This window comes from Phaethon aethereus (genome assembly GCF_964289735.1).
Source record: "Phaethon aethereus genome assembly, chromosome: 14".
In the NCBI taxonomy this organism is placed as follows: Eukaryota; Metazoa; Chordata; class Aves; order Phaethontiformes; family Phaethontidae; genus Phaethon; species Phaethon aethereus.
This window is the reverse complement of record NC_138590.1, coordinates 1,859,241-1,930,454: the sequence shown is the minus strand read 5'-3', so window position 1 is coordinate 1,930,454 and position 71,214 is coordinate 1,859,241. Positions and strand designations below refer to the sequence as shown.

General features: G+C 47.0%; 3 protein-coding genes across 3 annotated transcripts; 2 read left to right on the top strand and 1 right to left on the bottom strand.

Annotated features, from left to right (window-relative positions):
• Positions 1 to 3,163: 3,163 nt before the first annotated feature.
• SMIM33 (small integral membrane protein 33) lies at positions 3,164 to 3,571 on the top strand (the record flags this gene model as incomplete). Its single annotated transcript, XM_082005951.1, has 1 exon — positions 3,164 to 3,571. The coding sequence occupies one exon, from the start codon at positions 3,164 to 3,166 to the stop codon at positions 3,569 to 3,571; it is 408 nt and encodes a 135-aa protein (XP_081862077.1).
• A 7,860-nt stretch (positions 3,572 to 11,431) lies between these two features.
• Positions 11,432 to 21,707, top strand: PCDH12 (protocadherin 12; the record flags this gene model as incomplete). Its single annotated transcript, XM_082006173.1, has 4 exons — positions 11,432 to 14,326; positions 14,784 to 14,878; positions 16,361 to 16,512; positions 21,343 to 21,707. Exons 1-4 carry the CDS (start codon positions 11,450 to 11,452, stop codon positions 21,705 to 21,707), a joined length of 3,489 nt encoding a protein of 1,162 aa, XP_081862299.1. The 5' UTR covers positions 11,432 to 11,449.
• Positions 21,708 to 25,109: 3,402 nt separating this feature from the next.
• DELE1 (DAP3 binding cell death enhancer 1) lies at positions 25,110 to 41,769 on the bottom strand (the record flags this gene model as incomplete). Its single annotated transcript, XM_082006140.1, has 11 exons — positions 41,307 to 41,769; positions 41,033 to 41,144; positions 40,704 to 40,824; positions 40,179 to 40,322; positions 33,638 to 33,693; positions 32,321 to 32,414; positions 31,459 to 31,601; positions 30,538 to 30,696; positions 29,533 to 29,625; positions 25,615 to 25,771; positions 25,110 to 25,366 (listed from the first exon to the last, which is right to left on the bottom strand). Exons 1-11 carry the CDS (start codon positions 41,411 to 41,413, stop codon positions 25,110 to 25,112), a joined length of 1,443 nt encoding a protein of 480 aa, XP_081862266.1. The 5' UTR covers positions 41,414 to 41,769.
• Positions 41,770 to 71,214: the final 29,445 nt, after the last annotated feature.

Here is a 71,214-nt window from a genome sequence, read left to right as displayed (position 1 = left end):
TTGTGGCTCTGCAGCCCCGCTAAGGCTCTGTCCATCCCGGGAGGGACGAGAGGGTGAGGAGCGATTTGCCTGCCGGGGCTGACTCTCACAGAGCTTCCTGTTAAAGAATAGAAGGAAACGGGCTGAATCCACAGGGGAACTGTGTTTTTTAGCCCATTATGGTCGGAGAGGATGTGAGGCATCGCTTTACCGACGGCAAAGGAAACCTCGCCATCAGTCTGTTGGAGGATTCGGCTCTCGTAGCGGGGGAGAGCGGTGGCACGATGGGCCTGCCCTGCTCGGGGCCTCAGTGCCTTCTTTATGGTGCTTGGGTTTTTTGGGAGATGCTATGTTTGGGGTGAGGGTGTGCACCCCGGGTCCGAATCTGCTCTGCATCAGCTGTGAGGGCTGCGTTGGTCCGTCCTGGGCATGCAGCTGCTGGAGGAGCTGGTCCTCCCCTCCCACCTGAGAGGGGATTTCTTAACATCTCCAGGAGGGACTTGGAAATATCTGCTCCTGGTGGGGCCAGGGTAACTCCGTAGCCAGTGCTGCCCTGTGCCCCGCGTCTCCTCGTGCAGCTCCAGCGGGTCTGGGCACCAGGACGTGCTGGTTTTGGGGTGCTGGTTCAGGACGCTGGGTTTCAGGTAGCAGCAGCATCCCTCCCCGCGGGACGCACAGCATGCGGCAGCTTTGACTCGCCCTAACCCCAGTTCCTTGACAAGGGGAGGAACTGGAAAATGGGGCCGGTCCTGTCCCCCGTCCAGCCCAAGGGGTTCGGTGCATTCGGTTTCTTGTCCCCGACGGCGTGATGCACTTTGTGTCGGTTTGAACTTCGGAGGTAATCGATGGCCCCGTGTTGGCTGTGAATGGGTGTTTGGCGGGGGAAGGAAGGGTCTTAGCGTCCCCACGTGGGAAAGGCTCCCGTGTCTGCCTGTCTCGGAGGGCCGGTGCAGGCGTTCCGGATGCAAATCCCCAGGACTGTGTCATTGTCACAACCCTGTCTCGGGGAGCCTGGCCTGATCCACGTGCAGGATGGAGCTGGGCAACACAGTGCTGGGGTGGGGTGCAGCTGCAGGAGCTCACCGGGGCCCCAAAAGAAAGCTTGTGGTCCAAGCCAGCCCCTCGACACGGCCCCTTCCCTGTCTCCTGGCTCGAGGGCCTGGTCCAGCTCCCTGGAAAGCTGCAGAGCGTCGGACGAGGGCGACGGAGCCGCTCCTCCACTGCATGGAACACGTCAAGGAGGTGTCTTCTGCTGCCGGCAAGGTCCTTGCTGTCTGCGGCCGGGAGACGGCAGCAGGAGCGGAGGGAGAGATCTCCCATGCGCTGCACAGATCCTTCCGTTTCGGTGGGTCTCTTCAAACACCTCCAGAAACCCGAGCAAACCGTCCGGCCAAAAGCGGCCAGCATCCTACGGCAGCCTTTGCTTTTACAAAACCTCTGCTAGCAGCCTCCCCCATCGTTTTTTCTCTCTCGCACAGATGTGATGCTCAGAGATTACGCTGTAGATTAAGGTTTTACCAAATCCTGAAATGAGTGCAAATTCCCAGAAGCTCTAACGTGCAGCCAAATCTGCTGGACGCTCGGCTGGAAGGGGGAAGAGGCATTTCTCATCCCGTCCTCCCCACGTGCAGGAGAGACGGAGCTCAGATATTCACGCCAGTTTATCTGCTGAGAGCCTCCAGGTACGAGCAGTGTTGTTTTGGGACGGAAAGATGAGGAGACGTGTTTCGTAATGGCTAAAGCTCCGGAGGATCCATCTTTTCCGCTCTGAGGTGTGCTCAGCATCACCCCAGGTGGCAAAGGGTCTGACCCCCCAGGTACCTGCCTGCCTGCGAGGGTGAACGCTGCCGGGCTCGAGGGCATCCCTGCAGCCTTGCCCGCAGGGTTACCGTGCGAAGGGGGAGATGCGCGAGCACCCGCTTGGCACTGGCTCCTGCCTGCGGCCCTGAGCGGGTCCCAGGGTCTGGAGCTTCGCCGTGGGCTCACGCCGCTGCTGGCCATAGCAGCGCTGATGAGTGGTCCTGCCGCAGCAGTGGGACCCCCGACAGAGAAGACCAACCCTGGGGCTGCATCGTCTCCCGGGGCGAGGATCCTTCCAGCCCGAAGTGTTGTGCGGATATGCTTTGCTGGGCTGCGCAAAGAGCTCACCTGCAGAAGGGTGATTTATTGTAAAAATTTTTTTTTTTTTTTTTTTTTTTTGCTAAAAATCACCGATTTCTTAACTGCATTAAATTTTAACGCCAAGTCGGTGGAAGGAGGGAGGTTTCCTGCAGTTAGGCGGCCGGGGGCTGCACGTCTGCAGCCGAAGGGGCAGTAGGTGCGTTCTCCTCGAACAAAAGGGCGCTTGTCTTGCGGCGGGCGAGAGGAGGGTTTTTTTTCCGGCGAGGGTGCGTGACAGCGAGGGAGGGGGCGGCGGTGCTGATGTGGCACCGGGCTAGGTGAGGGAGCACCTCTCCTGCCCGTGGGATGAACAGGCGCTTCCTCCTCTGCCCCGGGGAATCCCGGGGGGGTGTGGGGCCGAGGCGTGACGTGGCAGCCGCCGCGGTGAGTCTGGCTGCACCTACACCAGAGAACCATCCCGGAGCTTTTGCTGCTGGTCCTGCCGTCAGCTTCCCAGCCTCGCCGCTGGAGATGATGATTCCCACGCAGCAGGGACGCCGAGGTACCCCTGCGGGGCTGGGGAGGGCTCTCCCTCCCTCCTCTCCCCCATGCTCCCACCCGCGCTGGTTCCCGTGGGATTTTGTGGCTGTGGCGAGGGATGCCTCGCGGTCTGTTTTGGCGGGGTTGGGTCTCCCATGGAGGTCCCTGTGGGGTTTGGTCTTCGATTAGCACTGTGGGGCTGGGGGTGAAGAGGGGAGGGTGGAGGGCTCCCCTCCAGGGAGCTAAGGGGAGGGAAGACCCCCGCGCCGAAGGTGCCCAGGACAAGGGGCCGCAGGGCACCACCTCCCCAGCTGAAGGTGTCCTGGGCACCGTCCCACAACCCCAGCTATAACCAACAAAATTCCTCCTGTCCCGCGAGCCCGAGGGAGGGAGCACTTACGGGATGGTCCCATTCCCCCACAGCTGCAAGTGCAGGCAGGAGCTGCTGACCCAAGGGCAGGAGATAACGACATCGGGTGGCCTCTGCTCAGCTGTCACCCCTTTCCACCCTGCGTGTCTCTGTCCCAGGTCAGCCTGCTCAGCCATGAATGCCTCCGCGCCCGGCAGCCAGCTGAGACAGCCTGAGCCCCAGGACGCGGCCGCCTTCACTCCCATCTCCGTTGTCAGGAGCGTGACGAAGAAATCCGACGCCCTGCCCACGATCTCTGTGATCGTCGTCATCTTCGTCCTCTTGGCAGTCTTCATCATCATTGTGGTGCACTACGGCCCTCACCTCCGCACCGTCCAGATCACCCTCTACCATGAGCCCATGCCGCAGGACCTGGACAATGGGGTGCACCTCACGGACTGGAAGAAGCTGGGCTCCCAGAAGAAGCTGCCTGCCCAGCCCTGCCAGTGGGAGCCGGCCGGCGTGAGCTGCCAGTGCTCCTGCAAGCATCACCTTCCCTACGGGAGCGCTGAGGCCAATGTCATCGAGATCACGTACCTGTGACAAGGCTGTGGGCCACCTGGGCAGGACTCACGGGACCATGTCCCACTGGAAAAATAGTCACTGGGGTGTTAGCTTAGCCCGAGACTCACCAGTTCCCGCACGCGGAGGCTGTAGCTCCTCAGGATCCTCCCCAGGTAGGCTCAGCCAGGAGCTTCAGTGTCACTACAGTGACCCATCATCAACCCCCAAAGGTCCAGCCCGGGGGGTGCTGCTGTCCCCAGGCAGGAGCTGGGTCCCCAGCCCAGGCTCTGGGGCTGGGTCAGCCTATACGGAACAGTGTTGGCATCTCTTCTGGTTTTTCTCACCCTGGTTTTACCTGTCCCACGTGGTCTCGGAATGGCCAGGAGAGCTGCCTTGGTCCTTGCCCCAGCTGTGGAGCTCTGGGCCTATGCTCGGCCCCTTGGCAGGAGCTGGAAGTTAACATCATCTGGAATTGCCTTCCAGATGAAAGATGTTTCCACATGCACAGTGTCCTCGTTATGCCGTCTATATGGCACAGAAAAGCCTCCAGCCCCTCTTCTCCTCCGTGCCACGGCCCCTTTTCCTCCGTTGGAGGGCTGAAAGACTGTCCTCCCCCTGCCAGCCCCGGCAGCAGGCTCAGCCTGTTGTGGCAAACAGCCAGAGCAGAGGAGGCAGCACCTGAACCTGTGCTGGGGTTTCAGCGGTGGAGCCAGCGGCAGAAGATGACGTGTCCGGTCCCCCAGTGGAGGGGGGTGAGAGAAGAGAGGTGACATGGCAGAGGCAGGAGCAGTGGTGACGGCACATCAGCCACCCTGTGCAGCTGGCTGAACATCTCGAGGTGTTGGCACCGGTGGAGGAATGCGTGCACCTCTGGGCAGAGCCTGCAGCATCTCTGTGCACAATAGCAGGCATGGGGAGACCTGAGGTCATCTTCATTGTGGTCATCTTCATTGTCCCCACTGCTGCCTGATGTCCCTGTGCCCAGGGAAGCTCTGCTTGGGGACCTGGGGACTTGGGTGATTTCAGCGTTGGAAGCAGCAGGGTATGTCCCAGCTGAGGAGGGAACGATGGTGGGGTCGGCATAGCCAGCCCCATTGGGACGGATGTTGATGTGGCTTGGTCACGGTGGGCAGAAGCATGTTGAGGTGGCACAGAGGGAGCAGATGGAGGGGTGAAACACCATCCCGAGCCCCATAAGGCTCCTGGTGGTAGCAGACGATGGTGACCTGCTCAGCCCTGGGAGTCTTTCTGCTGCCGGAGGTGCTGGGCATCTCTTTGGAGAAAAGCTTCTCCTCACTCGGTGGAAGCTGGACTCCAAAGTCTGTCTTCAGTATGTGGGCTCAGAGGACAGTCCCTGGAGAGGGAGCACAGCCTCTGGGCTCACCCTCAAGGATTTATTCTGCTGAATAGTCCCAGAACTCAAAATATGGTTCCTGCCTCCTCCTCCCCGCACCCGAACAGAAAAGCCAGATCCGTGTCCCTCCTAAGCCGCAACCCCAGCACAGATCCCTCTGTGCACTGTTGGACAAGAAAGGGGATCTTTTACCTGTTCCTCCGGGCACTGGAGGTATTTCTGGCATGGCACGTGCTCCAGTGTCCTTCCTCGCACTTACTTTAAAGCTAAATAGTGGTTTTACTTGCTGGAAAATTTTGGTCTTTACAATAAATGTAATTTATGTTGCTTTTTTTCTGGGGGTTGTTTTCTGTTTTGATATTCTCCCCCTTTTGTTTTCCAGAGGTGACAGTGCATTATCAGCTTTCCCACACCTGTCCTAGAGGTCTAGATAGGGCTGCCAGTTTGACAGCCATCTATCATCTATCATTATCATTAGATAAGGTCTACCACTTCAATTGAAAAATCACTGAGAGTCCCGCCTCCCTTTGCATGTCAACACAGGGCTTATTTTTTTAATTTCTACATCCCTAATTAACAGCACCACCTGAAGAGCTAACCACCTTCCAGGGACATCTCTTTGAACGATGGCTGTAGGTTGTGGTCATCTGGGTGGTCACCCGTGGTGAGGGCTGGGTCCAAGAGCTGAAGAACACCCCTTACAACCATCAGAAGAGCTGCATTGTGGTACCCAGAGGGGCTACACCACGCCTGGAGGACACCGGCTGTGCGCTGAGGTGGTGTCACCCGTCCAGAGTCATCACCCGGCGCTCGGGGGGGGTGGTTTCAGCAGCTTGGCTCAGGGCAAAGCCTTTAATCGGAGAAACGGGAGCTTTCATGGCAGCTCCTGCTTGAAGGACAACTGCAGCCGGGCAACGTCGTGTTTGCAAAGAAAGATTAAAAATGTCTAAATATTAATAAAGAGAAAGATAAAATGGGTAATTATTACTGGAACTCATTGATTTGCAGCCGCTGGGGACTCGTAAAGGTCTGATTTATGTTACAGCGTGCTGTGGCCCAGATCCATCACTTACACAGTGTGGGAGCTGGGGAAACCCCACCCTTGCAAAACGCTTTGCTATTGTTCAGGTATTTCAGCTTGTCAAACTAAAAGCAAATAAAACTGGTGGTGAACGGTGGTGCTGATGGGGCTCCAGTTCCCCCCGTATTTGTCCTGTGCCCTGATCCCTCCAGCCCCGTCCGGGAGCTGTGAGCAGCCCCTTCTCTATGACCTTTTCTGGAAAGATCTAGTACTGATGTTCTGGCTTTCAGGATTTTTTTTCCCATATATTTTCATTTGCAAACAGATATTTGGCTATAACCTTTTGAAATACGGGGGAAAAAAAAGGAAGTTTAAAATTGCTCTAAGATTGATAATAGCAAACCAGATAGTATAAACAAGCGACAATCTTTTGCCAGCTTTCTCCTCCAGAAGGACACCAAGGGTTATATCTCAACTCAGCTTCTCATTGCCCTTTCCTACACTTTAATAAATATGTCATTTTTACAGATTCCCCTCTTTTATATTTGGCCAGCTCTACTGCTGCCTGCTTATAGGATTGCTCTTTGTCGCACAAGACTTTATAAAATACATTAGGGTTCTCAGGTGGCAGAGGCTGTGCATGCAAATTATCATAACATTATTACTCGCTATTCAAACACTGAGCTCGTCCCAATTTATTTCACTTACAGCCTTCCTCCCCTCCTTAACAATAACCTTTTTTAGGAACGCGGAGCAACAATAACTCTCTTCATCACACCCTCTGCACAGGGGAGCTCCTGGAGCGGCGCAAGCCGGGGCTGGCAGAGGCTTTGCAGTTAGCAGCTTTCCTCGGAGCCGGGCTGCTGCCTTCGGAAGCTTCTTTAAAAGCTTCCACGCCACCCACCAACTCTGTACCAATTAGGGATTGCTTGTAATTAGTTCCCTCTTCATCAGGGTGTTCACCTGCTGCAGGGGGGGAGCGCCTATACAACCCCTGCACAGGCACATCGCTCCCGGGGGTGTTCGGCTTTTGCGAAAGGGGCTGCAGCATCGCCCGGTGCCTCCCGGGTCTCTGCCGTGGGGTGAGGGACCCCCCCGCTGGGGGTTTGCTGCGAGCGCGGTGGCTCGCCGCCCCCCGGGGACTGCGGCAGAGGCGAGCGCGGGGCGGCAGCGGGCTCTTGCGGTGCAGGCAGCCAACTGCGGGCAGGGCTGCAGGCAGCGAGCGGGGCGGGGGGGGGGGGGGGAATTCTCCTGCCTCTCGCCCGCAGCGGTGAGAAGGCAGCGGGGGTAAGCGTGCGTTCGGAGGGGTGCGCCGGGTTTTTGGCGCCGGGGGGGGCTTTGCTGGAGAAGGGCGCAAGGAGACACGGTGAAGTCTTCAATGTGGTGAAGCTGGGCTGGCTTTGGGCTGCCCCCAAAGCCGCGAGGGAGGGGGTTCTGCCCCTCTGCCCCGCTCTGGGGAGACCCCCCCCGCAGTGCTGCGTCCAGCTCCGGAGCCCTCGGCACAGGAGAGACACGGACCTGCTGGAGCGGGGCCAGAGGAGGCCCCAGCGATGCTCCGAGGGCTGGAACAGCTCTGCTGGGAGGACAGGCTGGGAGAGCTGGGGGGGCTCAGCCTGGAGCAGAGAAGGCTCCGGGGAGACCTTCCTGCAGCTGCCAGGGCTGAGAGGGGCTGATAGGAAAGATGGGGACAGACTGTTTAGCAGGGCCTGTAGCGACAGGACAAGGGGTAACGGCTTTAAACTAAAAGAGGGCAGATTTCAGCTAGATATAAGGAAGGAATTTTTTACAATGCAGGTGGTGAAACCCTGGCCCAGGTTGCCCAGAGAGGTGGTCGATGCCCCATGCCTGGAAACATCCCAGGTCAGGCTGGACGGGGCTTTGAGCAACCTGCTCTAGTTGAAGATGTCCCTGCTTGTGGCAGGGGGGTTGGACTAGATGGTCTTTGAAGGTCCCCCCCAACCCAAACTATTCTGTGATTCTGTGAAGGATGAGGTCTGAGCCAACTCAGCCCAAAAGGGACCTCACTGGGGTGGGAGGCTGGACCAAGTGGCATCTGGAGGTCACTTTTGGCAAGAGTCAGCTTCTGATTTTTATGGAGAAGATGAGCACAGGGAGAGCCAGGGCCCCCTGAGATGGTCCATCTACCTCTTGCAGATTTGTGTAATTGCTGTTTGGTGTCAGAGGGTGAATCATTTCCTTCCTCCTGAGAAAGGACCCCTGTGAGCCTCCCCGATCCCTGCAGGCAGCTGAGGATGGGGCAGGTCCTGGGCCACCTTGTGTATCTGCACCCCGCTCCTAAAAGATCTAATGCACAGAGATGGTTTAAGAAAACTTATTTTTTTTTTCCTGCTGAAAAGGGAGTGACACTTCTAGAGAAGCAAAATGTGTCTTTGAAGGGCTGAAAATTGGGACAGTTGAGGCGGGGGGGAAAAGCGTGATCCCTGGTGTAAGGGAACCAGCTGGTGAGGAGCAGCCATGCTTTACTTGCTCCATCTAGATGAGCATCAGTCCTCCTGCTGAGGACGCTGCTCTGAGGTACGGAGCTGAGCCCGCAAGAGAGCGTCCGACCTCAGGGTCCATCCTGTTGTCTGTGGCATCTGTGTCCTGAACCCTTGGACACCATTTCCCACCCCATGGAGCAGCTGTAGAGCAGAGATGAGACCAAGTCCTGCTTCCCTGAGTGGTCCACAGGTTATGGGAAGCCCTGAGCACCCTACTGAGGCCAGATCTTGGTATGTCTCTAGTCATGCTCTCTTTGAACTCTTCTCCTTTTGATGTTGTTTTTCATCATTAGAGTTGAAACAAAAATTTCACTTCCCTTCTCATTTTTATGTTGCCCTGTGCACCCTGCCAGAGATGGGCAGCACAGCTTGTGGTTCCCAAGCCAACCCAAAGTGATAAACAAAATTTGAAGACCTCCAGCTGCACAGTGGAACTCAAAATAACGTGGTTGGGCTGCTCTCTGCCACGTGATGGACGGCGAGTGTGTGGTGCTTCAAGGACAGCTCTGCACCCCTGGGAAGTTGGGGTGTCCCCTGAGTCCATGTCTTGCTCTGGAGCCTGGAGAGCAGCTGAGCTTCAGAGGAGCCAGATTTTCACACCAGTAAATGGCATTTACATCTGCTTTGGGCATTAAGGGCATCATGCAAAAGCTACTGCAATAATTGAATATAACTGGTAACTCTTTCCTAGCTTTAAATGGAGGTTTTTAGGTGCAGCCAAACTCCTAGGTGAGAATTTTTATGTTTTAGACACAAAATTGTCTATGAAGGTCTTGGAGCACCTGCACATTGGAAACCTGCCTATGTGTGAGCAGGAAACGGGAGGAGACGTGTTTTGTTTTCAGCACCAGATCTTATTTTAGTGTCTGTGCTTCTGTCAAGTCTCAGCTCAACCCCATTATTTCTTTTCTATTTTTTTGGTTACTTTGTTTATATTTGTGGGTTTTTTTGTTCATCTTTGTTAGAATTGCTTTGCCCATCTTCTGCCAAGACGTGGCCGGCGCGGTCTGCGGCTCAGCAATGCTTTTGCAGCGTCCTGCAGCCATCCTCCCCGCAACCTGCTCGGGGTCCCAGCTCTGGTCCGTGCTAAGGCATTGCAATAATGAACGCGTTGGCTCCTCCAGCTCCGCTTCTCTTGGGCAGTCCGGGTCTGTCACCAGTGCCACTGTCTGCACAGCCAGACTGGGGACAGCCCAGCTGGCACATGGTGGGGGGACAGGTCTTGCAGGGCTTTTGAGGCACCCTTACAGTTCTCGGGCATCGTATTTATTTCCTTTCCTTGGTGATATTTTGGTGTGGCTCTTCTGTTTCTCTCCATCACTGAAAAGGAAAGGTGTAGGAAAAAAAAAGGGAGGTGGAAGGATGAGACTCCCCTCAGAAGGAAGCAGCCTTCCCACCCGAAAGCAGAGCGTGGGCTGGGAGACATCCGCTCCTCCATCCGCCGCTCCGCGGGCAGCCGGAGAGCCGGAGAGCGTTCCTCCGGGAGAGCCCGCGGGCTGGCTTCGCTCAGCCGAGGAGGAAGCGAGAGCACAAAGCAGGGAAACGACTTGGCAAAGGTCACCTGGAGCTGGGGCTGAGCCCAGGAATAGCACCGGGTCTCCTGCCACCCCCCACCACGGCTGAGCTGCCACCGGCCCTTGCTCCGGGTGCGCTGAGCGGCGGCGCTGACCCCCCCGGGGCAAAACGGCCGCTCGGCGCTGGGGTGGTTCCGCTTTTGCCGTTCATCGTGGCATGAAAATCTGCCGTAATAAAGTGACGAGAGCAGGGAACTGGGAGGGGATGCAGGTGGTGGGGAGCATCAAGCGGGGGAAAACCGGAGCTGTTCGGGTGGTGAGGGGAGTGGGGAGGGGTGGGAATAGGACGGGGGTGCAAGAGAGGGGCAAGGGGAGCGCAGGACAGCAACGGCGGCTGGAGGCTGCCTGCTGGACCTGGGGGGGGACAAGATGAAGATGATGTGGCTGGTGGGACTCAAACCACACTGTGAGGACGCTCTGCTCTTCATAACGGCCGAGGAAACTTCTGCAGCGGCCTCCCCCGTGCTGGAAGCCTTCAGTCACCTCAGGACCTGAAGTACAGCCCGGTTTGGGGTAACTGGGCTCTGCAGGCAGCCGCTGCCTGCTCCCTGCCTGCTTCGGGTTACGTGAAACCGCTTTGGGCTGCGCTGCGGGTGCATGGACGCTCGCGCGGAGCCGGCCAGCGAGCGGGTGGCACGGCTGCGCAGCCTCACGCGGGCTGCTCGAGGGCAGGGGCTCGGGGGAAGATGCCGAGACAAGGCAAGGAAGGGATTTGGTGGTGCAAAATGGGCGCCGGCTGAGGAGCGAGGCTGGGGAAACCAAAGCAGAGCGGAGTCGGGGATGGGGCATCTGCCGACAGCAGAGCGAGGAGCAGGGATTACGCGCCGGGCTTTTAGCCAAAATGAAAATAAATCGGAGTAAGTCAGAACTCTAACAGCATTGGGGAACAAGCCTTTGGGTTAATGCAAGACCAGGAGCCCGCCGTCACCGCTGGCCCTCGCGGACGTCTTCCCAAGCGCGCGCGGGGCTTTGCGGGTGGCGTAGGTGCCGCCGGCAGGAATCGCACCTTCTGTGAAACGCGCTTTGCAGGTGACGGCAGGCGGCCGCGGTGGTCCCCGCAGGTTGGAAACCCGGGGCCCTTCCGCACCCCTCTCCCAGCTGGGAAGCGTGCTGCCCCACGAGCCCCCACCCCACCGAGGCATTGTACCAGCCCGGTCCTCCCTTTTCCTGTAGGTGGGGTTTCCATCGGAAACACGGCTGGTCCACCTCCTGGCCCTGGCCCGGCCGGCCGGACGCCGCTCCTCGGCCGGAGCTGCGGCTGTGCCGGTCCCCTCTGCTCCGGGCTGAGCGTCGCAGCCCGGGGGGCGGCCGGCTCTCTGGGCTGTCCCCTGGCGATGGCGGGGCGGGGGGCGACCGCCGGACTTGCTCACCGTTTCTCCTCCTTTCCAACTGGTGGCTGGCGCCTATGGGACTTGGAGATGGGAGAGGGTGCCGAGGACTCGCGATCGCCGTGAGGACCGTTTGGGTATGCGGCGGCAGGCGGGCAAGCCCGCGGCAGCCTGCTGGGGCAGCAGGGTGGTGGGCTTCGCCAGCAGCATGCTGCTGCTGAGCCGCTCCGCTCTTCATCTCCCAGCCTTGTGGTGGTACCTCTTCCTCTCCACCGATGCCCAGGAGGTGGCCACATTCACGGTGCAGTACCGGGTGTTTGAAGAAGTGCCGCTGGGAACGGTGATAGGGACGCTGGCTGAGCACTTCGAGGGGGGTGAGAGCGGCGAAACAGCGGATACCTTCCAGCTGATGGAGACCCCCAGGAGGTTCCCGCTGCATGTGGGGAGCGGCGACGGGGCGCTCAGCACGGCCGGGCGGGTGGACAGGGAGCAGCTGTGCCGGCACAGCGATCCCTGCTGGGTCTCGTTCGATGTGCTGGCTGTCCGAAACCTGGCTCTGATTCACGTGGAGGTTCAAGTGCTGGACATCAATGACAATGTGCCGCGGTTCCCCACGCCCGAGCTGGAGCTGGAGATGTCGGAGAGCGCATCCCTGCAGACACGGATCCCGCTGGACCGAGCCCTGGATGCTGACGCCGGCCCCAACGCCCGCTGCTCCTATGCCCTCTCCCCCAGCGAGCACTTTGCTCTGGAGGTCGTCTCTGGCTCCGATGGGACAAGGCATGCAGAGCTTGTTGTGGTTAAAGAAGTGGACCGGGAGCTGCATTCCTCCTTCGACCTCGTGCTGACGGCCACTGATCACGGGGAGCCGCCGAAATCAGGTACTGCGTTAATTAAAGTCATCGTTCTTGACTCCAATGACAACAGCCCCATCTTTGCAGAGAGCTCTTTGTCGGTAGAGGTTCGGGAGGATGCTCTGCCTGGGACCCTCCTTGTGACGGTCACGGCCACTGACCCCGACCAGGGCCCCAATGGGGAGATCGAGTACAGCCTGAGCAAGCACGCGCCCCCGGAGGTGCTGAGCGCTTTTGGCATCGATGCCCGCACAGGCAGCGTCTTCCTGAAGCACCCACTGGACTACGAGGAAACCCATGCCTATGAGCTGGACGTGCAAGCCCGGGACCTGGGCGCCAACCCCATCCCAGCGCACTGCAAGATCCTGGTCAAAGTCCTGGATGTCAACGACAACGCTCCCGATGTCCATGTCACCTGGGCTGCGCGGGTGCCCGTGCTCTCCGAAGCCCTCCCCAAAGACAGCTTCGTGGCTCTGGTGACGGCCAGTGACCCCGATTCGGGAAGCAACGGGCAAGTGCACTGCTCCCTCAGTCAAGGGTACGAGCACTTCAGGCTGAAGAGGACCAACAGCCACAGCTATGTGCTGATGACCAACGCCACGCTGGACAGGGAGCTGCGTGCCGAGTATAACCTGACGTTGGTGGTGCGGGACCAGGGTGACCTGTCCTTGGCTGTGTTGAAGCATCTCACTATCTGCATCAGTGACATCAACGACAATGCCCCCTCCTTTGAGAAGGTCACCTATGAGGTTGCTGTTGCTGAGAACAGTGAAGCACCTGCCTTCTTGCTCACTGTCCGTGCCACCGACCCCGACCTGGGTTTCAACGGGAAAATCACCTACAGCATCCCGGACTCCTCTGCTTCGGGTCTGGTCACAATTGACCCCACCACTGGGGATGTTTTTGCCCTCCAATCTTTTGATTACGAGCAGGTGAGGAGTCTGGAGTTCCTGGTGATCGCAGAGGATGGTGGTCACCCCAAGTTGGCATCCAACGTCTCCATCAGGCTGGTTGTGCTCGACCGGAATGACAACGCACCTGTCATCACCATGCCGGCGCTGGTGGGAGGTATGGCCATGCTTTCCGTCCTGCTTAATACAGAGACGGGGTGCTTCTGGGTGGTCCCCGGGAACGGGAGCTCCCAAGGGACTGCAGCGGAGACCAATGCAACACTCGTGTCCTGTGCCGGCACTCCCTTCCTCTTCACCGTTGTGGCCAGGGATGTGGACTCTGGCATCAACGGAGCTCTCCGGTATGACCTGGTGGGTGGGGATGACGCCGGGCTCTTCATCCTGGACCCTCTCTTGGGGCAGGTATTCCTCAATGCCAGCAACACCAGCAGCCTTGCCGGCAGAGAGCTGGAGCTGGTGGTCCGGGTGAGCGATGGGGGTGACATCCCTCTGCACACCCTGGCCCGGGTCCGCTTAGTTTTCCGGCGTCATGGGGCATTCTCCAAAATATCGGCTCAGGATCCTGGGTGGCTGAGCCCGTCCGTGGTGGCCGTTATTTGCCTGGCCGCTCTCCTGGGTGGGTGCCTTCTCCTTTTGGCTTTAACCCTGTCTTTGCGTAAGAAGGAGAAGAAGGACGGCATGGCCTACAACTGCAGGGAGGCAGAGGATGCCCGCAGGCAGCAGCAGCTCAAGAAGCCCCACAGGCAGATCCAGAAGACGGATATCCACCTCGTCCCGCTGCTCCGGGGCCGGCCGCCGGAGGCTGAGTCCCCCCGTCCCTGCCAGGAGGATCTGCCCGGCACAGCCGCCCCTGCGCCGGGGGGCTCCCCGCAGGCTCCCCTCCACCTCACCCCCACTCTCTACAGGACCCTGAGAAATCAGAGGACCCAAAAGGACTCAGATGAGCAGCAGGAGACCTTCAACCTGCCCGTTCTGCAGCGCCGGCCCTGCCAGCCCCACAGACCGAAAAATTCAGCAAAAGAAGCTGCAAGCCCCCCGGATGCACCCCCGCACCGCAAGAGCTTGGTGAAGCCACCGCAGGGGCCCGTGGGGGGGTCCCTGCTGCCGCCCAACCAGCCTGTGGGTGCTGGGGGACCTGGGCAGCCCCAGCCCCACCAACACATCCTCAGGAGCCTGGTCCGGCTGTCACTGGTGGCACTGGCGGAGCAGAGCCCCACCGGGGAGTTCGCGATGGAGTCGCCCCCGGTGCAGGTAGGAGCAGGAGGGTTGGCCCCCCTCCCCCAAATCCTTCCTCGCCCAGGTCTTGCATGCCCTGGGGTGGTGGGAATGTGCAAGTGATGGTCTTTGGCGGGTCCTTTCTCCCATCCCTGGGCAGAGGTGTCCCAGCAGGAGGGGCTGGGCAGGAGGAATGGCCACCCCACCGCGGGCAGGGTGGGAGCTGGGCTGGAGGATGGCTGTCGCACGGGGAAGGGGACAACCCGCTGCTCCCTTCCCCAGGGGACCATGCGGGCAGGGACGGCGCAGGGGAAGCGCTGGGGCCAGGTGGGCTGCCCGGCCGCTTGTCGCTCCCCCCGCGCGGGGATGCTGAACCATCTGCAGGAGGAGGAAACGCTATAAAAAGGGCTGGGGGGGTTTGGAGGGGACGTCCTGGCAGGAAGCAGCTTGAGTGGCGATCGCCGGCGCTCAACAGGCTTTTCCTGCCTCACAGCAAATCTCCCAGCTGCTCTCCCTGCTGCACCAGGGCCAGTTCCAGCCCAAAACAAACCACAGGGGAAACAAGTACACGGCCAAGAACGGCAGCAGGTAAGGCTGGCCCTCAGCCCTTCCCCTCCCCACACCCTGTTCCCGTGTTTCTGCTGCCTCTGCTTCGGCCGCCCCGGCCCCAAGAGCCTCCAAGGGCAGCAGGCGCACAAGGCAAAACCTCATCCCCGGTTTTGCCGGCCTCAGAGTGGGGAGGTGGGTCCTCCCTTCAGGGGATGGCTGTGTTCCTCTGGTCCTGGCTCCCCGTTGGTATCCAGCACCCTCCTAGGGCTGCTCTTCGCCTCCTTCCTGGGGCACCTTTGGCAGCTCCTTCCATACCCGCCCGAGCTCCCCCGCAGCCATGAACCACCCTTGCCGTCCCCCGTCCTTGCTGGGGGAACACCGCAGTGTTCCAGCGCGCCGGGAGGGTGCCGTGATGGGCACCGAGGGTCGCAGCTTCGTAGGCAGCAGCACAAGGACGAGCTCTCGTGGCTCTGGGTACTTTCTTAGAGATGCAGTTGCCCGTTGACCTGACTTCGGGGCAGCTGTGCCTGGGCCAGGAGGCTAGTGAGGGAGGGGAAGGACTGAGATATCCTGGCTGTGTGCTGAAGACGTTCCCAGAGACAAACTTTACGGCATGCCCGTTAAATTACGGTGTTGACATCTCTGGGTGAATGCTCCCAAGGGTGCCAGGGCTCCATCGCTGCCTCGCCGCATCCAGGCCGGGGGCAGACACAGCCTTCTCCACCTTTCTCATCATCTCCCTCTGCTGAGGATGGAGAGAGCAGGAGAGCCGCCGCGGGGCAGAGCTGGGCTGCGCTGCTCCTCGCCCACGGGCAGCTCCTCCAGATACACGGGGAAGAGCCAGCAGCTCCCTGTTTGCTCAGGATCTCCCTGCAGAAGGTTCAAAACCCTCTCGGGCAAGGAAGATGGAGCAGCCCCACGTGTCACTGTCCTGGTTTCGGCTGGGATGGAGTTGTTTTTTCTTCTCCATAGCCGGTATAGTGCTGTGCTTTGGAGTTGGTGTGAGAATGATGTTGATAACACGCTGAAGTTTTAGTTGTGGCTAAGTAGTTGTAGTCCTTATACTAAGTCAAGGGCTTTTCAGCTCCCCATGCGCTGCCAGTGACGAGGTGCACAAGGAGCTGGGAGCTGGCCCAGACTGGGAATCTGAAGAGTCCTTGACTTAGTCTAAGCATGACAGTAGCCCAGCACCCAGCTGGGGCCCAGTTTTCAGAGGGTTCCTGGCGTTCCTGATCCCAGTGCTTTTGTTCATGTATTTTCTTTGGGGGTTTTGTTTGTTCGTTTGTTGATTTGTGTGTTTTTAAAAACAAAACAAAACAAAAACCAAACCCAAAACTCATTAGTTGGTGGGGACTATAAAGATTATGCCTTCGGTACTGTGAACGATGCACTGAGAGGACGCCCACACCCCACCTCTGGGTCATTTGATGGGGGATAAGGACAACCACCTTTAAAGGAACCGGTGGGGCAGGGTCGCGCTGAGAGCTGAAGTGCGATTTGAGTGTTTTGGCCCCCTCACAGGGCTGGGGGGCTGGATGCTGACTGCCTGAGCACGAAGGACAGCGGGCACGGCGAGAGCGAGGCGGAGGACCGCGATTCAGAGAGCGGGTTTGAGCTCTCGGTGCAGCAGCTGGTGGGAGAGGAGCTGGAGACCCTCCTGGAGCCGCAGGCAGGTGAGGTGGCCTCACTACTGGGACAGTGCTGGGGCTAGCGGGGGGCTCCAGCAGCAGGATCTCCTCAAGTAACACACTAACCCCATCCAGAAGATAAAACTGGCTGGCCTGTGGGAAGCCAGGGGACATCTCATCTCCTAGGGTGGCTCTGACAGCGGCGGGTGCTTGGGACAGCATGTATGGGCCATCCTATGGTGTTGGTACCAGGCAGTTTACAGCAAAGGGACTTGCTGAGCTTCACATTGGATTTTTTTCACGTTTAACAACTCTTGGTAGATCTTTCCGCCCATAGATGTGTCTGCTGTTTTTGAACTGATTTGTGAGGCTGACCTCTGTAGGGGTGAGGTCCAGTTTAACTATGCAGCTGTGAGCACTCTGCTTTCCGTGCTGCCCCGAGCCCCTCTGTTTCACGGTCTCCTAGTCCATGCAGGGTGAGAAAGGTGAAGTGTTGGCCTTGTCGAGCCCTTCATGGTGTTACAGACCCTCTGAGCCCCATCAGGTACCTATTTCCTACCAGGCTGAATTCATGCAGTCTTGTCTCCTGTGACCAACCTGTTATTAATTTTAGCGTATCTTTATTGAGAAGCGGTGACCAGAATTGTGTGCAGTGTTTAGGATACACCTGTGCCAGTGGTATAAGGAGGTCTTCTGGTTTGTTCCGCATTCCTCCCCTGCCCAAGCTGCGTGCTGAGCTCTGTTACCAAACTGTTCATGGTGACTTCCAAATCCCTCCTCTGCGTGGTGCAAGAGTCATCGATACGTGACATGTCGTTCCCCATGACAATTATCTAACAGTTGGTGACACAAAAATCCACCAGCCACCTTTTTGCTCATGGCGCTCAGTATTAGAATCACAGAATGGTTTGGGTTGGAAGGGACCTTTCAAGGCCATCTAGTCCAACCCCCCTGCAGTGAGCAGGGACATCTTCAGCTAGATCAGGTTGCTCAGAGCCCCGTCCAGCCTGACCTGGGATGTTTCCAGGGATGGGGCATCTACCACCTCTCCAGGCAACCTGGGCCTGTGTCTCACCATCCTCATTGTGAAAAATTTCTTCCTTAGATCTAGCCTAAATCTGCCCTCTTTTAGTTTAAAACCATTACCCCTTGTCATATCGCTACAGGCCCTGCTATAAAGTCCTTCAGCAACCCCCTGCTTTTATGTCGTTGGGTATTTTAGTGGAGTCAACACCAACGCCATCTGCTTCTTCATGTCACTTCTCACTATGTTGAATGCGTACTCTGGGACTCCACTAATGACCTCCCTCTATGGGGAAGATTATTTATTCCTACCCTTGCTTCCCAGCTTTTAACACACGTTAGTCCCTGTCAGAACCTGGCTGTTAATTCAGGGACAGCTCAGGTCCTCTGAGAGCCTGGCTGGTGCTCTTCTGCAAGCTCAGGTGCCCTCTTGTCAACCAGGACTTTCCATGCACCTCTTCCAGAGACACCAACAAATTTCCAAAGTGCAATTCCCTGCCTTGCAAATATCACATCAGTTCTAGTCCGAATAGCAGGTACTCGGCTATCTGTTGAGTTTCGCATATAATGATTTCTGTGAATCTGCCCACACTAGATTCACCTCCACGCACTTAAAAACTCATGTCACAATTTCTACCTTCCCTTCCTCTGATACTGTATTCATTTCAAGCAGTAGTTAACGAACAGCAGTTAATAAACCAAGCAATTTCATATCTGAGTTCCTCTAGCACTCCAGGGTGAATACCATCTGGGCCTGACATTTTCTACATGTTCCTTTTATTGATTTGTTCTAAAATTCTCTTCTACTGGCATTTCAATTTGAAAGAGTTGGGCTGACTCACGTCCTGTAGCAGAAATTTCATTGTGGGGTTTCTGTGTTCTTCCACAGCAAAAGGAACTCACTGAGGTTTGCGGCTGTGGTCATTTTTAATCCTGGAGTTGGGCATTTTCTGTGCTCTTGCTTAGAGGGAGAACCATGCTGCTTTTGTCTGTTTGCCTTCCTGCCCTTTTTTTCTAGTTAAGGAGCAAATGAAGGAAAGGCTGAGTGAAAAGAGAGCTGCAAGCTTCCTCAGATTTAAAGGTCCTGCAGCCAAGAGCAGGGAGCAAACAGGCTGCCCAGCTCCATCCCATGGGTGTACTGACAATGCACCGATGCTGGTAAAGGGACTGGTGGACCTGCTCAGCAGATCCAGTCCTGCCCACACAGGTCCTAGAAAATCTGTGCTATGGCGAGGCATATCCATGAAGTGCCATCTCCCATGCTTCTTGGATTTGATAGAAAAAAAAAACAAAACTTTTTGCCACATTACTGTAATTTCAGAGTGACCACCAGTGGTGCATGCTGAGGCTATACCAGTGTGGCTTCCTGCCCATGCAGTAGTGCTGGACGTGACAAAAGCAGCTGTCCCGTTTCAATAGTGAAAAACAACCTTAACCATGAGCCCGGACCTTCCCAAAAAGGCAACAGAGCGCAGACGATGGAGCTGCCGGCCTCCTTCCTCCTCTCTCAAACACAAACAGAGAAGTGGACTTGCATCCTGAGAGAGGGAGGAAGGAAGCATTGCTTGGGCTCAGGAGTACTGTAACAGCCAGCTGAGGCTGTCTGGGTCTTTGTGCTATTCGCAGCAGGGGGGAAACCGCGCGAGCGATCTGTCCCAGCCAGCTATCTGGTGGTTTATATGCTGTAAGCATTGAGCTGCGCTGAGCTCTCAGCACCGTCTATTAACACCTATCCCCCAGTAGCAAAACAAGAGTGCTCACAGCAGCAGAGGAGAGATACAACTTTATTCATTATAAAAACAACAAAACCCCCCCCCACCCCAAAACATCGTTAAAATAAGGCAGTAAAAGAGTTATTGGTCAAATTACACATACCTAATTATAAGGTTTCATGGTCACAGAACCATCAGCCTACAGAGTCTCGGCTCTCTCCACAGCGAGCGGACTAGTGTTGTGCTCTGCTCCAGAGCTGAAGCATCAAAATATTCAGGGAACAGAGTGGCTTCTTGCAGACTGAGGAGGAGAGAACAGTGGACGTTTTAGAGCAAAAACATAGGACTTCAGCATGCTTGGGAGATCTCTTAAGGAACAGTCACTGTGACTGAAAGAAAGTACTGAGATTGCAGAAAGAAATCCTGGAAATTAAGCAACACAAAAGAATTTGGGGGCTTCAGCTGAAAAAGAATTCAGCTGAAACAAAAGCTAAGTGATGTATCTGCTCCTTTTCTCCTTACCAGGTTTGAATCCCACTCACCCCAGGGCACAGTTGTTTTCCAGAGAAACAGGACTAATTACTTAACTGGCTGAGGAAGGAGACTCAGTGGTTGACCAGCCACTGACTGAGGACCACATGTCCCAGGCTGTGGCAGGGTATTGATTCGATTCTGGAAGCAGCATAAGTGCACGAGTACGGGCATCCTTCTTTCAGAGGTCACTTTCTAAGTCAGAGCTGCGTAATTATTATAATGACACCAGCTCTTGCCAACTGATGGGGACTGTCGTGGTATTCGGTGTTTTGTTACCAGACACCAGTTATTTCTTTTGCTGCTCTCTGACTCAAAGTGTTTCACAAACCTAGTGGTTACTTCGAACCTCCCAGTGGTTCTAGGTTGGAAGCGAAGCAATGCGGGGCAGGAAGGCAGCGTCTGTGCACCACATCACAGAGTCCTGTTTACCAACTGCAAAGCTCTACCTTAAAAACAAGAACCCCCGTTTCCTTTCCTGCCGTCCATGAGGAAGCTATTCCAGGTCCACCCTGCTGTGGGGTCCTTCCTTTAATTTCCAGTATATGTTTATTCGTGGACAGTTATAATCACTTCTTCTTTTGCCAGCACTATTTTAAGCATAAAGATTTCCTTTGTCGCTGTTTATCTCATCAAAATAATGACAGTTTGCAGTCAGATCCCCAGTGAGCATTTGCTTCCTTAGGCGAAGCAACCCCTACCTCTTGGGGTCTCCATCATGTAAGCCTGGACTTGCTCTTGTTTACATCTCAACAGTTTTCTTGGCACTTCTGTAATTTCAGATCCTCTTTCCTACAGATGGACAATCAGATTTGTATGTAATATTCCTAATCAGGTCTTGCCAGACCTAGTAACAATACCACAGATATGTTTTCATTCCAACAGGGAACACCTTGACCAACACACTGTATGATTTCATTTGCCCATTTTGGGGCAGAATCACATTACTGGTACATTAATGAGCCTGCAGCCAACACCGCACCAGTCGCCCACTGCTCCTCATCTGCTACCAATTGATGAACAACTACTTTATAGCTCATTTTTTTTTTGTTACTAGTCTTCAACCATCCAGCTGTGCATTTTATAATCCAGAATTTCATTCTACTTGCTATTACTGTTTTCACAAGAACCTGTTTCTTTTTGGTCTCAATATGCCTGCTTAGCAGCAAATTCCCACCCTAGAGTGACCCTTAAGGGAAGTCCACTAGTGACCTTTTTTCTGGCCGATACTTCCCCCTTGAAAGCCTTCCATTGTCCTCTCCCCTTTAGCCAGTCCTAAACCCTCACCTTCTCTGGCTTTGCTAACAATTTAGTGAAGTGCCACTTAAGGCTGCAGCAAATGAGAACACAGCGATCCTCATGGTTATTATATTGAAAAAAAAAAAAAACCACAAATCACAGGAGTTCTAAACCAGGTCTAGCTTGGTTTTTTAAGCTGCTGGTCTGAATGATGCTGCATTATCCTTAGACCTGCTTACAATCAGTCTTCTCACAGTTGATTCCAGGATGTCTCCTCATTTCTCAATTTTTTTTTTTTCTTCTCTTTTTCTCCTGTGGTTTTGTCTACTCCACCTCTCACCAAGCATTCTTATTTTCACTCCTTCCACAGAGCTGGCCCTCAAGAGGCTGACGGCTGCTGACCCAGCATGGGTGGCTCGGCTCTCCTTGCCGCTCACCAGTAGTTACAAGGACAATGTCTTCTCCCCCGACTCTCTGCATTCACCTCAGGATGAGGAAGCTGCAAGGCAGGAGAAACCAAGGACCTTTGAGACCTTTGGCAAGGGTGCTGGGTCTGACTCAAATGCCGCTGGGACAAGACTGGCCAGCACTTTCCTTTCAGAAATGAGCACCCTCTTTGAAATGATTTTGTCCCAGAAGGTCCAAGTCCACAATGAAACAGGCACGGGGCTTCTGCGGCAGCTGTCAGCACGTGGTAAGAGCCTTGGACTGGAAGACAGCACTCCTGTTCTGTAGGCAGCTTGGATGGCTGTGATAACGAGAGAAGAGTCAGAGCTTTCTGTAGTTGGGGTGCACATGTGTGTTATAACAGGGCTATTGTATCATCCACATCTAGACTGATCATGATAGGCATACTTCTTCCTTTGCCTCACCCCATCAAGTTTCTCCATGACTGATTTTACCTTGTTTAGTTCCCTTCTACCTGCCTGTTCTTGCCTTCCTACCTTTCCTCACCTTTCACCTTACCATCACGCTCAAGTCACCCAACAGCAGGGGGGCCTGTTCCTCCCAGGGCAGGCTGATTGAGGGAGGGGTCGTTAGATTGACCACAAGCACAACACAGTCAGCTACGTCCACATAATCCCAGACTGTGTACCATGGACCATAAAATATCACAGTTATGGAATTTGCAACATGCTGCAGAGTTGGGCTCTAGGATCTCAGTTCTTATTTAAATAAAATTGTTTTTTTCTAACACTACCATCTCTGAAACAAGGTGCACTGTAGGTAATATAATGATGTATCTCCAGAAAGCCTGAAATGGCAACTTGGAAAGGGAGATTCGCCTGTTTTCTCCCTTTCAGCTTTTGTGGTTCTACCACTGTGAACTTACTATTTTGTAAAATGCCCCCAAACCAGCACTCCTCTGGCATCTCTGCTATGGCTGCACTAGGTCCCCACAATTTCCTCCTCCATGCTCTCCTTTGAGACCATTGGATTTTGGAGCGTAGTCCTTGCTCAGAAGCAGACAACAGATGGCTGGAGTCTGCCAAAGGTAACCTGGGAAAAGGGAAGCGTGAAAACACTGTTTTGAAATATTCAGTCACAAGCTTCAACCGTATTATGGGTTTCCACTTTGATCTGTATGCATGTGAGCTGTAAGACAGTTATAGGATAATAGCATGTGTAGGAAAACTAAGATACAGATATCAGTAACAGAGGAAGAAGCACACAGATGTTAACCATGGGGATTCACACTCGCAGAGAATGGAAAGACAACAGTGGCATAAGCATCTGGAGTGCAGTTGTAGGCTTATGCAGCAGTGCATGGATGGCAGGTAAGCGCTTCTGGATCGTGCACACATAGGACTCTTTTCCATAACGTAGTTTGTGCCTTCCAACTATGACACAAAACACCAGAACGCATTTGGGGCATGCTGGCAAAGTGGCTGTATAGGCGAGAGGAGAGTCGTGCTCTGGGATTGAGGGTAAGCCATCACCTCTGCTGCTAGCAATGCACGACATCATTGCTTGCTGAGTGACTACAAAAGCGAGGCTGAGAAGAGATTGCCAGCCTCCCTTCCGTCACAGTGCAGAGCCAGCAGTGCTTTATACACACTGCTTGCTTTCCTTCACCATTCTTACGTTGAAAATACTGCACTGACTTCTCCACAGATAGGTTTCTGCAAAGCTAATTTGCTCCTGGTCGGCCTGTCGCATCAGGTGTCTCTGGGTGATATTTTTGGCTTTTGTTTTTCTGTTAAGTTGAAAAAGAACAGGCAGCATGACCCAGCAGACATGATCCTGGAGCATCTCAAGAGTGTCCTACCCATGTTCCTTTTCCATGCACATAGAGGTGGCAGTGCCCCGCTTTTAGTGTGTACACACACAAGCCACAGCAGCAGACAATCACATAGACAACTTAAAGCAGAGTATATGAGAAAGTTATCCCTTTCTGTCGCTCTTGGGACCAAATGGCAAAAGCAACAAAGTAAGATTTCCCCAGGTAGACTCTTTAATATCCAAAATAACCACTGTTGTATTTGGAGTCTCCAAAGTGCTTTACAGACGACCCTATCTTTGGCAATAAACTACACTGATGGGTTTGCCCCAGCCTGCTTATACTTCCGTGCTGCTAATCGGAATGTCTTGCTGTTTTGTTTCACAAACAAAACAGGCTTTTGCACCAAAACAATGACAATGAGCCAAATTCTAACTGAGATGCAGCTGTGCAAACCATGAGGGAAGCATATCTGTGACTATGAGGAGATGCAGCCCTACGGGATTCCTCTGCATCTTGGGAACACACACAGAGGACAAACACATGGCACAAGCTCACATCTTCCTCTGGAAAGTTACTTTGATGTGCCTGTCAAAGGACAATCTTTACACAAAAATACATTATAATAATCAGATTAAAAAGGAGACAAATTCCTCTCAGTTCAATTTCCTGATACTGCAAACTGCTTTTGACCCCCCCAACACTTACCCCTGTCCTGTCCTGACCAATGCGTAAGCACGCTGTGGATTATCACAAAATAGGAAATCCACCCGAGGAATTTCCTGCTAATTGTATCCTGCTTGATAAAGGAAACGGTCTAAGAAAGTCAGGTCTGAGCAGAAAGAGAGACCAGACTAGAAGAACAATCAGATGTGTTGAGCTCTGGCTGTGCCCCTCCCTTGCTGAATGGAGACCACAGCAAGTTCAGGATGGGGCCATTGCCTTTGTTTTTCAGGGCCTGATCCACACAAAGCACCATGGCTACAGGAAGCTGGACAGTTTGTACAGATGCCCTTGAACCAGTTTAAACTGGTGTGGACAAATGTCTTTTTCCGGGTTCTGCTGGCCCAGTGGAAGAAATTATCATACCAGCTGCTTGCTGCTGCCTGCCTGACCCTGGTTCCTGCCCGCTAGGAGCATCCACTCCAGTGAAAATGAGTTGGCATGCTCAGCAAACATGTACAATATAAATTTTGAAGAAAACCTTGCTCATCATGACTCAAAGGGGTGTACCCATGGGAGCAGCTCACTGCCAGAGCTGAAGGAATAATATCAGGGAGGGCATTGACAAGGGTGCAGGATGGCTGAGGAGAGCCGTTACTTTCACCAGTTCAGGTGGATCCATAAGCCATATCCCACAAAAAAACCTCTGTCCCAATAATCAGAATTCATTCTCTTGCTTGCATAGGCTTGAAAGCGGATTAAACTGCCACAATGGCAATGTAGAGACAAGCCCAGATTGTGCTGGTACCAGAACCACTGTGGAAACAGCTAGTCTTGAAGTGAGATCAAATTGCCTCAGAGGATGCAGGCCAGGCCCATCACAGAGTTGGCTGCCGACATCACCATATGGTGGCTTGTAAACCTCGCTGGGCGACCGTGTGCAAGATGTGCATGGCTACTAGAATTACAGCCCCAAATTGTATCACCGTGGCATGGCGGGGGTCTATATGTAGCTCTATATGGAAATGTAGGGGCATAAGAAAGGTCCTTGTATTGGAAAGTAGAAGGCTAGACGAGATGGTGGCAGAGGAGATACCACAAAATTTATTCTCGAAACCCTGATATTTAAAAATGGCCCCTGTTCCATGAACAGAAAGCTTTCTCTTTCTACTCACTGCTTAGCCAGCTTCCAGCCCCACACAGACTAAAGGGCTGCCTTCCCTTCTGCCTGCTTGTTTCGCTTACCGATTGCTCTAGTAACAGCAGCGATGGGGCTCCAAGCACTGCAGTTCCAGTGGCGTTGCCCTGTTTCCGAGGGTGCTGCTCCATCCTGCACTGCCGAGCACCATCATATGGAGTCCGTCTGCGCTCCAAGAGTGGGGAAGGGCGAGGGCAGATTGTCTTGGCTGGGTGGCGTGGAGGCCTGCAGGCACACGCTCGGTAGCCCAGAAACAGGGGCTAGAGGAAGAGGCTCTTATTCCAGAAGGGAACAGATGCTTTGTTGGCACATCTGAAAGTACATTAAAACAAGATATTAAGGACGCATCGTACTATGGGAATGGCTTCTCCACTTCAGCTGGAAATAGCTGGTAAGAAGCGGAAAGAATGAAAAGGGAAAGTGCTCCCTTCCCTTCAGTAAAAAGTACTCCTTTTTGCCATGGCCCTGTGTTACCCTTCCTCTGCCATATGGGCCCTGCTTTTACGGGGTCACTATACGATGCAGTCCTGCACACCCTCTTCCCCCGCTGCCCGTGGTACCTTCCACCTCCTCTTGTAACACTTGCAGTCTCTCCCGGGCGTTCCTGTTCCCCGCAGCAGCTGACTGTCGGTAGTGTCTCATCGCTTCTGCCAAGTTCTGCTGCACTCCAAGGCCCTTCTCATAGCAAACGCCCACGTGATACCTGCTTTGGGCATCCTAGCCACAGGAGAAAGCACAGCAATGAGCCCCACATGATGGAGAAGTGACGACAGCACACGAAAAGAGAACAGAAAGTCTTTAACACCTTTAAAGTTTACTGCTCTATCTTTGGTCACCTTCTTTAAAGTTTACTCCTCTATCCCTCAGACCATGTCTTCAGTAATTTAGTCCCTTCTCTGAGCACAAAGTGAAGCAGAATTTCTTACCAGCTATCTCTGACTCTGCTCCTTCCTATCCCTTTCCAATTAAATTCACTGATTTTCCTTCAACAGCCAGGTCTGCATCACAGGAACAAAGGAACAGCTGTCTCTGCAGAGCATCCCGATTGTCTCAGGGGTCAGAGCTAAAAGGACTTGGGCAGCCTTGACTGCACCCACATCCTGATCACACCCTGTGCTCGCCCTCTGGACTGCCCTACTACAGTTCACACAGCAGTCTTCTAAAATCGTAACAAATGCCAGAGAGGTACTGGCTGCCAAGTCCAGAGAAGGGCAACGAAGCAGGTGAGGGGTCTGGAGAACAAGTCTGATGAGGAGCGGCTGAGGGAACTGAGGGTGTTCAGTCTGGAGAAGAGGAGGCTGAGGGGAGACCTCAATGGTCTCTACAGCTACCTGGAAGGGGGTTGTGGTGAGGTGGGTGTTGGTCTCTTCTCCCAAGTAACCAGCGATAAGGACAAGAGGAAATGGCCTCAAATTGTGCCAGGGGAGGTTTAGATTGGATATTAGGAAAAATTTCTTCACCAAAAGGGTTGTCAAGCGCTGGAACAGGCTGCCCAGGAAAGCAGCAGAGTCACCATCACTGGAGGTGTTCAAAAAACGTGTAGACGTGGCACTTCGGGACATGGTTTAGTGGGCATGGTCGTGTTGGGTTGACAGTTGGACTTGATGATCTTAGAGGTATTTTCCAACCTTAATGATTCTGTGATTCTCTAAGTGCTAGAAAAAAACGACCTCAACTAGTCAGATGTACGAGAGACTGCCGAGAATGAACTAGAAAGTAGAGGATGTCACTGCAGATGGGTCAGTGAAGCCAAATCCAAACACGTGATATGTTTACGTATCAGCTGCGCACTTTATCTTTGAGATCCAATGGGAGGAAAAGGGTCTCACAGATAGCAAAAACCAAGATGACGGTCCTGAAGACATTGAAAAGATGGCATGGGCTAGTAGTGGTCACACAGACTTTTTCCAGCAAAAGAGCCAGCAACATAACTTGAAGAGTATGACTGCCAGAAACATGATCTAAACAAGGCTTTGCAAAAAAAGAAAAGAAGAAAAAAAGAAGTAAGGAGCAAGTTTTAATAAAGCCATGAGAAAAGAACATATTGCAAATGTTGCTGTCTGGAATGTAGCTGGTAGAGGAAAGCGAAGAACTCAACGAGTGGGTGCTTTGCAAAACGTTGCAAGTCTCAGTTTATGACAGCAATAAACTACTTTAGAGATGAGATAAACATGTTGAAGGATTGGCACTTCAGATGTGACAAGAGACAGGGTTAAATAAGTATGAAGTATTCCACTAGGCATCTCTTACATGACAAACACCTCAAAGATAAGACCACGAGGAGAAGAGATCCCCGAATTAGCATGGCATAAGTGGCTGCGATGTACTTTGAAATCTGAAGGTCAGACTCAGTTCTCCAACAACACTCTTTAACAGTTTTTTTTTTTTTATATTCTATGGTTGCAAGCATAAAATAAGGGAGGATAAAATGTGGTAACCAAAGTAAAACGCAGTCCTCTGAAGAGCTGTTTTATTTGGAAGAACCCTTGTCAGAGTTCCCCTCTCAGCTCTAGCACAGAGCAACAACCTGAGAGAAACACTGAACCCATAACTTTTTGTGCCTGTTTTCCCTTTTTTGGAGTTGTAGCTAAATGGTGCCGTCCTTGCTTCACCCATATCCAGTAGTCTTTTAACCAACTAAACATAAATGCATACTCCAGGGTAATGGGAAAAGAAGATACTCATGGAGCCCTTCTCCCAGCAGAATGTGTTAGGGTACATCCCAGGGAGCCTATGGAGAAGCCTGCCGCCAAGGAGGCGGCTGTGATACATCCGCAGCCAGCACGCAAGGATGGGAAGCAGAGATGGGGAAAGACGATTGGGTTCTGGTCATGGCTGTGACCAAACCATGCAAAACACTGATCTACTGGGGGGTAACCCTAGGACCTACAGTTACCTGCTAGATTTTCTGTTGTTAAGGGCTTACTAAGCATTCAGTAAATTACAATCTTCTATTTAATGAGATAATTCATTGTTATATTGTGCAGCATACACATCTGACATCAGGAGGAAAGGAATCAATGATGCAGCTTACGAGAGATCTTTAGCAGATTTGGGATTAAATACTGTATCATGATGTCTGAGGTCTAGTCCCACCAGTGATCTGGCAGTGTCTACATTCTTAAAAGTGGGTGAAAACGGAAGTGGCAAAGTTTGCAAGTGATGTAACATCATTTGGAGTGATCAAACTTACTGTAGAGAATTAATTAGAGAAGATCTCACAAGACTAAGAGTGGGCAACACAATCGCAGAGCAAACTTAGTGTTGACAAGTGCAAAGTAGTGCTTATGGAAAGAAATTTGTGAGGCACTGATAGTTTCCTGAAATCATCAAGTCACTACTCAGTGGCAGGCAAAAGGGCAAGCAATATTAGGAATTATTGGAAGGGAATACAGAACAAAGCAGAGGATCTCATTATGTCAGATCCCTGGCGTACCTGCATCCTGAGTTCAGTTTTAGTCCGAGCATCTTAAAATGGTCAAAGGAGAATTAGAAAAATAGAAGACTGAAAAGCAAAATGGAACAGCTTAACTACATGGAGACAAACTAAACTATCGCTTGGCAGCCTGCAAAAAAAATGACTTGGCGAGGACAGACTAAAGGGCGACAGAATCAGAAGTATTAGCCAGAAGAAGAGGGAATAGCTATTCATTATTTTCCATTATACAAAAGCTGTGGGAACTGAAGTTAAAACGAACAAGTTCTTCAGAAAAGAACTAGATATTACAATGCAGTGCAAGCTGAAAACGAGTGAACAATGTCACAGTGCTGTAAAGAAACAGAACTGTGGGATGCAGAAACCTGGCTGCAAAACATGGGATGTCATACTTCTACTCCTTTAAGTGCTGCTAAGGGTTCAGGAGCAGTACTACGCCAAGATTGTGTCACTGCCCTTCAAAAAACATAAGCCTGGGTCAGTTGGAGAAAATGCAAGCAAGAAAATTGTTTGGGATCTAGACAACATGATGTGTGAAGAGAAACTGCAACAATGGGGGAAGGCTGACCAGAGATTCAAATATTTAAGTATGTTAAATGTCCCTGCAGAACACACAAAAACAGAAATAGTCTTTTCATCCTCTCTATAGAAGACAAGAAATAATGGGCCAATTCTGAAGAACAGATTTGAGATAGACACAACAAAGTTCTCAAAATGATACAGTAATGAAAGAGTTTGACTGAAGAGAGTGTATATCCTCCATAATGGGAAACCTGTAAAATTATGCTAGATGAATATAAGCATTGGTGTTTAAGAACTACTCCAACCTAATAGGGCTCTTTCTACATTCATGTTTTGTAGGGTCTGTGCCTCAGGGCTTGTTTCCTCTCCAAGATGAACCAAGGCTCCACTCTGTCCTTTCAGACTGTGCGGTAAAATCCTGACACTGGCTCCCATTTCCAAGAAGCCCTGAACTCTGCTACCTGTAACCTGCAATGATCCCAAACTGAGAACAATCATAGCTTGCAAAAGGATTACTTACACCACTCTTTGCTGCCAGCAGCAGGTACTTCAGACCTCTCTTTTCCTTAGGTTGCAGCCCCCTCATATAGAAAACTCCAAGATAAGCCTGTGCCTGCAACAAAACCACACAGTACAAATCAGCCAGGATTTTCCATGTTAATTACTCTAATTCTTTTACTGATTTTGCAAGTTGTTCAAATGCCAGGGTTACTGCAGCAAGACAGGTGTGCCCAGTACCCTGCTTGCTGCAGAGCCTGCTGAAAGAAGGGGGGGGACACCTGTCCTAAGAAAATTAGTCTGACATGGGAAACATGAAAAATCACATTTAACCTATAAAACTCCACTATATGTACAGTAACATCACCCTACTAACACAGTAAGACCCAGAATATTGTTCCAAACTGCACTGTGGAAGTCAGAGCCAGAGAACGGCTCCTACTCGTGAGCTGTCCATAAGATACAGCAGATGCACCTCCTGGAACAGCGTGCTACATGAGATACGCTCACTGCCAGAACAACTAGCATTCGCAACACAAGATGGCACATGCCTAAATGCATCTCCTGAAGAGTGGGAAAGGAGGGCAGGGTACACAAATCCATGCAGATGAATCATCTTGGAAAGTCACAGATACAATACTTTACTTCAAGTATCTCATCAAAGATCCTCCATCAGTGCTGACCTGTACTCTCAGAATTGAGAGGAGATGAAACACAGAGCTGTATTTTCAACTGTAGGTCAGTTTTCCTATGGCAAAGGTCTAATCTAGGTGTCTAATCTAAAAGCCGTATTAAAAAGCTCAATAGTAAAACAGACAAGCAGTACTGTTGACACAGTGGGTACCTAGCTGACTCCCATGTGCAGGCAAGGCTGTCTCCCATACACTGTCAGGACTATAAACCTGTAGGAGGAATTTTGCTTCCAGTCCCACAGTTGCTGCTTTCTAGGATGTTTTGTGGTTCAAAACCTTTAGACAGGGTTCTCTGCTGGCTCTCTCCTATGAACTCTTATGCTGTGGACACTAACCTCTGTAATCCCAGCCATTGCTGCTTGCTCTAGGAAAGTCACTGCCTTCTGATGCCTGTCCCATTCATTTTCAGGTCTGTGGCAGAAGAGGCATCTAGCGTAGCGGTACTGTGCCATGGGGTGACAGCTGCTGGCTGCGCGGTAGTAATAAAAAGCTGCCTGGAAAAAGAGAAAGACACTTGTATGATTCAGGTAATACATGCCCTCAAACACGACATGGCTCCCCTCTGGCCAGGACAAGCTTAACCTCCCTGTCTAGATCTATCATAAGCTGCAAATGCTTACCCCACCAGCACTCCCACACCTCCCCGCTGAAGAACACAAGATTGTTTAAGTGAGACAGTGGACTGCGACTATACGAGAGTCCTCTAACCACCCTGCCTTCTCTAGTCAACACAGGGAGTTTTGACGGGGGTGGCACTGGGCCAACAATACCGAAGCTTACTCCGTGCAAACACGGATCTGCACAATTACACAAAAACAAGCTGCCTTTGCAGACCTTTCCAGCTACAGAAGGATGCTGACAATGGCCAGCATGCACTAGGTGGCAGGCTGTAGTTAAGGTACCCAAACTGGACAGCTCGAGATGTAAAGAAGCTGTCGGATGTGCAGTGGTGTTTTAAATACAGTAACATGACAGGTTTCTCCTTGGTACTCTCCTGGGTGCTAGTGGCACAGCTCGTGTATGTATGAGAAGACCTCAGAAGCTATGAGAAAGGGAATTTCACCAGCACATCTCTGAGGGGATCTATGACACTGAAGCCAGCACTGCAAACCCGCAGTTTGTATTATTTCCAGCATTTTCTAACGAGACTTCAGAGACTGTCACACCCATGCAAAAGGAGAAAGGCACCTGTGGACCCAGCAAGACCACTCTCCTGGTCTGTGCTGCACATATACAACCCTACAAGCTGTGAATACCTTTTCCAAGTTTTTTTCCGTGCCTCTGCCATGCTCATAACACAGACCCACATTGAACTGGGCTTTGCTGTAGCCTCGATCTGCTGCCAGTTTGAAGCAGGTGTAGGCTATCCTGTAATGGCCCGCTCTCATACTTTCAATCCCTGAGAAGAACACAATGTAAAAACAGGGGAAGAGAAAATGGACAGAATGCAGCCTTAAATGAAGCAACCCCCCCCACTGCTACTAGGCCTTCCCTGGCCCATGCCAAGTGCTCCGGTCCACTTCCAGCTGGCTCACCAACCCTCACTTCACAGGACCAAAGTTTCCACAGGAAAAATGGCAACACTGTGTTTTAGGGATTTTTCTAGTCTCACTGCAAAGAAGGATCATGGGCTAACACAACGTATGGTTTGCACAGAAGTGGTTTGCTTTTATAGTGCTGCCACTAGTGTGTATATAGGGCAGGGATTTTTTCCTTAGATGGTTGCATCTTCCTTCAGCTCTTCTTAGAATTGCAATTCTGCAATTGCTTTTTCAGCTTGCCAGGAAGACTGAGATCTCAGACAATGAAAAAGGATACAAGGATATGACAGCTCATGTTGCAAAAAACGATAGAGAGGGCTTAATTTCCAACTACAGATGTCAGGACAACAGTGCAGGTTTCAACCATGCCTGGATTTAAATATGCTGATATAAATCAGGTAGCAGGATGGGACAAAGGGCAATAAATCTCTCAAAGCACAGTTGAAATTGCTGAAGGGAGGCTTCGGCTTGGGTATATGCCATCTCTGCCTTCACACAAGACCTGCAACGATTTGGAGGCCCTCCAAAAAAGAGAAATGTGTGGTTTAAGGACAAAACAAATCCAAGTCCACATTACCGAGGATATTCAATGCAATGGAAATGTCAATCCGGAAAATCTGCTGTAATTGGAAAGCAGCTTCCTCTAAATGCCCTCGCTGAGCTGGGTCACCCTGAGGAGTTAAAGAAGAAAGCTATTAAGACAGCAAAAACATACAAACCTTACAGGAGATTCTTTCTTGGAAACAGAGCAGGGAGACAGATTTGTACTGTACTATAGTTATCAAGAGGGTGATGTAATCTGGTGTCATGTGTCCACAAAAAAATCTCCCTGTCCTACACAGCCATCTACTTAGGGAAGCTGTACGGACATTGCTCACCTCCCCTCTGGCGAGGGAGCTTGGCGTAGCCTCTTGGACATTGTCAGACTCCTCCCTTCAAAAGTAACGTTAGTCCTTGTTCACTCTCCCGCATCGTATCAACAGCACGAACAGTGTCTGCCAAACATGCACCGACATATTTGTATATGCTCCACGCAATCCAAGCTGAGGCCACACCATCAGCTTACTGAACACTGCACACTCCCAATAAAATCCTGCACAGCAGAGACAATGTCTTTTCTCTCTCAGTTATGAACAGTGTTTTTTACTTTACCACAGCTCTGCAAGGTGGGAGGAGGATTAGCCTGGTCTGCAGCTTTAGCTTCCCAGCTTGTGTACCAATTTAGTGCCATCGAGTGGCAGCAGTGCACACTGCACACGAGCTGAGATGCCTCTGCACTTGGGGAAGTCATGCAGCAAAAATGCCCCTTGACACCCAACAGCTTTACTGCTCAGCCAGCATTCAGAGCTGCTCACAAGAGGACAAGACGTGGACCAACTCCCCTCCTCTCCTGAGAACCTCCTGAGACCTGTCTCACTACCTACAAACAAGCTCGAGACTCTTCTGATGGGCCCTGCAGGAAGTGGCACCTCCCAAGATGGGGAGCTCAACGCTCACCCCCTCAGCAGATCAGGCGAATGTCTTTCTGGTGGAGGAGCAGAAGTCACTTCCATGTCAGAGAGAAGATCCCACTCTGCTAAACACTGAATTTACCTCCACTCTGTTCAAAGTGTCCTTGAGCAATTGCTCAGCTGACTGATTTTTAAAATGGGGAATTGTCGGCTCCTCAGACTGTGAATTGCAAGGAATTAGCAGGTTTAATCACAACAAGAATGATATTATAATGTACAGCCTTGTGACTCTCAAGCTGATGCACCCTCTTCAAGCCCAAAGTGTCTTCCTCTCTATAACAGACAAGAACCAGTCCCAATTTGCAGCTTTAGGAGGAGTGACACCACCTTCTCCAGTCATGGTCCTACGGTGCAGATGGAGGGTGTGAAAAAGGAAAGCTTACCTTTGGAGTGCAGAGAACTGTCCCCAAGCTAGAGCCCTCAGAGATATGGAACTCCCCTACATTAAAAGAAGAACAAAAAAAGCAAGTTTAAGCAATGCTGTATCTTCACCTCTTGTATAAGCAGCAAAGTGCCATGTGAATATAGTCCTGTAACCTGCAGCTGCCTAACACACCTCCTCCAGAAAGACCCCCAGTCTTGATTTGAAGACACCAAAAGGTAGAAGATCTCCCGCTCCTTCTGAAAGTTTGTCTCACCAACTTGCAATTTCTGCTTTAAACCTCTGTGCTTCATTTCAAATTAAAATACATCTGGTTTCTGCTCCCAGGCGCTGGCTCTTCTAAGCTTTTTTTTCCTCTTTACTAAAAAGCCCATTCTCCTTTTGAAAGTCCTGATACGACTAATCAACCCCTCTTGATTCTTGTCTCTGATTCTAAACAGACCGCGCTGTTCAGATCTTTCAACTGAAGTACTTTTCTGCCCGAGCTGATTCATTTTATGACTTTTTGCCACTACTTCTGAATTTTCAACATTGTTATTGAAGCGCGGACCCTCTCACCAGTGTCACAGGAAGGGTGAAATTGCCTCCTTAGTTGAATTTGTAACTGCCTAGTTTGCATGGATCAGAATTGTGCTCCTGTTCCCATTGCCCAGGGCATCATACCAAGATCTCACGCTTAGGTGCTCGCCTCCCTAGCCCCTTTTCCAGGTAATTTCTTTACAGGGTACAGTTCTGCTTCTGCAAGGGGATGATCAGACATGCTGTTATGGCTGCATCAGATGCAGGCTTAGGCTGTCACCCCAATGTGCCCCACTCGTTCATCGCTGCCCTCTTTGATATGCTGGCACAACCACGTGTTCCGCCACTATCTGACCGGTTTCAATCAGGATTATCTAACGAAAACATCTACAGCAAAAGCTAAGCCACCGTGCTCTTAACAGAATTGTGCTGGAAGTGATTACAGAGGTATTTACGCCAGCTACTCTAAGAGGATGGTGACATCTAGCAAAGAGGACGAACAGGTAAGGACTGACTGAGGCCAATTATTTTTAACCTGAATCACCATAAGCAGCAGGATCCCACTGGGCACCCAACACCAGGTGCTGAAGCCTGGATCACTTCAAGCCAGTGCTGCTAAGCCAAGAAGTAGCTGTGTCCTCCCCGTGTCTCCCTGTCCCCCTCCCAAGCTGTGTGGCTGCAGAGCAGGGAGCTAATACGAGTGAAAAATTACTCTTTTTTGGGGCCAAATTCCTTGATTCCTGGCACTATATGGCTACAAAAGCACTTGTGCTGGCACAAAGGCAGAAACGAGTATGCAACAGGCAGGACTGCTTCTTGCCATGCCTGCACTGTCTTACAGTGCGCATGAAGCCGCGGCCTGTGTTCCAGCTGCAGCCTCATTATTCCCAGATAAACAACTCCCCTCTGGCTGTATTAAAATGTATTTTATCTGAACAAGCCCCACTCACCCAACGAGCAAGATTGCTATGGCAAACATGATTTCTATTCATCATTCCACCAAAAGTAATATAATCTGTGAATTTATTAGTTATGCTTTACATTTATTTTCAGATCAGGCATAAAATTATCTGATCTTTCTCACCGTAAGGCGCTCTCTCTTGTTCAGGTATCTCCCTCATGATGCAAGTTGTTTTTTTGCCATACATACAACAGCAAATCCCATGAAAAAAAACTGTCTGTATTAAAAATTCTCCCAACTATTTGTTTAAACAACATTAGTACATGCATGCTGTCAAAAAACTTTACATTTCACATAGACACCTACCTCTATTGTTTACTGAGAAAACATGCTGTCATTTGGACAAAGCATTATCCCATGAAAAAGAAACAGAAACTAATTCTGAATTCTATCAGCCTGCAGAACCGTCTCATGCCCCTCTCCCACTGGAAACTGCTCCTCACCCAAATCCCAGTAATCTCCCCAGAATAGAGTCACCAGTCCTGGAGAGCATAAGGTCATTTGGAAGAAAACACAGGGACCAACCGATCCTGACACCCAGTCCCATCTCCTGAAGGACTAGATTAATGAATTCTCTTGGTACTCACCTTTGAGGCTAGACAAGCCTCAAATCAAAATTCTTCACGGATATCATGATCTTTAAGACTCACCTGTTTCAGAGAGGCTGCTTCAATACCAGGCACACAATCTAACCACAACGCTTAGGTTCCTTCAGCAGTAAATAGAGAAATAAAAGCACCCCCCAGCAGCAAACAATCCCATCCCATCATCTTAGATTAACCTTCAACCTGACATTAGTTAATACTAGTTCACCCCAACTGTTTGTTTCTTATTTCCCAAAGAGTGGTCGAGCTTCAGCAGAACTTCCTAGGAACTAGGCTTTGACAAATTCCTTGCTATATTACACATACAGAACCACATTAAATTATTCTTAAGGTTGTCTATTCAAAGCACACAAAAGCTGTGAATATCACAGTTGGAATTTTCTGTGTGACTTTATTTCTACTTCTTCAAACACGTGCTATGATGTAACATGACTATGCATCCTTTTTTCCAGGCAATCTTGCAGCTTTCAGTGTACTGGATGCCCAATGCTCACATATTCAGCAGCTAATAAATATTTTGTATTTCCCCACTGTTCATCCTGTACTAATCAAATGTTGCTCACAGCTAGCTCCAAATGAGGAATTAATAATCCTCTCGTAGACAGTCTAGATTGCTCATCCCAAAACATCCAAACGCTTCACAAGAATGAATTCACAACGAGAGCTGGCCAAAATCCAGGATTTCTGCCTCATGGAAAATTTTAGTGTTTCCAATTGGTTTCATTGTGCTTTGAAATGAAAACACACTTTTGAAATGTCTGTAACCTCAGAATTGAAATAACGAATTTTACAGTTCTGCCAGGGGTAAAATACAGCTCCCCAGGGCAGCATTCAGCTGCTATAACACTGAGACCAGCTGTAATCACCTGCTCATTCACTATGTGCCTTTAACTTTTGGCAAAAAAGCTTCGCGTGAGGCATGAATTGCATGAAAAAAATAGGATGTGATCATGCAGCTGAGGATTTGCTGATAGTAATATCCAGAATTCTATTTAAAGAAACTTTTAAATGAATTTCCTAAAGTTTTATTTTTAAACACACTAAAAGTAATAGATTTTATCATATTGTGTTATGTTAAAACTGGAATGGCTCATCTGCAAAGCTGAGGTGTTTGGATCCAATACAAAGATCTTTGCCACGTGAGGTAACAAAGTAGTTGATGGCAATAGCAGATTGTCACTGTACAGGCAGACCAGCACAAGCAAGCCTGGAAACTAACTGAAACACTGAAAGAAAGGGTGAGGACATGGAATTGTCTCTAGAAGGTCATTTGCCATTGCTGCCAACAGCAAACTGGAGAAGTGAAGGTACATTCTGCTCCACACTGAGTTCTAGAGGTCTGTTCTCTAATGGCAAGGCTTCGATACCAGATTCCCCTGCATCATCTGCCAGGCGCCTGTCCTTCCTTTCCTTCTGCTCTCCCCAGCTTCTTGCTGTGTTCTGATTTAGCCAGTCTCATTCTCTTTTGGTAGCTAAACACCAGAAAAAAAAAACCACAAAAGCCCTAAACCTTAGGCAGCTTTTTCTGTAGAAAGCAAAACATACTCTGAGAGAAAGGTATCGCCAAGGCATCATCAAGCTTCACTTCAAAACATTCCATGGAAAGATTCACAGGACTTCTCACATCACAAAACTATGCATTTTTCAGACTCTTCAGTGAAAATTACTGACTCTCTTCAGCTTGGCTTTTGTCAATAAATTCCCCCCAAATAGATGTACAGCATAATGTGAGAATGTAACCTAAGGAATTATGTATTGAGCAAAATCAAATTATTTCTGACAAAGATCATCTCTGACAACTGACAGTTGTAGACACTGTGTAAGGAACAGGGATTAGGAAGTCACGCTTTTCCTAGCAGAACTTTCCAGCAATCAGCTGTTCTGTGATCTTCTGAGCAGGAGGTTTTGGCTGGACCAATTAAGTTTAATTTGAATGTGTAATTTTACCTAATCACTTCTTGGAACCCATTTATACTTCTGGGCTGTAGCAGTGAGTTCCACAATTTACTTCTGCACTGGCCAAACATGTAGTGTCTTTTGGTGGTTTTTTTTGTTTTTTTCCAAACTTGCTACCTGAGCATTTCTGTGCTGCCTATTAATACATGTATTATGAAAAATATTGTCCCTGTTCACCTTCCCTCAACACTTTTAGTTTCACAGAGCTCTAGCACACCCGCTGCCACTTCTTTTTTAAGCTGAAGAGTCAGTCTCTGTGTGTACGTAATTGTCTCCTCATCCTTTTCCATGCCTTTTTGTTACTGTTTTTAAGACAGAGTGACTTTTACCTAAGTGTTCAAGATGTGGCTGTATCACAGATTTACACAAAGCTATGATACTATCTTGTCCTCGGTTCCTTCCTTTACAGTAATTAACATTTAATTGGCCTCACTGCTGCTGAGCACTGACTTAACTTTACCAAAAACATGTCCATGGTGACTTTAAATGTTCCCTCTCCAATATAATTATTAATTTGACACTTCTCATTCTGTATGTGCATTTACAGTTACATTCCCCTGTGTATACTAATTTAACCTACCTTGGGATTACCCTGGTTTTAGTTCCTGTGCAATCTTTAGCTGTGACTTTCAGATTTGACTGTCCTGAGTAATTTTGTACCATTTGTTGCTTCTGTCACCTCATTCATCACCTCTTTTTTGCAAATGACTGCTGACTGTGCTGACCAGAACAGGTTTCAACTAAGGACTTAAGGATATCCAGCAGTAATAGTTCTCCATGTGAAAACTATTTCTTGTACTTTAGGGAATTACTAGCCCAAGAGTAGCGCCTCTGTCTTCCCCCACGTCAGCTTTATTTCTCTTCTTCTTTGTTTTTGGTCCTGGGTGAAAGATTTTCAGAAAGCTAAAGGGTGGATAATCTTGTTCCACATGCCTGTTGACTTCTCCAAAGAACTGTTAATGGATTTACAAGTCTCCTAAGTCTCTGCAGTGGAGCAAGCTGGCCTGAGAAATGGCTTCCTAAATCCTTCCAAGACCTTTGATTCTTTGATATAGCACACTCATCCAGGTATCTAACAACTCTATTCTACAACACAGTTTCTATCAATTTAGAATTACCTTTTTTGCAGTTCTGGAGCTCAAACAACCCCCCTTTTCAAAAGCCAGTGTCCAATTTGTCAGTGTTCATTCTTCTGATCATACAACAGATTTAAACACTGGATTACATATCATCATTGGAGGCTCAGCGATTTCATAGCTTCTGAAGAACATCTGAACGAAGAGCATGTGGCCTCAGTGACTTGTCACTGTTCAATTTATCCATTTGCCTAAAAGCTCTTCCTGTTGACTCTCAGTAGGAAACTGTTTGTCAGACACACGTTCACTCCTGAATGTTCAGCTGTGCCAACCAAAGGCATCACTGTCTCCACTCACTCCCCACCACTTCTCCCAGAGGTCCATGTCCAGTAATCTGCCAGCAAGGCAGTGTGTTTGAGTACTTCTTAATATGCTCCAGGCAAAAGCAGATGGGTTAAACAGTTTAATTGGCAGTTTAGGTAAATTAACCTGGCTGTTTTCCTGGAGTTAATTAGAAGACATGGAAACAAAATGCTCCATTTGCCAACTGATGGGAATGGTAACCTCTGGCAGGAGATGGGTTTGATAAGCAGTGATGGGCAGTAGCTTAAATCAGCACAGAAGAAAGCCAAAAATCTGTAAGAAAGCAAAGAATGGGAAACTCCTCTGACCTTTTCTGCAACACCTTACATCACCTAGGCAACCTCTGTGGGCTGGCTTTTTTATGTGCCTCTTCTACACCATGATAAGATGTTGTTCTTCTTTTTCTACCTGCTCCAGCAGGCTTCCTGCTTCTAACAATTTTCCTAAAGCCTTTATTAGTGTTTGTACATCTAATGAGTAGCCTCATCTGGTCTTCCTTGATATGACTTTAAATTTAACATGTTAAGACATGCTTTCCTGGATGAGATTTCAGTTTTTTTGAAGTATATCTTCCTATTTTTATAAAACTCATTTTACCAAGAATGTCTTTGATACCTCCTTCCACTGTCTTATCTACAGCGTAAGTGCTTGGAAATAAATCCTCATCTTCCAGGAAGAAAATAATTCCTTTAGTTTCACACCATGTACACAACTCTCCCAGATAACTGGTACACTACTCGCCTGAATCCTTCTGACTGCAAACATCTGTCCACAATAAAAGAACAGAAACTGGATGCTGTAATCAGGTCCCTAAGGCAGACCAGTATTGGTAAAACTGATGTCACCTGCACAGCTCCTCACCTGCATTCAGGAGCTTTTTTTCTCCTGTCTCTGGACTCCTGACTGATCTCTCTGAAGTTCTATCTTTCCACTCTAACCTATTTCCTCAAGCACCAAAAAATGGCTATACACTTCTTGGCTCCTAGCTTTGCCTTGGGGGAACTCTGAGACTCAGAAGTCCTTCTGCCACAAGTATCCTGCCCTGCAGCACATTGCACATACCTAATTCTGCCCAGGGCTGGCTCTCTCCTTGCCCTGAGAGGATGCCTGAGGATGCATTCTCTGGTACGACCTCTGGGCTTCCTTTCTGCAGGAAGTGGGACCCCAGCTGCACACTGGGACAGCTGGTTGAGGCTTCAGTCACCACTGAAATACAGAGCGTGAAATGGTTCCCGTTAGCTGTGCAGTGTCTGCTTTAGGAGACAACACTGAACTGTGTATCTGCTCAGTGTTCTTCTCTGCTCTGACCACAAAGTCAAGCAGGAGGAATGTTCAGGGAGCAAAGTCCAGAACAGAAAACAAAGGTAAGTGCACATGGAATGCAAAATGGGATTGCACCAAATTGTTAAGAAACAGCGAGGTTCCCCTGACAGATACCAGCCCTCACTCTCCCCAGAGAGCTTGAAAGCTGGTTGTTAGCTTTTCACAACTGCTCTCTTCCAGCCTTAGTTAACATACCACGAGGCAGAAATCCTGTCCGACAGCAGGGCCCTCCCACACCCCTTCTCACAAGCCAGAGCTGCTAACCTGTCTGTTGAGAAGGCAACGAAGAAAGCCAGAGAGACCTGTGCTCTCTCCTGGTGTCCGGAAGCGATCTCAGCCATGAGATCTGTCTGACCAGCTGCAGAAGCAGTGCACCAAGTGCTCCCTGAAGAAAAGCAGACACAAGTCAAGGAAAACAGCCCCACTCCCTCCTTCTGTCCCGTTTCCATGTGGTAGATTGTCCACAGCTCCTTTTTGGAGAGCCTTCCCACCACGGCTCCTCTCCCAGCGTGTCCTGCAGTGCCCACAGCTCCCATCCCCTTTCACACCCCCAAGGTCTTCTGGAGACATCCCTCCAAGCCCGGACACCTCACCCAGGTGACTGCCTCCAGCACGGAGTAGCGGGGCACCAGGCCGGGCAGGGGCTGCTGCCTTCCTCCTCGCCCCCGGCCATCCCGAGGCCGTCCATCCTGACAACCGGACGTCCTAAAACAACCAGAAAACACCGTGAAGCCAGAAATCAGCCCTCAGCGTCACCCGCCGCCCTACCCCCCGGCGCCCAGCAGCGCCCTGAGGGCAGGGGGACTCCCTGCTCTCGCTGCAGGCCAGTATTCCGGCAGGTTCGGCCTCGGGCCGGGCCGCACTCACCGCTCGGGGCTGGGGCCGCGGCCATCGGGCGGCTCGGCGGCGCAGGCGGGGCGGGTAGGGGGCGGCCAGCAGCGGCCCAGGCCGCGGCCCAGCAGCAGCCGCCACATGCCGTCCGCGGGACCATAGAGAGGGCGCGTTGCCAAGCGACGGCGGCCTGGGCCATAGAGAGGTCGGAGCGGCCGAGGGGTTCGGCTAGTCCCGGCGGGCTTCCCACGGGGCGGCGGCGGCAGCCCCAACACCGGGCAACGGGGAGAGAGGAGCTCGCAGGGGTAAAGCGTCGGGGAGCGGTTTCAGGCGGCCTGAGCCTACCGGGCGGCTAGGGATAGAGCGGCGCTCTGCCATAGAGAGGGGCTAGAGCGGCGCCCGGCCCGCCCCCGGCGGAGCGCGGGAATTGGCGCGGCGGCCGCCGTGCTCCGGGAAGGGCTGTGCCGTGTGGGTGGGGCTGAGGGAGGCCTGGGCCGCCCCCGCGCTTAGAGGGACCCGTGTAGGTCACGGGTGGTCTCCTTGTGGGTTGGGGACCCTTGTAGGCCCAGAGAGTGCCGGGGGGGCGGTCCCTTGTAGGTCTGGGTGCTCTGGGGAGGGTCCCGGGGGATCCCCTGTAGTTTGGGGGGGATAAATCCCCCTTGGAATTGACGGGCAGGTGGGGCAGCCACAACAGTGAGGTTGTGCTGCAGATCTGGTGTTTCTGTGAGGAGTCCTTGAGCCCAGAGATGAGCCCTGGGGGTGAGGACTTAATGCGGGGGCCAAATTAGCAGTGGAATGTGCAGAAGTGTACCCGAGCCTGTGATCACCTAATAAACAGAGCCTTTTCCTGATCCTGAATGGCCTGCAACAGGAGGGTAGATGGACATTCGAGTGCACTGCAATGGATTAGGCATGAGAAAATACCATAGTGCAAAGTACTTTTCTTACAGCAAGAAAGTAATTTCAGGTGTGATCAGAAACTCAGTTGGTTAATCTTCCTGTAACCAGTGATGTATTAATTATATTTGGGAAAGGGGTATATATGCAAAACATCTGTGAATGGAAATGTGTTAAAAAAAACCCAAACCACTAAGATGTGGTTACGGTTTGGGTCGTGTATGAACCTGCATGAACCTCTTGTCGGCAGTCAGCCTGATGTTGTGATTGACCGTGCTCGCAGAGGACTTTCCTGGCTCGTGTTGGCTGTACGTCTCTCTGCTTGTTTCAATGGTGTTGCAACAGGAGATAGCAGAGTTCCCAACAGAGAGTGTGGCATGCCAGTGTGAGAAAAAAGGTAGGCTTTATATTCTCCTTACCCTAGTGGTTTCCTTCAGAAGTATGAATATTGCTGCTCCTGTGCTCATTCCAGCTGAACAGTATACTTTCATGTGTATTTCTTCGTCCCATAGGCACAGAAATTCTTGGTCATTTTGGCAGTTTGTCTCTCTTTCCAGAACATGGTTTTCTCTTTGCTGGTAATTCCTGTTATGGACTCATAGTTCTTGTTCAGTATCATCTGTGTTTTATGCTTAGCTGGCTGCAAGTTTAGCTCCAAGTGTGGCTTTCCATGAGATATGTAATCACTCTCTTTCATCAGCCTAAATGCTTGCTTTAAGCTACCAAATTTCTTTTGGTTTTCCATAGCTTTTATTTTTTTGTAATGTCATATGGGATACAAATCCTTTATCCTTTTCACCCCAGAATTGGCTTACTACCTTAATTAGAAAGTAATTTAGCTGTCTGTTTTAGTAAATGTGTCTGTAATTGTTTCGTATTAGTAGACTGGTATTTCCTAAGCTACTACGGTTTGTTTGGGGATGAAAATTACATGCAAAATAGAAATATCAGCATCTCCACTCTATAATCTTGCCTTAATTTTCTCGCTCATCAAGTTGATATCAGTAATTAATGCTCCAAAAACTTAAGCTGCATTTGTTGGTATTGCTTCATCCAAGATCTTCTTGGGTAATCACTGTATTTTTAATGCCTTTAGTCCTAGTTTCTTTTCAAGTCCCCAGCCATTTGGTGTGCGATGCTGTCTGTCTTTTCTGCAACTGGAAAGTCAATAGCAGAGCTAATCTGTTTTGATTCATATCATGAGGATGCCACAGGAGTTGAACAATGTCAGTTGTGCAGTTGCTGTGCGTTTGTGTCTTTTACTCTGGCGAAGGAAAATAACTGAATGAAGATGAGACGAGAGGGGGATTCTGAGAGATGAGGAAGGGGACCATCCAGAGCAAGAATAAAAGTTGAGATAGCAAAGGTCAGAGATGTAGACTGGCGTGGAGGAATGTGGCTGAAGGAGTAAATGACGTAGAGAGAAATGACTGGAGCTGCGCAGGCAGGAGGACAGCACGTTCTGCGCGAGGGCTGCTTCACACGTCTTTCCAGCTTAGCTAGTTTGCATCCTCGCAGCTTGCAGTCAGTGAGTGGAAGGGACATTGAGAAGGAAGAGGTGAGAAGCCATGAGGAGTTGCTGCACGTGCAGAGTGTCTTGCTACAGCTTTTCTGATCATTGGTGGTGGTATTTTGTTCCATGCACCCAAGGGTGCCGAGGGAAGTGGCCGACGTCACTGCAGGGCCACTTTGAAAGGTCACAGTAATCAAGAGAAGATTCTGATGCCTGAAAAAGGGCAAACATGGTACATGCATTCAAAAAGGGTAAAAAGAAGGATTGGGCAACTCTAAAACACTCTTTTTAGCCTGGGTGTCTGGGAGGTGACAGCATACCTTCTCCTGGAAACTTTATTTTGAGCATGTGGAGGACAAGAAGGTGATTGGGAACAGCCAGCATGGATCTGACAAGGGCAACCATGCCTACCCAACCTGATTGCCTTTGGCGATGGGACTGGCTCAGAGAACAAGGGGAGACCTTGACTTTAGCAAGGTCTTTGGTATGGCCTGCCACAGTATCATCTTACCAGACTGGTGAGGTATGGATGAGGTAAATGGACTATAAATTGGATGGAAAATTGCCTGGGTTGTTAGGCTCAGATGATGGTGATCAGCGGGCTAGCACATAGAGTGAAAAAGAGGCGGCTGAGAAAACTCTGTTATCACACAATAATTTCAGGGAGATAAATACTTAGCTCCCTAGGGAAATAAATACTGTGCTCCTTAAGAAATATATTTATTTTGGTGGAAAAAGGAAACCAGACTGGTTGTAGAAAGCAAGTTAAAAACAAACATCAATGTTCTAGGAGGTTGTACACATTCTGAGGTCTTTTAAAAACCTTGTAATTGAAAGCATTCTTTTATTCACTGGTTTAAACACTCGTTAATGCCAGTCCAGGCAAAGTCAACCTATCTCCAAGTTCTTCATTATTTCTTTGAGGCACATTTGCCACTGGAACTTTATTCCCTGGGTGCTGAAGCTGTTTCCTCTTGTCTCATAATGGTCTTCTGGTAACTTAGGTTTTCATCTGTGTTTTTCTTTTTCTGCATCATGAGCAAAGTAACTTAGTGGAACATGTAAGCTTTGATGCACACCAGTTTTTTTCTAAAGCCAGAAATTTATGGCTAAAAAAACCTCACTATACGACTTTGACCAAGTATACTTGAAACATTGTAATTACAGATGATCTAGTTTTACAGCTCACAGACAGAGAAAATGTGTTTTACTTTATTAGATTTCTGATAGTATGTTCATACAAAAACAAACGTGCATATACACACTCTGTCAATAGTACCAACTGCAATTTATTAAGTTTTGTAATTTTTTTTCCACTAGGTCACCATGTTGTTAAACAGACGTTGAATGCAGGATCAATGCTAAAGATGGGAAGGCTAAATTTCAAAGTAAACAGTCTCATCTTTCTCTTAATAAGTTTATAAAGGGGCATTGTTGAGGAAGGCTTAATTAATCATAGGCCTAAAACCTCTCTTAATGTGGTTGTGTTTTTCTAACAAGAAAATAAGAAAGGGAAAGTCTTCGGGCATAAGCTGTAGCTCACGCTGCCATTTCACTCTTCCCCGACTACTGCAAAGCCCCTCAGTCAGTCATTGTAATCCAGAGCTGAAACTGGGAGCGCGATTTGGGGATTTATCTTCTTGCTTTGTGATGAACTCGGAGGCCCTGGGAGAATCTCGTGCTGTTGACAGCCCCTGACAGTAAATGTCACATGAATTCGGAGGAAGCTCAGAGCCTTCTGGTGACTGCTATGAGAAGAGACATGGTGACAGAAAACCTGATTGATGAGCCATGCCAGAAGTAGAGGGAGCACTGTGTGGTGATTGCCTATAATTGAATGGTCCGCGGAAGTTATTTCTGGGTTTCCTATGAACGGTGACATACACTCCAGAAGTGTTTTCACAGGGGAGGACTGCAGATTTTAACCCTGGTACGCAGCAACTCCTTGTTAACGCAGCCTTAGCAGATTTTAAAACTTAACGGGCTGTTTTAGCTTCATGCCTAGCATAATAACTAAAGAAAATGACAACCGGAGGTGGTCAGTCATGCAATTACCTTTAGAAACGTTCCTTCGTTCCTTTTGCCTCCTCTTTTTAGTGCTTTCTCCTTGTGGCTCGGTGCTGGGATCTGACAACGTGGAGACATTGATTATCAAGGTTCTTCCCAATTCTGACGATGTGCTCCTCTGACACGGGCTTGTCGCAGCCACGTTGAGCACAGCGGTGATGCTCCTGGCATTCAACGGGAATGTGCGATGTTGTAGCCCACTCACCCAGCAAAGCATCTGCTTGCACTGACCAATTAAATTGGCTTTTCTCTCGTTAAAACCCTTGTGCAGGCTTTGGTATGTCACAGATCTTTAAAATCTCCATTACGAATTCCACTTTCTTCTGGGTATTTTTAGCTTATACTTGAAGAAATGATTATTGTCTCTTGCACTTAAACATATCAATTTTGGCTCCACAGACATCTCCTCTGGGCCATATTCAAAGACCTGAGCTGACTTGAACTGAATCCGTAGGGAGGATTTCAACACAGCTCTAAGCGCTTGGACATGGGAGCCGTGCAAGAAGGAAGAGGGAGAGAAATTCAAGCCCTCCCCCTTTCCCTTTGATAAGTCAGGAGCACATCCCTTACAGAATTGGTTGTGCCGATTTAATGTGATTTCTTCTGAGGGCCAGGAACCACTCAAGGAAGGCTGACAGGTTTTATCAACAGAATGGAAACTGAAGTGATAAGGTGAGAGTTATTGACCTGATAACTAACAAACAGAAAACTTCAGTGTCCCTCAAGCTAAATATTGCACTCAGCAGGTAAGTAAAAGGTAGCAACAGATGTGGTCTTGTCACTGAGTGAGAGTGTGTTTTAGTATAGAGGAGCGGGAGGTGAACTGTGAAAACAAACACATTCAGTTTGCTACAGACTATTTCCCTCTATTACTTTTAATGAGAGTTAAACTCCAAAATGCACAATGGGACAATAATATTTTAGATAGAAGGAACTCACCGTACAGCTCCTAAATTCTAGACACCCGGTTGCAATTAAAATGATTGCTTGCGTATTATTAATAGCTCGCCAGTAGTTTAAGGCTGTTATCAGGTGTGGGACCAATTGGTACTAACCACTGCACAACTGAATGAAAAGTAGTGCTGCCCTTGAAGGAGCTTAGTTAACAACCTGAACCCACAATGCTCAAAGGAGTTTGAAAAATGAGAGAAATGTAAAAAGGTGAGAGGAGCTGTGTTGAAACACGTAGCTATAGAGGCTGGCAGGCAATATGGCTGGATTGCCGTAGTCAGACGCTCGTATATGCTGCCTAAGTAGTTTTTTATTTATTTTAATTCTGAAATTGTAGTGTGGGAAGGGCAGATGGGAAAGCGAGACCTCTAATGAATTATTTAGAAGTAATGGGCACGAAAAGTACTGCAAGTACAGCAGCCTTTTGTTCCTCCTTTTTTCCCCTTATGCTTTTTTCCTGAAAACATTCTAGGATTGTGTATGAAACCTAGCTGTCACAATTCTCACACATGCCTTGAAATTCTTATCTGACAGAATATGAAGGCTTCATCAGCTAAACAGAAAGGCACATGACAGAGCTCTTGTATGGTGTCCGTCTCCCCTTTCTGGCACCTGGCCTGCTCAGTGCAGTTGGGAAAGACAAATGGCAAGTGATCACTTCCTATTCAACTTCTGCATGCTAACTTTGTTTTTCACATGGAAGCAGTTTTGCCCTTACCATGTTTGTCATTCTGACATGTATCTTTTCTTTTTCTGGTTACAGTTTCTCCTTCTTTTTTTTTTTTTTTTTTTTTTTAGGTGGGGGTACCAGGACTGCACCATGAATTCATACAGTGGTAAAGTCATACTTTTCTCTCCTAAGAATTCTCAACTTTTGATTTGCTTTTTTTTGACTGCTACTGAGCAATGAGGTGATATATTCATAGAACTAGCTGTTACAACGTCAAGATGCATTTCCTAAATTGTGCAAACTAGTTCAGAGCCCATCACTGTGTGTAAAGTTAGTGTTGCTTTTCCCAGATAGCCAGATTATAGTTGTCAGGACTGAAATTTATCTTCCGTTTTATCATGAGGCTGATCAGTGTCATGAGGTCTTTAAGTTTTTGTATAAAATATTACACTAATTAATTTAGATTTTTGTCAGAAATCTTCCTCACGATTCCACCTTGTTTCTAGACCATTTCTGGCCACATTGAACACCAAGGACCTTATCCCCACGGGACTCCACTGATGATCATCTTCCACTGTGAAAACCCATCCTTTAGTCTAACCTTCTTTTTCCAATATTTATTTATTAATTAACTCTGTGGGGACTTTACCTGTAGTCCCTGTCTGTTTAGTTGAATTAAGAGCCTTTGATGAGACCTTCATCAGACTCACCTTGGGGTGAGTTTGAAATACAGGGAAAATTTCTCAGCTGGTTTTCTGTTATTTACATGCTTCTTGACTCCTTCAAAGAATTCCAGCAGATTTAGGAGGCTCAGATTCCTTTTACAAAAGTCATGTTTGCTTTTCCTTAACGTGTTATGTTTATTCATGTATGCACTAATTCTGTGCTTCCTAAAGCATCAACCAATATGACCAGTATGGACATTAGACTTAGTGATCTGTGGTTTCTTGAATTGCCACTGGATTTATTTAAAAAAAATGATTTCTTATTAGTTGCCTTCCAGTCCTTTGATAATCACAGCAATTTTCAGCAAAAGGTTACATACTAAAGGTATCAGTTCAGGTGACTCGTATTTAACATTCTGTAAAAATCTTGTATGAATATCATCTGTACCCAGTGATATGTTGTTATTCATTTTGTCTGTTAAGAGTGGATCACAAACCAACTGTAAATTAAGACAAGTCTTCTGTGAATGCCTTATAAACAAGATGCTGGTTTCAGAGTTTCCAAGATTCTCTAGGTGAGCAAAGATTTAAAAAAAAAAAAAAAAGAAAAAAAAAAGACTTTTGGTTTTTGCAATGACATTATCTTTTCTGAGTGCTTCTTTCATACCTGTATAGCTCACTGGCTTTTGCAAGCTTCTTGCTCTTGATGTGTTCAAGAAGGATTTATTACATTTTTTTTCATTTCTTTAGCAAACTGCTTCTAAACTCTTTCTTCAGTCTATGTTATTGTGCTTTTACATTTAGTCTGCCAGAATTTATGTTCTTTTTGGTTTTCCTTTTTCAGACACAACTTCAGCTTTTTGCAGGATACCTTTTAACTTCCAACAGCCTCCCTGATCCTGCTGTTTTATGATGCTAGCTTTTTGTTTTTCTCTCCAGTCTTTTTTGACAGGTTATATGCATTTGCTTTGAGCCTCCAATATAGAATCCTAAAATAGTCTACCTGCCATCTGAAAACATTTTACCTTTCTGGCTGCCACTCTGAACGTTTTTTTTAAACAAATTTCCTCATTTTTGAGTTCTCTTTCTCTGGAATCAAGCACAAGCACTGCATTTTTCAGATAGATAAAAGGATTAAGGGTTTTGGCCTAGCCCAGCCATTAACATTTCACTAATGTTAATTTCACTAATTTCATTAACTGAGAAACAGGGAAGGAAGTGGCTTGCCAGGGCTGGAGAAGGTGGGAATTCCTGCCCTGGAACATCAGCTTCTCTCTCCAATGTACAACAGATAAAATGACAGGTAATTGGGGAAAAAAAAGCAATCTGGGCTGATTTGTCACCACGTCACTGAAGTTTAGTACTAACTAGCTTGAGTGTTTTTGGGCAAAGCCCACCTCCACTGCTGGTGGGAACCAGAGTGAGACAGCAGAGTCATGCTGACAATGTCCAGTTTTCACTTTGGCAGACCCAGGAATGATCTGGTGTACCAAGAAGTCTGGAAGGACAGTGTGTGAATGCAAGTAGTTCTTCACTGTGGTGGCACTAGAGAATGAGAGCTTGGACTACTTCTTGACTTCAGTTTGCATATAACAAAATCTTGGGTAAGGTCTGACCACAAAGGCACTAAGACTGCAGATGGTAGAGGCTGGTTTGCTAGCTGATTCTTTTTGGGTCTCTCCAATTCCGGACTGCTCCTTGCAGTAAGTAGAAGGTGGCTTACTAACAGCTCCAAAGCTGCTCTGAAATTGGTGGGGATAAGCAGTTTTTGCCAAGCAGGTGCTGCACTTCAATGTGTGACTAAAGCTTGCTTACCAGTGAAAAACGTTTACTCTGAGGTTGAAAGACACCACTGCTCAGCTACTGCAAAATATGTTTAAAGCCAGAGTGAACCAAACAACGCTGGTTTCAGTGCAACTGCTGACTAGCATCGACTGCTTAGCAACAGTGAGAGTGATATGGATACAGATGAATTGACTGTTTTCTGAGCAAGCTGGGTAGGAACAGAAGTAATTAGCTGCTAGCTGATGAAAAGGCATGCTTAATTATTAGTATAATTATAGATATAATAGACCAGGAATTATTCAGTAAGAGTAAGAAAGCCAATATGTTGCAAAGAAGGTAATCAGAATGGAAGAGAAAATGACAGCAGTGTGAGTTCTTGAGAAGAAAATGTAAAGAATTAAGATGATAAATCTGGAATCTTTTGGGTTTCTGCTCTGACATACCAACTCAATTTAGCAATGGTGTAAGGGTGTACAGAGCTAACAAGGTCTGTGGCTTGTATTATTTCATTTTTTTCATAATGCTGATTTAACTGATTGTATGCCAGTGAAGTTGAGCTGTATTTTCATAAATCTCAGAATCTGTACAACTTCACAAGGGTCTTTGTTCTCCTTCTAGTAGTACTACAGCACAACCATTTAATTTGATGGATCCTGTGGGAAGCTGAGCTATAGCTGGTTCTGATCAATATTGGTAATTGATTATAATGATTTGATAAGGCAGCACTGCTTCCCCTTGGCACCCTGAGTAAATAGTTGTGACTAAAAAGCAGTCATGTCAGTTAGTTGCCCTGCCTGGCCACTGCATCTTAAGCTGTTTTCCATGCTCACTGGAGAGATGGCTGGAGATGATAGGCTGAACTGCACTAACAGAGACATTAGGAATATGTTGTTAATATAGGATGTATAATCACTGAAATGAGTAATCTGGGGAAGATTTTAAGTACTGATGTCTGAATGGACATAGGTAGTGCTGGTCCTGCTCTTGTGCTGGGGTTTGAACCGCATGCTAAATGGCAGCATCAATGATCTGGTGTCTTCTGTAAGAATATGGAACTGAGGGGCCCAAGATGTATATATTTTTTTTCTAAAACTATAGTAGTTTCTAAAATTATGGCAGTGGAATGGGAGACTCTGGCACCAGCAGCTCCCATCTAGATTCTCTGAGTCTGAGAGTAGTGGTGCCAAATGATTACAAAACCTTTTGCCCATTGCACTGGTTAGAAAGAAATATCAAGATACAAAGATGTTATTGAATTACAATTTGAGGACTAATTATTAAAATGGCTTTTGATTAATGAGTTGCAAGTCAAGCTGGTTTGGCAAATAGCATTTTGATAAGGTATTTGTAAGACAGATAGTCTGAAGATGGTAAGATGAACGTAAAACACTGTAACCCTAATGATGATGTTAATGCAGAAATGATGTAAATGTGGATGACAATTACTGTATGAAGTCACTGGGGTACATCAGGACAAATTGAGTGCAGACAACCTCTAATCAGTATCAGCTGAACACAGAAACATTGAAAAGTGAAGCTGGAAAAAATCTCAGCTGATCACTTAGTCCATCTCCTTCTCCCAAAACAGAATCAGATCTGCTTATGACATTCTTGGCATATGCAGAATGTTGTTTCTCTTCCATTTTATAGCAGACTTTTCTCTGCCACAGGACTGTTACTGCACCAATCCTGACTCTGTCAGGACTGTTATTGCATCTCTCCATGGTCTTCTCTCTTTTGAGCACCTCCTGTTCTCAGTTTCTTGATTTAGGTCATGTGTGCCAGACCTCTAACCATTACTGTTATTCTTGATGCTTAGCCTGTCAACCTTTCTTGAGGAGCAGTACCGAAGACTGGACATGCCTCTGCACTGAGGCGTTACTGAGTACAGCGACAGGACCTGCAAGATGCCTTGCAGGTAATTCTTCTGTTAATATATCTGTGTAGTGTCTTCTCTTTTCTCAGGACAATAATCCCTGTCCAGCCTGTGATCTATCAGAACCTTCAGATCTCTTTTCCCCACCCCCGCCGCCCGAGACTGCATTCTGCCCAGCTGATGTCCTGTGTTTGTGCACTTTATTCCTGCCTAAGTTAAAACACTACATTTTTTTACAGTTGAGATGACTTCTATATTTATAGAGAACTTGTCCAAGTTGTCAGAAGTTTTTAATACTGCTATCCCCCATGTATTTGTAGCCACTCTTCGCAGATTTAATCTTGGCAGATTTAATAAACACACAGTCCATTCCTTCATCCAGGCTATCAATAAAATATTGAATGGAACTTATGAACAGTTGAGTAACCATTCAATTTGTCCTTTACATTTCACAGTGAACCATTGGAAACTACTCTCAGAGTGCAGATTCCAACCAGATTTGTGTCATGACTTCAGCCAGGGCATTCTTGCACTTGTGAATGTCTTGTGGGACAATGTCAGGAGCCTCAGTGACATTGAGGTATGTGGTATCTGCTGCTTCTTCCTTATCCACAAAGTCTCATCCATCGGAGAGTGAAATTAGATTGAGTCAGTTTGTTTTGTTCATGATGAATTCACATTGACAAGTGCTCATGTCCTTACTAGTTTCTTGTCACTTAGGAATCATTCAGATTATTCTGGTGTTTTTCTTTTCCTGGGTGTTAAATCTTTTGGTATCTTAGTTATTTTATTTAACTTGTAGATGACTGCTAGTTGTTCCAGTTGTTTGAAAGTGTTAGAACTTTGTGGACAGTTGTGAAGGCAACAGATACAAACCTCTCACCAGGAGAAACCCTGTGTCAAATGTGAAATACCTGTGGTAAAGCAGAGACACACAAAAGGTTCTCAAGAGAGTGCTGGAAGTCTGAGAAATTTTGATGCAAATCAGCTTAATTTAAAAAAGAGATTTCAGGCTAGCTTGAAAGCATTCTGAACAGTTTGAACTACAAGTCTGAACGATCTTGTAGCAATATGGTCAGGGTCACTTAAAAGAAGAGGTTGGGAAACCTTAATTTTGGGCTGCATTGACTTCTTTGCCTGTAATAGATTGGTAGTGAACATCTAAGAAAATAGAAATAGAGATTAGAATAAATTTCATAACCTTTTAACCCAGAAAGCCTGGATCTCCTCAGCAAAGTGTTTTCTGAACTCTAATATATGCTCACTGTTGACACGGGCTTATTCACAGAACAGAATGACCTTTGCACAGCTCAACGAGAAGTGTGTGTCTGATACGTTTTAGTATCTCCTGTTCAGTGCATCCACGTGACTAAGTTTGATCTTACCAACACAAGGTGCTATACTTTGTCTTGTAGCACTTCTGCTGGAGTGTTTGATACTGTGTGTACAGGAAAGGTATGTATATTTATATGAATGCTCCAGTATACGAGTCAAGGAAGAAAGAATATGCATTGCGTTGGTATGAACGCTTTGCTGTTTTTCAGAAACTTTGATTTTGCCTGAATTCAGTATTCAAAAGGGCAAAAAAAAATACTGCCCAACAAACTCTTATCTATGCTGTGCGTTAACAAGCCTTTGGGTCAGTACCGTTTCCACTGTGCATTTTGTTATGTAGAATTATCATCACGGTTGTGCCTTGAACTCTTTGGAAGATGGAACTACTGGTAGAGGATGCAAATCAAAAGTGTCATCAAACTCTCAAAATAGAGGCAGATGTATTCCATGTTGGCTGCAGGAATTTTGAAGTGAGAGCAGGGGTGCTGTTACGACTCTTCTTTCGTCCCTTTTTTCACCATCTTCTGCAATGCAGATCCCCTTCTACTTCCTGGTCCTTTAAGCTTAAGGAGCTGTAGAATACTCTGGAAGTCATTCGTGTGTGGAAAAGTGTTCTTGCTTTCTGGTATCCTTTGGTTTTGCATGTACCCTCCATAGGCAGGTACTCACTGCAAGGTTGGAGATGTTCTTGGTGGTGAAATGGAGCCATGTGAAGGTACCGAGGACAGGGGTGCAAGGCAACGCAGTACAGATTTTATAACACTGATGTGAGTAGTTTCTTAATAGTGAGGACTTGGGTGTTAACTCTAGGTGACTTCCACTACAAGGCAGCTTGTTAACATATTACTATGAATTGGTTTGGGAAAAAAAAAAAGATTAAAATTGCATAAGTAGATAAATTTTAAAGAGACAGAAATAATAACGACATTAAAATTGGCTGAAAGAACTGAGCTACAGTGACAATGGGAACATTTTTAAAATAAATGGGTAGCTAGGAAAGGGTGTAGGGAGACATACTGCTTGGAGATCACAGAGGCACCTAAGCTTGACAGTTTCTATGACTGCATGAAACAGGGAAACACAGCCAAGCCCCCGCTCTCTCCCAGCATACTAGACTGCACAGCAATCAGGTTTAGTAACACATTGCTGAGAAAAAGGCTCCCACTAGTTAGTATTCATTATAGATGGCATTTTTCAGATTGCAGCGTAAACAAGGCACACTGGAAGGAGAGTGGAGAACTGCATTTCTCCAAGCTCTGATTCTTTACTGTTGATGTTCACTAACTACACAAACCTATGGTAGCACCAATTTTAGGATGGGAAAGTAACTCTCAAACCACCACAGTTTTCCAGCATTCTTGCAGGAAGCCAACACAGGAGGCAAAACACAATTCCTGCAGTAGGACAGGCGTGTGGCTCCCATGTGAGGCTGAAACATCTGGTAGATTTGTCTCTGTGAGTCGCCGTGGATCTGCAGGCCTGCCTGGGTTCTGCCAGCTGCCTGCTTTATATTCCCATTTACATTGCATTTTGTAAACCTTGTCTGCGTAAGGAGGGAGCCTGTCCCCACAGACAGGGTCCTGCTGTGCTGGGACACCTACCTCCGCGAGCAGAAAGCTGCCTGGACAGACCAGTACCCAAACAGGGACCAGTACGCAAAGAGGGACTGGTATCCTAAGTAGCCTGAGGTTGACCAGCTGCTGTCACATCCAAGGTTGGGATGACAGCAGCCAGTGACGTGGCACCCAGAGAGCTGTCTCGCCTGCATGTTTGCCCTTGCAGAGAGGTGCATGGCCCACGCTGCATCCCGTGGGGGCTTGCCTCTCTTTATTTTGGTGTGTGACCATTTTTTCCAGGTGAGCTGGATGCCAGCCACCCAGAAAAGCAACACAGCTTTTCCATCATCCATGAGTCATTAATTTCTGTGAGCCACAAGGCTACTGAGCGCTGCAGCAGAGGCGGGAGCCATGGTGTAGGGAAATGCGCATGGGCTTTCACCCCAAGCTCCCTGCTGCCTCCTCAGAGCCTGCCTAGCAGAAAGAGTGATCCAGCATGCTGAAGAAAGGCCGCGTGTGACAGCTCTGCTCCATATGCGCTGCCTGCGTCAGTGTAGAGAGCCTATAATAATGGAGGATCTTTCCAGCTCCCGTCTCTGAAAGAATTTCACCTCATTCTGCTGACACAGGCACATTCCTGCTTTTGAACAGGAATCCTCCTTTGGGAGTTGCTTCTCCAGGTTCCCTACCTGTCTTCACGTGGCCCTGATACAGCCTCCTCGCAGGCCCTTTTGAAAGCTTGCTGCTAGAGGTTCCTCTGCCCCCTCACCCGGCATCCTGCTCCTTGCAGTGCCGTGGCAGAGTCCTCCTCATCCTTCCAGCTGGAGGTGTTAGATGTCCTCTTTCCTCCAAAGCCTCCCTTCTTTGAAAAGACCTTGGTGGATACCTGTCTTTTTTTCAGAGGGATTCGTGACAGAGTGTCTTAGAAGTATTTGTTTTTTCCCCCACAACTACCTCACAGTAATACCTAACTTAAAAATGGGACCTACTCAAAAGTGCAGAAACTTCTTAAAAGGAAATTAAAAGCAGCTGCTATAAGGATGCAGAAGATGAGAAACTAGATAAAAACACCCTGTCTGAAGCTCAGAGCAATATATCACTAAGTGAAATAATTCTACAAGGGACCAAAAGGCAATATTCTAACAGCAGAGTGGAAGAGAGTATTCAAAATCAGGGATTTCTGAGCAGATAAAGAAACTATTTAAAGGGGAAAAAAAAAAAGCATTAACTGTGAAGCTAAATTTGTAGGGCAGGCAAGGGAAAATTTTAAGGTGTAAGCTCACTAAAGGAATAATAAAAATACTAGCAAAGATATTTTCAAAATTGCCAGAATTGGGTACTTTTCCAGAGGTTTGGTCAACAGATGCCTGGTCTCTAAAAGGATTACTGCAAGAGAGGAAAACTGCTGTTGAAAAGTGAACTGAAGCTTTGTGTTGCTGCTCACTGTGGTTGAGGTAGGTTATGCTCCCATGAGAGCCAAACTTGTGGGGACAAGTGTAAGGAACTATCTCAAATTAAATGACATTAAAATGCATTTTAGGACTAATTGATAAGATGAAGAGTCAGAAATTGCCAAGACCATATGGTAATCACTCAAGAGCTCTGGAGGAAAACAAATATGCAATTATAGAGCTACTATAGTGTGTAAGCCGTCACTTAAATCGGTCTCCCTGCAGGAGGGATGGAAGATGGTAAATGTGACAACAATCCCTGAGAAGGTCCCCAGGAGCGAAGCAGAGAACTGCGGACGGTCACACTGCAGTCCATATTAAGCAAGTGAGTAGAAATTATAAACATAAAATTGAAAGGGTCCTGAAGGTGCAACTAAGATGACCTAGTCATAACAACATAAGAAATGCTCTAGTGGGTCAGACCAGTGGTCCAGCTGCCTGCACTGTCCACCTCTTGTTGCTGTGACCATGATTTTGTAAGTCTCGCTTGTCTCCCTTGTTGCCTTCTCTCCAAACTGAGAAGCCCCTTTAGTGTCTCTCCCAAAGCAACAACTAGAAATCAATTTAATCTGGTTGATGGTTCTTTACAAAACTTGTAATTGAGGTGTAAAAACCCTTGCCATAGGATATTATGGATGCTCAAAGTTTACTTGTGCTCCAGGGGTAACAGGAAAAGTTAATGGAGAACAGTTAAAGCATAACCTGTTAAATAGTAAAAGCAAGGGTTGTGGCTCAAAGATTCCCAAGACGCATACTGTTGGAAGCCAGAATAATATTCCAAGAAAGCACTGCTGCATGCCTGGTATGTTCTTAAATTCCTTCCTCAGGCATCCTTATTGAAAACTGGATGCTGCAGTAGATGAACCTTCGATCTGACCCAGTGCAGCCTTTCTTGTGCTTTGTTATGTTCTGTCAAAAGAAAATGAAACATAGATATGAATGTAGACTCTTCTGATGGTAATGGTGAACACTGAACAGTGAATGCTGAACTCATCTCCCCACTACACAAGCAAACAATGAATTTTTATTTGAATGATAATGAAGATCTCACCATGATGCTGCTAGGTCTCATCTAGCAATATAAAGAAAAAAGCTACATGGTGGAAGTAAAGAAAGGATCTTTATAAAGGGATGAAAATGTATTGCAAATATTGATGTCATTAACCACTCACAGGTCAAAAATATACTTGAAGCTACTGATGTAATTTGAAGTAGATAAACAAGTATCAAGACGAACGTTTTCTTACAATTAATGCATCTGTTATGATCCGAAAAGGAGAAATTTGTGTTTCTTGTATCCATTTAACTCCAAGTGGTCCAAGATTTGCAGTCAAAAAAGCAGATCTTTCTACAGCTGTCTTAACCTATTCTAGATCTCTCTTGATTTTTGGATCAGAGCTGGGGCAAGCTTCTTTTACAAATTTGTGCTGCAGTCTACTAAAAGAGTTGTTCCTTGCCAGGAGAATATTACATAGTGTTCTGAGAAAAATGAACAGAGTCAGCTTGTTTGAGAGCTAACTGATGCTTACTCACAACACTGATAAGCCTGACATCTACTGAGAAGTGCCACAATTCTCAGTCCAATGAAAAATCCCAAGAGGATGTTTTTTTCAGTGATGCTTCACATTCTATTGACTCAGGATAAGCTGGAGTCTTCTAAATTATTTTACTTAAAAAAGAAAACCAAACGTGGAGCCCAGCTCCTCCGCTTGAATTGCATACAGATGTACTAGCCTTCCTTGGCACATTTGTTAATGATCGTGGTATGTTTAATGATGCTCTACAAGTTGTCAATGCCTTATATATCATACTTCATTCCTGTAATGTATTAAAAACACTTATGCAAGAGTTCTTGGTGCCTTGATTGCAATTACAAAAATTATACTTGGAATTATGCCATTTAGCACCTCCACATAAAAGCCAAAGCTTGTAGTGAAATACCTGTTTGTGATATTAGCCAGTGTTCTGGCTGTTAGTGTAGTCTTTACATGTTGGTCTGTGCTTTGGCTTTCTGTAGCATCCACAATATCTGGCCATGCAGGATTCTTCTGGAACAGGCCCCGGCCTGAAAAAGACTGTCAGAAGGCTTTTGAATGTTCAAGTAGATTATATTAAGCAGTTCCCTTTCGATCATTATTATGAAGATATGTTCCAATAATTCTGAAATTTTAGTGATGTAAAATTTTCATTACACACACCGTGATAATTAGCTCCTACCATATCATACCCCTTATCTAGGAATTCCGTTATTCTGCTTTTAATTATCATTTTGACCAACTTTCAATGTACAAAGCTGTTTCTCTGGCTCATCTTATCCTTTTAAAGTAGACAAGAAACCCAAATAGTGGCTAAGAATTTTCTGACAAAATTGTTTTTCAGGGAAAAAAAATTTCTTATTTATCAAAACTTGAACTTTTCACAGGAACATATGTTCCAGATGTCAAGAGTTGCAAAATCCATCACTTCAGGTGGTAGTTTGTTCCCAAATTTAATCATCACTGCTGTTAAAAAATGTGTGTTTCATTTCTGGTTTGAATCACTTTCATTTTTCAGCCCTTAGTCTTTCTTCTGTCTCTGCTAGATTAAAAAGTGCTGGTTGATATTTTCCCCTTGTGAAAGTATTTATCGAATCACCCCACAATTGAGCTGTTTAAGTTTCCCAGTTACATGTTCTTCTCTCCTCATATACTTTTTATGGCTCTTTTCTGCCCCCAATCTAATCTTTCAACAGCTTTAAATGTGAACATCAGAATTAGATATACTAGTGGTTTCAATGATGCTGTACCCAGAGGTTGAACAGATTCCTTATTTCTAATCACTTCTCCCATTTTATGACACTTTTACCTTGAGCGTTTGCGGTAAGCTCCTTGCCCATTAAGACCTCCTAAGTCATAACCATTGCACTCCAAGATAGAGTTTTCTATTCTGTAAGAGCAGCCCATATTCTCTGTTGGTTCATTGACTGCCTCTTCTTGAACTTACTCCTCTTGTACCTTGCATAATATTAAGTAGAGAGCAGCCTCTCTTCCTGGATGTTCAGGATCTAATCGTTCTGAAAAGCTGTCAGACTGTGTTTCTATAAATTGGTTCTGTAACCTCTTTTTCCTTTGTGCCATTATATCGATTTATTTATGAATAATAGAGGTCCCCATGTTTAGTATTTCACCTCTCAACATTAAGCACTCAGTCTTCTTTCTCTGGTGACTGATGGGATAACTCTACTCATATATTTACATTCTTACTGCCAGAGAGTTTCAGTATATAGTCTTTTCCAGTAAGAATTTTAGTCTGACTAGATTCCTTAAAACCTTTTCTTTGATATAAAAAAATTTCTTTCACTTTTATGACTTACACTCTCTTTTCTGTGGTTTATGGCCACATACTATGGTATACCATTGGTTTTGTCACTGGTATTTACTATTTTCTGCTGTGTCAAGATCTGATTTTATTACCTCTGTTTTACTTCACCTAGCTTTTTTTTTTAATTAAAAAAACCACATTTTAATATACATGCACTTACAGTTCTTAAATTGGGGGCCACCTTTGTTTAGCTTCTTATGTCATTCTGATATAGTAAAATTTCACTTATGAACTGTTCCTATCTCTGTGCTAAGCTTTTTCTCTAAACTAGGTGGTTACACAGAGTATTTTTGTTTTCCCAACCCTTAGCAATCTGTTTGCCTCAGCTCATGACAGATTTCCCCCAGCTCCCACTTAATTAAACACATCATATATGTTTTCCTTGTGAAAAGTCTGATTTCACTTTTGACTTTTGATGGAGACCATCACCTCCGGATAGCGTCTTCTTCCCATCTGCCTAATTGGAGTTGTGTGTATAACTGGAAGGATTTCAGAGAAACTGTCAGCAGCACCCTGGGGCTAAATCTTCTAGCCAGGAGTCTGACTTTGCCTTCCAGGATCCTTCGCTTGCATTTCCCTTTAAAATTTGTGACATGCAGTAGGACCTCATGCTCCTCCCCAGCACTTTCGAGCATCTACCTAGGTGTCTCATAAAAGACCCCTTCATATTCTGCCTACAAGTCAGCAGATCTCTGTCATCACATGCACGGCTGCTGGTATGCTCCTGGTATTTAAATTCCCATCAGCACAGTAGACCAAAAGTTCTCAACTGAAAATGTATATTCAGATATAACCTCTCTGGAGTTGTTGGTTTGCTTTTCCTCAGCTGGAAGGCAGCTTCCTGCTACGTTAATACTACGCTGTGCTATGCTATTCTATGCTATGCTAAACTATCCATTGTGAGAGGAGGCTGAGCCTCCTCAAAGGCCAGAGGAGAGCAAGCAATCTGAGCTTAGCCTAGTCCCTCATGCCCTTTTACACCGTTTTTGTGCCTTATATTTGTTCTCTCTTTGTTCCTTCAGTTTAGAAGCTCTGGCCTCCAACTGCTCTGGGTATGTGCTGTGAAAGCCGTGTGGGCAATGAAGACAGTAGCTGAAGCAATTACTGAAGCATTAGTGACTACCCTGGAAGCTCCTGGAAGGCAGGTAAGATCACCGAGCACTATAGAAAGGCAAACACAATTTACTGTTTTGAAAAAGAGAAATCAGGGAATTAGAGACCACTCTTCCCAGAATTAAGTCTGAAAAAATATTACATGATCAATTTAAATGAAATTGAAGATAAAAAGAAAAAAAAGGACATAGATTTACCAAGAATAAATCATGCGATCTTACTGTAATTTCTGTCTTTGAGAAAATAATGTCTAGTAGATGAAGAGGAGACAGCAGATGGGACATATTTTGCTTTAGGAAAGCTTTTGAGCTGTTCCACATGATTCTCTCAGAAGCAGACTAAAGAAATATGGTCTATATCAGTGTGCCCAATATTTCTGGCTGGGTGAGACACTTACCTTGTTTCTGTATAAGGGAGAGACCATATGTTGCAGCCCTTCCTCTAATGCCTAACTATATTGTGCAAGCGTAGAAAAGCCAGTGCTTCCTGGGGCAATGAGATTTACTACATATGTGCAGACAGATCCACATACTGCCATGATCAGAGGTACCAAGTGGGCTTGCAGCAAAGATGGTCTGCGGTGTACTCAAAATAGTCCATCCAGCGGGCAGCCCTCCTGCCTGTGGACTCTAGTCTGGCTCCGGAAAGGAGCAAGGGAGACCGCAGCCAAAATTCATTGTCCTGGCAGGCCACGTGCAGCTCATAGCTTGAGGTTCATCGTTTAGAAGGTACGTGATATTACTGTTACGTGGATAGCAATGGTGCGCTGTCAGACTGGGAGGTTATTTTGACTGGAGTCCTAGGCCCGGTTCTATTCAGTTTTTTAATTAATGACCTATATGATTTAACAAAGAACTCATAAAATTTGTGGATAAACCAAGATGCACATTGAAGGTCAGAATCAGGCTTCTGATGATCTTGAGAAACTGGAGAAAGTGATCTAGAAATCAACAGTATGAAATAAAAAGAAACAAGTGCTGTGTGCCACATTTATGAAAGAGGAAACAAATACCAAAATATAAAAAAAGGTGTAATTGACTGCCTGAAGCATGCCAGGAAAAGGTATGGGAATTAAAGAAAATAAAAAATTAAATATGAGTGAGCAATCATGAAAGTCTCATACTGGGAGGTGTTAATGAAATGTATTATTAAAACATGGGAGGAAGTCTCATTTTCTGCAGTGCTGCTGAGGCCTTTGCTGGACTTCTGTGTCCACAGTTAGTGCTAGAGGGAGCTGGTGCTGTGAATGATGTGGGTACTGATGACAAAGAAATGAGTGGGAAAGAAATTTTGAAAGTGGAATCACAGTGTTCTAAATTGTCACAGTACCAGCCAAGCAGATTCTCAGTTGTTGGTGAGGTAGCTTTTACAAGAGAGATAAGCTATATAAATCAGTGTGAAACTAGATTGCAAGGTTTTAATATTCAAAAGCAATGAGGTATTTTTATAGTTGACAGTTGTGGAAACTCACCAAATAAGCAACATGGTTCAAGATCGCAACTCTTCTTTAAGAGAAATAAGAAAATTCTTGTAATTTAGAAAAATGGAAGGAACTGAAATCAATAACATTGAGGAAGGAAATAGCAAAGAATGGTCTCAGCAATTAAAGTCCCAGCTAAGCAGGCCCCATGAAAAATGGGCAACTAGATCAATAAAAAAATGTAGAAGTATATCCATACAAATGCTGCAACTCTGAAGCCTAAAAGAGGTGAACTAGAATGTCTGATTTTAAAGGAAGTTATTGACATAATAAATGCGTCAGAAACTTGGCAGAACGGTAGGAAACTGTAATAATAGGGAACAAATGATAGAGGAAGGCTGGAAAGGGGTACATTAGTGGTGAAGCAGTGGAGAGTATGAGGAATTGTCCCTAAATGAAGTTTCAGCAGAGGACATTTTGGAACAAATCAATAAAATGAACAGTAAGAAAGCACCAAGATAAGATGATACTCAATCAAGAGTTCTGAAAGACCTCAAACACTAGATTAAGAGAAAGCTAAATGTAGCATGAAAAGTGTCATTTAAGTTGACCACACTGCAAGAAGGATGGAAAGTGGCGAATGTGTCTTCAGCCTTGAGAAAAAGGACTCCAGGACAAATGTGGAAAACCACAGATCAGTAAATCTCACTTCCAAACTGAATAACTGGGTAAAAACTACAATAATAAAGAAGAGAACCAGTAGACAATTTCATAAATGTGATTTATTTGGAAAAAGTCATTACAGTTCTTGCAGAAGGAGACCGTGTCTCATAAATCTATTTGAACTCTTTGAAGATGTCAACGAGCCTGTAGGTAAGGCTGATCTAGTTGATAAAGTGTGTACGGACTTCCAAACAAATGTCAATAAGTCTCTCTGCAAAGACTCTTAAAGTAGTTAAGCTGAGATAATAAGATGTCCTCTTCTAAGTAAATAAGATGGAGACAAAAAGTGGGAGAAAAGATCATTTTTCCCAATGAAAGGAGCTCTACAGCTTAGTCATGCAACTGTTTGATTTAGGACCTGTGCTTTTCAATTTCCTTATAAATGATTTGGAAAAGGGGGTGAATATTGCTGTGGCAAGGTTTGTAGATGACACAAAATTAGCTGAGAGAGTCAAATCTGACCCTGAGAAGAGAGGCAGATGGTTCTCATGGCAGTGAGTGACTGTGTCAGAAATGGCATGTGAAAGTCTGTGCTAATAAATGCAAAGTAGTTTGTCTGGGAATATACATATTCAATGATATATTATACTTACTCAATTACAAATTGAACATTATGTTATTATCGCTCAGAAGTAGAGTTGCTGTAGGATAACTCTATAAAAACATTGTTGCAATGACCACAGCAATAAAAAATTCAAACTGAATGAGAGAAACTTTTAGAAAAGGAAAAAAGGAAAACAGAAACACGATTATGTGATTGTATCACTGTATAAATGTTTGGCAAACCCACGTATTGATTAATATGTGCAATTCTGTTCATCCTGTCTCATAAAGAAAAATAGAACTAAAAAGGATGTGTGGGAGTTATTTAGCTTAGAGATTTACACACCTAAATTTAGGTTTCTACCTGTAGGTGTCAATCTATGTGGTAGATATCTAAACTCCAACACTAAATCAAAGTTTTTTAATCTGAATTCAACTCACAGAAAGTGGATGAGGACAGAATGGTTTTTATATCAGGACAGAGAAGATAGTCAAGCATGGGACAGAGATCCTGAGATCTCCTAGCTAGCTAGGAAACAACGAAGGAGGGGATGGCTATTTTTAAGAATAGGAGAAGTTGAGAATACCCCATGAAATTATTAGGCATCAGGTCTAAACCAGAAAGTCATACGTTCTCATATAACATTATTAAATTGTAAAACATTGCCAGAGTCTGTTGTGTAGGTCAAAAGTATAAATGAATTAAGGATTTCTGGAAGGCTGATGAGAAGCCATTGTCCTGCTAAACAGAGTTACAAAGGCTCATTCAACAGTCAAAAGCCAGGCAGAGCTGCATGGAAAAGACTCTGAGGCAGCTAAGTAAGACAATAAAGGCAATTTCTAGGCCAGAACAGAGGCCATGAGTGAGAAACTAGTGTGCACCCGACCAATAGCTCTTCTTGTGGTCAGTGGGACACCATGAAGACAGAACCACAGCTGGGATCTCAGGAGTAGAAATTGTGGTATGCCTCAACATAGACTTTGGGGAAAGCAGAGGGAAAGGGAGAGAAATCCTGTGCAGAAATTTTAGAAAATGAGGGAGACTGATGATAGCCATAAAGGAATAGCCATTAGCATAGGTAATGTCCAGACCATGGAAACAAGAAGCAGTGTTCATAGCTCGTGATCTTCAGCACCTCAGAGTTGACTGAATAAAGAAAATCCTAGAAGCCACTAGCAGTACAGCTGTTCCCAGGGCTTGCGGCTGGTTATGCTTCTGCCTGGGGCTTGAAATGTAGGTACTAGAATTCACTTGCTAAATCTAGTCTTTACTAGAGCAACGCTCTAGTGGTTTGTTGAAGACTTAAATCTCATTCAGTCCAGCTTATCTCACTCTGTCCAAACTCCCTGGCTTTCACCGGCCAGCAGTATTTCAGTCATTACTGAAGTTGCAGATGGGATCCTGAATGCAATCAAATAATGACCCGAACGTGGTCAATTTGGATGGATTGTCTCAGAGGAATAGCTAACGAGATGTGCAGGGCTGTGGAGGCGAAGGCTGGAGAACATCTCCAGCTCTGTGATATGGAGAACAGCGGAATTATGAATGTGTCTACCACTGTAGATAAGTTTAGTTTAGTATAAACCTGTGTATAGTGGTCTCAAACTTTCCACTTTCAATCCTGCTTTCATTTTCCATTTTGTTTGAATATATTTTCATTGTTCGTTTTGTGCTTTAGAAAAATACTTGTTTCTGTTTTGAGTTACTCTGCTGGCAGTCCCCAGGGTATTTCCACCTGGCTCGTAAATGGTTGCAGGTATTTTCTGTGTGCTTAGGTAGCCATGAATTTGGTTCCACAGACCTCAGAAGGACTTGGAGTAGTCTGGAAAGCAGTATTGCTCATCTGCAGGGTGCAAACTCAGAGAATGATGATTTAACTAGATTGGTAGCACTACTTAAAAGTAAAATTGCAATCTAGTGCAGCTGTCTTTACAATACACTTCGGTTTTCTGTAAGAAGCCAATAATAACAACAGAAGTGGAAACCTTTAAATGAGGGTAAACTTGATGGCAACTCTTTATGCTGGTTTTGGCTGGGACAGAGTTAATTTTCTTCACAATAGCTGTTATGGGGCTATGTTTTGCATTTGTTCTGAAAACAGTGTTGATAATACAGGGATGTTTTCGTTACTGCTGAGCAGTGCTTGCACAGGGTCAAGGCCTTTTCTGCTCTTTACCCCACCAGCGAGGAGGCTGGGGGTGCACAAGAAGTTGGGAGGGAGCACAGCCGGGACAGCTGACCCCAGCTGACCAAAGGGATATTCCATACCATATGGCATCACTCTCAGCATATAAAGCTGGGGGAAGAAGAAGGAAGGGGGGTGACGTTCGGAGCTATGGCATTTGTCTTCCCAAGTCACTGTTACGCGTGATGGAGCCCTGCTCTCCTGGAGATGGCTGAACACCTGCCTGCCCATGGGAAGTGGTGAATGAATCCCTTGTTTTGCTTTGCTTTGCTTGTGTGCGTGGCTTTTGCTTTACCTATTAAACTGTCTTCATCTCAACCCACAAGTTTTCTCGCTTTTACTCTTCCGATTCTCTCCCCCATCCCACTGAGGGGGAGTGAGCGAGCGGCTGCATGGGGCTTAGTTGCTGGCTGGGGTTAAACCACGACATTTTTATATCCTATATTGTAAAGCATGCTGAGCTGCAACGTGGTAAAACCCATTAGTATTTTGGGCATCTTTTTTTTTTCTTTTTTCTTTTTTTTTTTTGAAGTCAGGAACAATTAATATGCTCAAAGTGAAACTTCCTGTAAGAATAATGCAAGTTCTGGTGGGAGTTGCTCTTGCTGATTGAGGAAGTACCATCCTCTCGGGAACAACCCAAGGGCCTGAGCCTCATGTCCATGAGCCTGGTAGAAAAACACTGGAGCCTCCTGCTCCTACATGAAATTCCTGCTTTATTAAGCACCTCAACCAAAGACCATGATTCCAAGTGCATTTCTTCCAGTGCCGGTATGAGCCTTAAGCAGTTCGCCCCCCTTTCTGTCCCCAATCCCTTTTGATCACGATGAGGCTTCTCAGGAACCAGGGACAGAGAATGGGGCTGCCTAAAAAATACTTTTCCCAAAACAGGGCTATTCTTACCTGGGATCCACCTTGATCCACAAAACTAGCCCCAACACAGTTGTACTGTCACAACCATGGGCTGTGACAGGAGCTTCTTATACTGGCACAAGCTCTGAAAGGAAAAGATTTGTAATTACACGTGAAAAAAGAGAGTGCTGTGAGTAATCTCAGAGCTTCCGTATGCATATGTATGTTTTTCAGGCTCTGGATAGGGATGATCTGCTTTACATGAGTGCTTGTCACCGTAGCAGGACTTTGAGCTTACTGCCTGATGCGCTGTTTGAATTCTGTGACCGCAGGACTGTTCCTAGCATTTCTTCCCTTTTCTGACCTAGAAAATATTTACTTATTTTTTATAAATCAGAACTGCTATCACTGGAAAAATTTAATAAGGTATTTTGGTGCCTGTCAGGGAGTTGCCAATGGAAATCAGGGTCAAAACAGTAGCATGGTTCTGGACTTAATTAGATAGGCTGTTTTTTGGGGGAGAAGTTATTTTAAATAGTTGGACACTGGGGAATTTTCTGCATTGAATTAAGAAGAAAACAGCTTTAAAATTTGTTTCTCCGTTTCCTAGAAAATGAGTTTTCTATGTGGTTTTGGATTGTTCAGCCAAATGTCTCTGTTTTTTCATGATATGTTTCACAACATATTTGTTATGTCCAGACATAGAATGTTAGAATTAATCAAAACTGAAATATTTATGGAGAAAGCCATTTCACGTCCATCTCTGTCATGAGAGTGGCTGCTCTGATAGGGATTAGAGGTTGTTACACTAATGACTTAGACTTTTGTCTCATTGCCAGAGCAGTTTCCCAATTTAGAACCTTTTCTTCTGATTAATATTTGTATTCCTCCCACAATTCCTCTTCTTATAGGAACTCGTACTGGGAATTATTCCAGACCTACATAATGTCTCTGAAATCTTTTTATCCCTCTGTTTGCTGATCAGTGGAAAGGATTTTAATGCCAGGTTAGGTAATCGAGATAAATCCTAACTTCATCTAACTTTATCCCTCGACCATGTCTTGGATATTCTAGAAACATTTTTTGTGATCCATAAATAAATTCACATAGGATTTTGATTAATCTTTTTTTGCTCTTCTTTTTTTCAGTGAAGCCTCATTACATTAAATGGGAGATCAAACAGAGTGTATTACAACTTCCACTATGCACTAGCTTGTTTACTGCAACACTATTTTGGGGGTTGAAAACATCAGTAAGTTCCAAAGACAAAGTTTTGTGCGCAGCTGGGCATGTATAATGTATGTTGGTACTATCCTGAAGCAGTAATGGCTTTTAGTACCTGATAATGCTTTCTAGCCCTGCTCCATTGTTTGAATTAACTTACACAGTGGTGCAAAGTATACACTGATTTAATTCACTTCACTTCGAACTGCAGCTTGTTACAAAGAGGGAGTCAAGCTGGCACTTGAAGCCAGCAGAGGCGTGGATGCCTGTGCAGTTTGGGAGAGGTAGGGCTTCTGGTTCAGAGAGCCACAGCACAGCGCTGCACTCCTGAGCGCTGCTCCCGGAACTTCCGTGTGCCCGTGTGGGACATTTCATGGCCACAAGCCAGCCACTTCTCATGCACAGTCACTGAGAGAAGTACACACCTAAGGAAAGGCTTCACAAAAAAACTACATCCTGGTTAGAAAACTATCTGACCTTGCAAGTAGGCAATAAGAGGGAGCAGGGCTTGAGCCTGTATCTCTTTATCCTTTTTCATGTGACTCTCTTAACTCCAGCAGAAGGTTTCAAGCTAACCCAGAAGTTTTCTTACCCAGAAGAAAATGTTGGTCTGAGTGACTGCCGAGTGACACCTCTGTACCTCAGAGCCATCAGGTTAAATGAGCCCAGGAAAGTTGGTGGCTCCAGTTTGTTAGGAGAACTGGACTCCGTGTTACCCTTGACCGTTCTAACAGTAGGTAGGATGGAAAAAAAACCCTACCTTGCTTTGACCCAGAGCTGCTCCTTCCTCTGACGGTTCATTGATTCCCTTTGCTTCCCTTCTGATCTGATAGATTTTTGTAAGTTGGACATTTACAGATCTGCTGCTATTAACATTCAACGTTAGTGGACCCGAGAGCTTCTCTGCCAACTATGCTGGAGCTTCTGAGCCTGCTGATTTAAAAATGTTCATTGCTGATAGATTCTAACATCTCTCTCAGTTACTAATAGACTGGAAAGTATTTCATCATCTTCAAGCAATGAAAGCAAATCATCCTTCTTTCCAAATACCGAATAAAAGTATGTTTGAACACTTCTGCATTTTCTGCATAATCCTTCACAATTCTCCTGTCTGCACCAGGCAGTGACCCCGTACTGTTGCTAGGATTTCTTTTGCAAACACAACTTTCTTGTGCTAAGCTCTGTCAGCCATGGATTTTATTCTGAGGTTTCTTTGTTTTGTGCTTCTGTTCATGTAGGTCAGGAGTTTTCCTGCCTATTGATTTACGACTAGTTGTATGCAGTACTAGTGTCTGACATTTTTTGTTGTTGTTTTTCTTTGTTGATACCACTACCAAACTTCAACCACGCGAGTCAATTGTTTAAGATTTCGTGTTAAGTGTGTGACTCAGTCTGATATTTCTCACATTTTTTAAAGTGTCAGGGAAAATGGCAAAAGGATTAGGAAAAAGATACCATTTTCCCAATGTTTTGAATACATGCATATATCTTTGTAATATATGTTCAATATTTAGTATATATGTATATATATAAAAATAAAAACCCCAATACCAATGCCATATAGTCCACTTTCGGCAAGCTGCAGTCTTAGTATTTGAATTAAGGGCTTGAAATTTAGGAAAGGAATAACCCCAGTGAAAGATGTGCATTTTTTCCTTTCCCTTGAAACCCGACACGTCCGGAGTCTCTCACTGTGTCAGTCTACATATATTCAGCTGAGACTTGCTGGTGTTCAGCTATATATTCCACAGAGACCTTGTCCAACAACAAGCAACACTCCTGGCTTCAGGCATGAGCAGGGTTTCACCTGCAGTGTGCAGCAGAAGAGCCGGTATGTGCGGCAGACCTCAGAAGCAAGGCAGGTCTGCAGGATAGAGGTGGGAAGATCTGTGCTTGTTCAAGTGTGTTGCCTGTTAAAAATGTGGAATGGAGCCCAGCACCACGTAGTGCAGATCTGGCAGTGAATACGTGAAACCACCAGCACAGCATGTGTATTCAGACTCAGTCTACTTAAGGTCTTTATAAAGGATGAAAACATCATGCAGTAACCTCATTATTTGTAGATACCAGGCCACAGAAGGGGATGAGGATACCAGAATGGCTGTCTCTTCAGCAGCAGTATCTGGAGAAGAGCTCTGTCAAGGAAGGGCTACCTGTGTTCCCTCCGTCTCGAGAGGCATCCTGATACAACATCAGCAGGGCTGGGGGTGAGGCAAGCAGTAAAAGAGGGCTCACAGATTATGGCACGTTCATTGAAGTTCAGGTGGCAAATCTGTCCTCTCTTTCCTAAGCTATTCATGCTCCCCAGACCCTTGTATACCTTGTGCTTCATCACCATACGTCAGAGATCCTTGTTCTTTTATCAAAGCTGTTCTCTCTTGTTCACAGCAGTCTCCGCACACCGCTATGCTGTCCCTGGACAGAATATATGCATGTGGAGATACACGCATGCAGCTACGCCCACGTGAGCTGACAAGCCCCTCTCCCTCTGTTCATTGTCTTTGCCTTGGGCTGTAGATTTCTGTGACCACAAGCTATTAACTGACAAGCCAGAAAAATACCCGGAAAAGAATCCATCTTTATTCTGTGCTATGTAAGCATAGAATATATTCTATAACCTATCTAAGGTTATTCTATAGCACCCACTACAGGTCACAAGATGTGAGCAGAGAGAGTCCATGGCCCTTTGATTTGTCTGAGTAGGATGCTTTTTGTGTTCTTTGTACCTTAAAGCCCAGCGGCTTTCTTTTCTCATAAGTACAGTTACAACACTTTCAGTCTGAAGGGCTTTTCCTTAGTGAACCTTTCTCTTGTATTCGCACCACTGTCTCTCTTCATTTTCCTTATTAGCAGATGGAGCATGAGTCCCAGTTCTTTCCTTCCCTCCTTCCTGCCAAGAGACCTCTGGTGCTTAGGCGTATTTTGTGGATACTTAATCTTGCACTACTTTTCTTCCGGTGATTTTGATTAATTTTATCCATGTACATAAAATTATTTTGTGAGTGACACTTTACATTAAAAAAATTATGTTGAAAGTTAGTTTTACTAACCTGATCCCAGTGAAAACATTTCATGCTCCCTTTTTTTCAAATTTGGGCTTCATTATTATTTTTCTGTAATCCACTTTTAATTGTAAGTACCCAGCATTCTGCTAGTTCGCGCGGCACCAAATGACACAAGGTTGCTCTGGAGTGCTCCAGCGAGTGTCTTCTGGGGAATATTGAAATTCCATGGAAACAACACGAGAACCATTATCTGAAACAGCCTCTTCAGGCAAACCATATGGGGTGAAATATTCTGTACTGCTTCGATAATCCGAGCACAGATACGCTCACTGGTAACTCTGCAGTAAGCATCAGTCATTCGCTTTGTCTGTGCAGTATTAATGAGCCATTTCAATAGACAGCAGGTTTGCTGCATATTCATGTTGCTTCCTTCACGTTGTTTCAAAACTCTTTCCACTAGATTAACTAGAATGTCTCAGTTATTCTGTCAAGTGCTGGGGTACTGAAGACAGGGACCATCCTGTCCTTTCCAGTCTAGGCTAGTGTTTGGAAGAGAGTCGGCGTGCTAGGCACGCTGCCTTTGCTCAGCCTTCCTCCAGCAGGGAGGCTTTGCTGCTGCTTCCAGCACTGTTTGCCGGGGCTACTTCTTTCTGTGCACGTAAAACCTCCTTGTTGCTCTCTGGTTCATCTGTCATACAGGGGTTGTGGTTGTCAGCAAGCAATGGAGCCTTAAGACACCTTTTTGCAAAGGG